A 72,089-nucleotide genomic window follows, 5' to 3' on the forward strand; every position below is an offset into this window, starting at 1 on the left:
GCATTGTGTGACAGAGGTTGGAAGTTGCTGCAGGGGAAAAAAGAGTTAGGCATTGAAATTAATATTTGTATGGAAGATATATATGGATATGAATATTTTACCAGTGGATATGGTGCGCCTAGCATTGATTGGGTGATTTCATATGTCCAGATGTGTTTTCTTGTTGCACGACGCCTTTTGCATTTCTGCTGGTCTAATGGTGGAGTGAAGTGGAGGTCAAATTTTGCAGGGTGGTCGCAGGCCAGGAAATTTATCGTGACAGATTCATAAATTTGCAGTTCTGTCCTCAATCTTGTTAGGCCATCAGCAAAGTAAAGTTTGCCTGACTTGAATTTCGTAGGTTTCCCCATCATACTTAAATTCAACAATTTCAGGATAATTTGGTAGCCATTGGCGCTGATAGAAGCCTGGTATTTCTATGGCGTCCTGCAATGGGGAAAAAGTGTTTAAAAAAGGAAAACAATATCAGAAGCACAAAGGATAAAATATGGAAAGGAAGGCTTTGATTTAACCTTGTCACAATGGAAGGCAGCTTTAAACTGCAATATCAATGGTTTTCTGATAGCAGACAATCTCAACTGCAGTGCAATGAGGAAAAAAATGGACTTAGCATTTAAAAAACATGCATATTGACTAATTCAATTGTTTGTAGGTCTAAATTGTTGTGTTGCTGCAATGTGGTAGTAATTGGATTTAACAGTTCTAATTTAGGATAATTAAAATAAGATAAGAGAAGATGCATATAATATAAGACGCAGGAAATTAGATGCAAAGCATGAAAATAAGGAATACAGAACATTGCAGAGATCAGAAAATGCAGCAAAAGCAAATACAGATATCATATGATCGAACAGATAAGAAAATGCATTTCATGATTCGAATTAAAGGCCTAAAGCAAGAAACTTTGAAAGAGCAGAATCAAGATTATAAAGAGAATATAATAGATGTGTATATCAGAGATGATATGATCGAACAAATAAGAAAATACACTTCATAATGGTAATGAAGGACCAAAAGCAAGAAAGTTTGAAAGGGCAGAGTCAACATCATAAAAACAATGTAATAGATGGTGCAGATAACTGAACTACTTAGAATCTTAATACAATAGTTCGAAATAATGGTAATAGAATGCTACGAAATTTAATAGACATTTAAAAAGATTTAACTTAATATTGTATCTGTTTTGTTTTGGATAGGGTATAATCACACAGGATATGCATAGGCTGTTTTTTCCTACATGCATGAATTAAATGTTATTCTAGATGACATGCTACCTAGGGTTCATTGACAGTGACAATATAGTAGCATCATTCAAAATTATTGAATAATTTTCTGGATTTGTTACCAATGAACAAAAGTAAATTAATATATAAATTTCTGACTATGTATTTAATAATAGAAAATCAGAATGAGTGGAACAGATTTTTGAACTAGTATCAACAAAATGTCCAATTTCAACATGGATTGCGATAAAAGCATAACATGAATGCAAAAAGTGTGAGGGACAAAAATAACATTTAAATGTTACTAATATCTAAAGGGTAAGATAGATGATAACGTAGTATGCAAGAAACCTAACACAATGGGCACAAATAAATGAAGCAGAAGCAGGGAAAATTGAATTAGGGCTTTGCCACAGGAAAGAAAGTTGAGTGAGACAATGATGGATTCAAAAGCAGGATTGTTCAATATGTCTGTCCTAAATTGGAATTCGAAAACTTAAGAAAACATAGATGGCAAGATGTTGAATTTTGGTTCGGGATATGGATGAAAAATGTAACCAAATGCAAGAGAAAAATCAGGAAATGAATGAACATGCAGTCAGGTTTGGGTTTAGGCTTACCTTGCTTGAAGCGGTGGATGAAGCGGGAGACATGGTGGTAGTCGCTTTGTGAGAAAAATTTCGTTAGAGCTGAAATGAAGGTGGCAGAGAAATGAACCGTGGTCTGATAATGTAAAGTAGTGGGTGATGGAAGGGTCATTGCTTTTCGGGGGGGGGGGGGGGGGGGGTGTAAGTGACGGCAAGTTAAGTGGTTTGGGAACCATGGAGCATTGAATGTTCCGTTCAAAGATTGGACGTGAATTGACAGAATGATAAGTATGAAAGACTGTGGTGGTGGAGGCAGGTGAAGAGGTATTTTTATTGCTGAATATAACAAAAAGTAAGTTAATTTTTTGTATTGTTATAAATACAATTTGCATCATCAGATGAATGACCTGTCTAATGCTGAAGTCGATAATGTTTTGGCATAGATAATATTTTGCAAGACCAATTGATTATCTAAGAAAAGATAAATGGTTCTACTAAAAGAATAATAATAAGTGTATCATGTTAGGAAAACAGGCAGAGTAACATATAGAATTCATTTGTTGAATGGTAGCATTTAAATTGAGATAAGCATTTTATTTTCTTTCGTGCAATTCATGAAAGAAATGGTTAATTTGGAGTTTATGAAAAGGGATGAAAATTTAAAATGCAGCAAATAAGAAAATGCACTACATAAAGGAAGACTGGTTTGTTAAAATTAATGAATTATAGATTGACTCATTTGATGATGTTTTAACTGTATATCAGAGATCATATGAGTAAGAAGCAAATTCAGTTATGGTTAGAATTAAATTTGTAATCGGAAATAAATTGGATTTAACTTCTAATATTTGTAAAGACCTCTTTGAAAACCACATTCGTGGTTGAAGTCATTTTTTTTTGTCCTGATCATGTATTAAAATTCAAAGTCCTTTCTTTGACTTGACTCTTGATAATGCAACATATAGTTGGCCATATTAAAAAATTGGTTTTGGCAAGTAAAGTCCAACTGAAGATAGTGATTGTCCTTGGGATTTATTAATTGTCATAGCATAAGAAAGCATTATCGGAAATTGTCTCCTCAATAACTTAAAAGGCCATGGTGACTGTGAAGGCGACATAGACATTCGTGGGATATAAACATGATCTCCGATATTTGTCCTAGAAATTATGCCAGCTGCAATAACATGCTTTGCTAGTCTTGTGATAATTAACCTAGTACCGTTACACAACCCTTGAGTTTGGTCTAAGTTCCTTAATAGCATTATTGGTGTTCCAATCTTGAGTTTGAGACAGTGATTGGGTAAGCCAGATGTTGTCAATGAATTCAGAAATTCAGTTGTCAGTGAGCCGAAATGACAACTTTCAATGGTTTCGGATTTGTCAACTGAATCAGAGCTTAGATATTCCATTTGTTCACCTATCAATATTTTAGACATAAAAAAGAAAATTCATCAACCAAAAATGTAAAATCCAGGAAAGTTGATTAAAAGATGAAAAACAGAATAAGATAATTTACTATATGATTACCCGGTATCATTGTAAGCATATAATCATTAACTTGTTGCACTGTTTCATTTGTGGAAGCTAATATTGCTCTGGTTTGGAAGTATTCAAGATCATTGTGATGATGAGATAGATCTGGAAATGTAGAGCTAATTATACTATGAATAGGATCATTATATTCTGTGATTAATAGTTCCTGTGGAATTTCAATAGTAGCATAGCCATCATTTTCATCTCCAATAATACCATCACCAATATCTATAATCCACTGTGCAAAAGCTGTAGTTTCTTCTTGATCTGTTGCTTGCATGTTGTTTTGTAAACGCATGTTTTTTGTCAGTCTCAAGATCTGACAGTGATCTCATAGATAAGAGGAATTAATTGTTGCGTTAACAATATCAGAGCGGCTGCCTCTTGGAATGACTGGCAGGATCTGCTGGAAATCTCCACCAAAGACCATGACTTTACCTCCAAAGATTGTATTGTCCTTTGAGTTGTATTTAATGATATCTCTAAGACTGTGATCAAGTGCCTCAAAACAGAATTAGTGAGCCATGGGTGCTTCATCCCAAATGATTAGACTTGTCTGATTTAATAGCTCAGCTAATTGAGTTCCTTGATGGATATTGCAAGTTGAGTCTTCAAAAACTGGAACTGGAATTTTAAATTTTGAATGTGCAGTTCTACTTCCAGGCAATAGCAGAGAAGCTATGCCGCTAGAGGCCACCATTATTACAATTTTATTGTCAGCTCTCAGTGAACTTGCAAGTGTTTTCCAAATGTATGTTTTTCCTGTACCTCCATATCCATAGAGAAAAAAACATACCACCTTCATCTTTATTAACAGCTTCAACAATCTGGTTGTAAATTGAAGCTTGTTCATCTGAAATCATCGATATGTGGTGTTAGATTTAAAGATAAATGAATGAAGTTAAAATACTAATTTATAGATGAGAAAAGCTAAGAAGGAAATGCACATAATAATTTTCAGAGGGGTAAATTGCTCTTTACTTAATGTACCTGTCATGTGAGAAAATAGATGTTCAAACTCTGATCTAAGTTCTTCATTGTTGTAGTTCAGTTCAACTAATATAAGGCTATTGTCTAGATAAGCTGGACAATTCGCATCCTCTGGATATGGCATTGAAGGATAGTCTCTTAGCGATCTTTGATTTGCTTGCAGCAGTTGTTCAATTTCAAGCAAGACCAAATTTTGAAGAGTTCTATCATCAAGTTGCAATGCTAATACACAAAAGAGAAAAAAGTCAAATTATGTGTCATATCAATATTGATTTGTATGATGGGAAATTAGCACAAACCTGGACTTGTTGATGATTTTTTATAATTATAGACAATGTCATCAGCCATCCAATGCCAAGTTTGGTCCCAAACTTGTTCAGGTTTGCTCATTGTTGCAGTTAAAAGTAACAACACAAATAGCTTTCTTATATAATGTGCTGAACCCCAGTCTTTTGCTTCTTTGATTGCCTCAATAAATTCTTTATCATCTTGTAAAAATCTCATAGCAAAACATGCTTCTTTATATGTAGAATACTGAACATTATCAACTGTTCTTAAATCCTCAAATGAGGTAGGTCCTTTACAAACAGTAAGCATCATTCTCAAATAAAATAATTCCCCTATAATTGGTGGAACCCATAGTAATCTGCCAATGGTATAGCCTTTCTTCCTAAGGTGCCAACATCTTTTCTTCTGATTGTATACAAACTTAGAAACAAATTCTGCATAAGTAAGATTTCTCCCTTCAACAGAATTTTGGTTGGTGTTCATCCATGAAATAAACTTTGAATAAGAGATACTTGGCTTAGACAATACATCATCAATATCATCATGGTCTTCATAGAGAACACTATGTTGGCCTGGAAGATGGAAGTGTAATCTTTCAATAGCAGGTTTTCTGCCATGTATTGGAAATCCAAAGATTCTCCAAGTAGATTCACAGGGACATATGTATCTGTTAGGAAGATAGAATTAGTTGTTATAACAATGATGATCAGATAAATTAGAGATCAAGTTTTAACAATACCTGCAATGTAGATATTCTTTGATCTCATCATTATGGGTGCCACCATTCTCAGTTTGATCGTTATCTTCATCAATCAAAACAGCAGTCACTCTATCATATCCCTTGTTGATGTACTTAAATAAATATTTGATAGAAGTGCTTTGGTTACACCATTCAATATTGATATGCGCTTGGTATTTTCTGAGCAATCTTGGATTGTAAGGTACAATATACCTGTTATCAACTATAACACCATTTTTCTTAATTGCATTACCGTTGTTTCTTCTACGATAGACTGGAAAACCATTAGCATCTAAAACAGTATGCGACTGGAACATTTTAGGATAGAAACGACTACACTTGCCTTTTTTCATGCATGGAGATCCAGGATTCAGACTTCCACATGGACCATGAACCATATGGTTTTTTACTAATGAATACAGTTCTCGATCATCTTTCCATGAAGGTATCTCTACTGATATAATTTGATCAATTTCATCTGAGGATGGGTATTTGTTATCAGGATGTAAAAAAAGCAACAAATGGACATGAGGTAGGCCTCGTTTTTGAAATTCTATTGTATACATATCTGCAATTTATTAGTAAGTCTGTTAATAGAAAATAATTAAAGTTATTAGATATGATTGTGTGATTAATATTGGCAGTGTAAAATAACAATGTCACACATAATATAAATTCAACAAACTTAGAATCAACTTACATGCAATAACTTTGCCTAGCATGTGATTCTTTGTCAGGTCCATAAGCATTTGTTCATACTTTAGTTTGAAGACTCTCGAGATTATGTCTGGCCTATCTGCTGCTTTCAGATTCAACGGATTCAGGAATCTATGGATTTCATGCCAGTTTGGATTGCAGGTTAAAGTAATAAACAGATTTGGGAAGCCCACATGGCTACATATGGCCATACCATCAAAATAAAGTTGATCCATATAGCGCGGACTGCCAATAAAAGTTGAAGGCAAAATGACTCTTTTACCTTTATTTAGGCCTCTCCTACTTCCATCATCCAATGACTGTTGTAAGCTACAAAACTTGTCAACTCGAAGTTTTTTTTGGTTGTTTCTGATGTAAGAAAGCCTTTCTGACTCAACCATAGTATAGCCGTCAACAACAAATTGTTGGAATAGTCTCCTAGAATTCAACAAAGTCATAGATTCATTTGATCTGCATTGTAGCCTATAAGAAAACCACTCCCTCATTGTAAGACGATTTCTTTTCCTTTTCTTACCATCTGATCGACTGCTATGTAGAATATCAGGTCTATATCCATCTTCCCCGTAAGGAAATAAGAGAGGGTATTGTAGAGCTAGATAGCTAGAATGTAATTCATGGATCCTTTATAGTTGTCCATGCTGAGTTTCAATAATAATATCTCTTTTTGAATTTGCATCAAAATCGCCTACTATTAGTGCTGCAAATTCAAGAATAGTAGGTACATTATAAGTACGACCATCTTTCTCACGATTAACAATCAATTTCAACTTGATATTATTCACTTGAACATCTTGTAATCTATCTCTGGCCATCCTGAAAGTTTTTGCATGCACGTTGTATTCATCTAGCATCTCACTAAGTTGTGAAACAATGTGTTCTTGAATTTGATTATGTGGACTGCTGACCAAAATAAACAATTATATATACGATGATTGGAAGATTAGTAATACAGAATAAGCAATTGAATCCTGTTTAAATGTAAGATTGTTGATCAATGTTGTGCATTTATAATAATAATAATGAAAGACTAACTACCTTATTGCATTAATCCTATTCTGCACTTCATTTTCTGTGTCAAAGATATACAATTGTGCAAATTTTGGTTCTTTCCCAGGCATCGGTAACATACTACCTATTCTATGACATGGTTGACCTTGAATTCTTATTGTAGGAGGTCCTCTTGAATGATTAATTGATTTTTCAAACTTAATACCAGCAGAAGTAAAGGCAAACATCATGTTATATGTCCTTATGTTATGTTGGTAATTTTTACTATCAGATGTACCATGATCATACAAAAGTTGGTAGAGATATTTAGGTGGATTCTGTAACAATGGAAGTTCAACCTTGCCATTTCCACAACATAAACTGAATCTTGGATTTGTAGTTCTTTTATCTTTTGAGACTCTTTCATCATACCACATATTTGCATTACAATGACTATTGCATGAGCTGATCACCAAGATCAGAATATCCTGAAATAATTTAATGATATATGGAAAAGTGAAGTTGGTCATTGAAAATGTTTTAGGAAAACATGTAAATTGAAACACGATAAACAAAAGCAATTTTGTAGAGTGAAAGATATTCGACAGTGAGCTAATAACATAGTGTTTATGAATATTAATCGTTACCTTCTCTATTAATTGCGGGCTCATTAGCTGAGGACATATAATTTTGGTTCTCAGGTGAAGAAACTGAAACAGCCCATGAAAATTGCATTTAGATTAGATTATAGCATTATAATGTTGAGAATTAATTTGGTAAAGTCTATTTTAATTGGTACCTTGTGTTGATTCAGATCCTCTGATGAATCACGAATATTGACTAAAAAAGTGAATTGAATCTAAGTTTAGTGGAATTTATTTAATGTGGAATGGATTCACATAATATTGAATGTACCTTACAGTTTGCTTGTCCTTGTGTGAAAAAAATTATGGATATTGTATTACTAAATCAACAAACTAATTAAAATTATTAACTGTAATTTGGAACATAATATTTTGAATTGCTTACAATCAATATTTTGAGCCTGATCATTAACTTTGTGCTGCCTGATACCTTTATTCTTTATGCTGGCTTGTGCCGTATCACGATGATTTGAATGCTCATGGTTATCCATGTTCTTGATGGTTGTTGTTAATCTTGACTGAGTTATAAAATTTTCACTGACTTCTTGTTTTAATATATTACAATACATGCAAAATTAAAATTGCAAAAGTCCATGGACATGCAGAAAAGGAATGCTATTCCACTCGGACCAAGACATAACTTGACTTGTTGACTAAAATTATCAATGTTGACACCTGGTTAAATGGATCATACTTTGATAAAAATGATTAGACATGCATGTATAGCCATGATTATAGTGATGGTTTTGACAGCCACATTAAAACTTGAAAAGTAAGTAATCAAAAGTAAGCATAAGGAAAAACACTAAAATTATGAATGCTGACAGCTAATTAAATGCACTAAAATGATTAGACTTGCATTTATAACCATTATTATACCTATGCTTTGGCGCCATCGATAAGAAATATGATATCAAAAATGTTATGCATGGCAGAATTAGGATGTCAAGCTAAAGAGAAATTGTTTTTTTACTTGTCTTATTAATTGTACATCATATTGAGACATATGATGAAAGATGGAGTAAATTTATCAAACATCCGATTATGCATTTGTGAAAGCAAAATCAAGCAAAAAATGCTATCTAAAATAACAAATCATGCTAAACGATGATTGATAATAAATAAACACTTAATTACATATCATTGATGATCCAAGATCATGTTTCTCAAGACTCCAAAGCTGATACTTTTGTCTTGGTGTGTATATTCTGTTGTTAGAAAATTAATCAGATATGAATGTTGATTTAGTTGTGCTAGTGATCAATATTTCCTGATCATCATTTCTAACATTTTAATTTTTTTTCCCGTGAATACTTTGTGCTCAGACAATTAAGGATGCACAACATAAAATCAGATGAATTAATCAGATATTAATGGTGATTTAGTTGTGCTAGTGATCAATATTTCGTGGTAATTATTTCTAATATTTTAATTTGTTTCCCATGAATACTTTCTGCTCAGACAATTAAAGATGCACACCTTAAAATCAGATGCTTTAATGGCCGGTTAAAACTTTAATTGAATTTTAACTTATCATCATTGTGAAGAACATGTTTTCTGAACTTTCTGTCTGACAATCTCTAATTTGTATTTTCAAATCTTACTTGTTCTATCTCTCACGATATATTTCAATTCATAACATTTGCATAGCTCGATTTCTTTAAAGATGGCTTTATAACCATTAATATAAGCATGGTCTGTCGATAGTTATTTTAACAATTGAACAAATAAGGATTTTGAAATATAGTGCAATAGTTAAGGTGACATCGGATAAGCCACAGAACTAAAATGCCATGATACTCGCATAGAAAATAAGATTAAAATTTAAACAAAAGTTCTGATCAGAGTTCAAAAGCAACACCACCACAACAAAAATAAGGTAGAAGCCAATGTACAATATACAAATACCAAGGGGGAAAAAATTGTTCAACACAACTTGGAAACAACCAAATGCACTAAATTCAGGCATGTTTTTTTAATTGGTTGGATGAAAGTTATGCAGGTGAAATTTGAGAGGTCCCTGGTTCATCATCACAATCCTGAAATGCCTGCCGCTTTGTAGGCGTCAAGGGGAGTCTAAGCAGGGGATCATGATCTGCTGCCACAGAGAGGGATTGCTAGATAAAACAAATGGCAATCAATAAGTTGGATGCTAAGTTGAAAGTCATGAAGTGTCAAAATGCAAGAATTGCAAGGAAGATCATATTTAAAAATGAGAGCAGTCATCAAAACTCACAGATTCATGTTGAGCAGAAGATTGGAACCAGAAACCGGGATATCCATTTTTGAAGATGTCTGAATAAGACATACATTGAAGATAACACAACCCATGGAAAACATATAAATATGAATAGAATACATACTTTTCACAATAGTTAATGTCAAATAATTTGCATTGAACATTACCTCAGCATCAGCTAGCATATCCATCACATCATTTATCAAGCTCGAGTCAGCTGAACACTTCAAAACAACAAAATTCCTGAACTTGGGTTGCACCTTTATCTTGAAAGCAAGTTCATGACCCAGCAGCTTATCAAGTGCTTGGGGTGAAACATTCAAATCAACATCACCATCCTTGTTCAAAGAGAATAATTGTATTACACAAACAAAAAATAACATATCAAACATAAACAGTTACAGTTGAATCCAAAAACACACTTCAATTTTAAGCTTATTAACTGCATCAGCTGATTGGCCAATTAATTCACTGCATTCACGGTCCCAAAGCAGGAATTTTGTGCTTTCATTTCCCTGGTTGATCATCACCTCAAGCCTATACCTGCCACCATATGCACCAATAGTCAAAAAATGATGAAAGCATAAAAAATACACAACATTTTAAAAGATCACAATCACCTAAGCACAACTTCCTTATTGTATTTGTCGCATGCACATGTAAAGGGCGCCATCTTTGTATCACTTTTTTTATGGCACTGAATGCAAGCTGTATAACACCATGAATGATTGTCAAGAACAATCCTAGTAATTGTGCCAACAGTGACACAAACAATTTCCTGCATGAAACAACATAGACATCAAATAAAAAACTTCAGATAATGCACGACAAAGAATTAAAATCTATATAAGATCATTACTTCAGAGATGGTGTTAATCTCAGCAATAGTCTTTGCCTCAGCCTTGCCAAAGAATGATTCTTTTGATGATAATTGGATAGAACCTGAAAGCTGTGTACTCCCTTCACCATGGGATTTAAAACCTGACCAGGCCTCAATGCCCAACTCTACAAGCCTACAAATATACAATGAACAACAACAATAAGACAAAAAATAATCACCATATATTACATAACACATACAAAAAATACCGTTCATTGAATTCTTGAATCTCCATCACGGGCTGGTTAATAATTAACTTTGAAGCCTTGAAAGAATTGTTGATCGATGCAGGATAAGATCCTGAATCATTTAAAAAACAGAACCATAACATTAAATAGCATAAACAGAGAAATCAATAAATTCAAGATGAGGATATACCTTGCGCTTCCTTGATCCTACAATGGCTTAATAGAACTGTAACTGGGCCATCACCTTTATAATCATCTAAGAACTTCAAAAACTGTAAGCAATAATCATCCCACAAAGTGCAAGATAGCAATTGCTGGCTATCAAAAACAAATAGTTATGAAACAATCAGTTATTAATAATAATATAATCATAGCCACAACTTGACAAAGCATATCACATAAATTGTCACCAAGAATCGAACTTCACCTCAAGTCCTTTAATTTGAAGACTACCCTTCTACCTTTTCCTGAAACTTGCCGAAAGGCAACCTCCTCCACAACACCAATAACATCTAAAGCAAGTAGAAAAATTAGGGAATGTTATTTAATTCCAAAAACAACAGAACTTTCAAAATAAACTCAATTGCAAAAATATAACTTAACATACCAACCAATAGTCCACGTTCAAACTGGCCAGCCACAACATCTGCAAATCCAGCAAACCTGTATTTTCTAAAAGGGATGTCCCCTAGAACACACTCCCTCACAACAGTAACCCCAATAAACACCAATTTAAATTGATGATCACACACTCTGTACTGACCATTGTTTTTTAGCACTTTAAAATTGTGCATGACATAAGTACAATTTTCTTTCAAGTCCATTTTTTTTTACTTCAATTGGTCTTGTTTACAAACAGCGTGGATCTCATCACCCTGGATTGCATTAAGGTTACAACACAATGAACTGAACAATGAGTAATAAGTAATAAACCTACAAAAAAAAAAACACAGAATTGAAGCATACATCGGAGTCCACAAACACCATTTCAGCTTGCTCATATTTGTTAGGCGTGCCAATAAACCATAGATCACTGATCCTCACACTGAGTTTAAGAGTTTCTTTTGAGCCATCAATGCTCTTTATCTTGTCTGGAGAACGTGCTATAACACTGCAAAAAAATATAACAAAGCCACCATCAAAACAGAAACATGATAAGCTAAGCAAAAATCCAAAACCTCATTCAACACACAAAAATGAGAAGCTAACATGCATGTAAGAAAACACACATGAAAATAGCACCAGAACAGAACAGCAGAAGTACCACCAACCCTAAACCAAACATGCAAACCAAACATCGTCCAACACAACAAAATTAAAAAATAACATGCATGCAACAAAAACAAACATAAAAACACCACAGAAACAAAAGCCAAAAACCCGAAAGGTAATATGCATGTAAGAAAAGAAAAGCCATAAAACCATAAGCTAACATCGAATGTAACAAAACATACATCAAAACAGCATCAAACAGAACCCAAATTAAGCTGGTCTGTATCTGCGAAAATGAAAACAAAAAACGCGCAAACTGAAGAATGAAGATTGAAATGCAAGAAACCACGTAAAGAAGCAAAGGCCAGCACATGCACAACATGCAAAATAAAACACGTGTAAATGCCACAATCAACAAAATTAAACACCTGTAAGCATCAGAAGAGTGGAAAATTAAGGACTAAAAGACCAAAAAACCAACAAAATGGATAACTGTCACAATCTTAAGCAGGGGTATTTCAGTAATTTCCAGAGGGTTCTCTTTTATAGATAGTATATAGATAGGACAAACTTTTATATGAAAGAATTGTACCTTAAGTACCATGGCCAATTTTTTTATTGTCAAAAGGAATTCATTTCTGGATGAGCTATAGTTAACAACACAAGTAAGTTAAAGAACTACAAGTAATAAAATCACATCTATTGTTTCATTACCTATCACTACAATTAAAAACTAGGAACATTGATAGCACTAATACGATATATTTACTTAATAAATATAAAAAAAATTGTAGGCAAGGAAAAACAGGAAAATGATGAAATATATGCCTCGGCAACGAAAAATGAATCCAAGTAATTTAGGGCAAAAAGCCTAATAGAAAACACTTCAAAGACAAACAAATCAAACCATATGCTATCATCACTACAGGATCAAACAAAGAAAATAAAGCTAATCGCTACACTACAATGTGACTCCAGATTAAAAGGTTTATTTTTGCAGAGAAAAAAACACATAAAAGAAGGAGAAGTAATAAAGTCGCAGGCGTGTGAGAAAATGATGACTAGAAAAATATGAAAAAGGAAAGAGTGATGAGACGTGAGATATGTAAAGGAATGGACTGTTGATTCAGAGAGGGCTCCTCTTTCTAAAGTCTGAGAGCCACTGATTAGGAATGTGAATCCAATAAAATGTTACTTTTAAATTAATTTGATTCATTAAAAAAATTAATTTTGAAAAGGGGACACTACTCCTTATTCGTGGAATGTGAATCCAAGAATGTTTAAACTCTAGGAGGCCAACGTGATGGACGATTCTGTTGGAGGATGTTTGTGTGATATGTACAAGATAAGGGTGATGACAATTATACGATCCATTTCCTTCTTTTTGAGTGGGGAGGGCAATAGATTGTTTCCATTTTTTTGAGGGCTTCTGTTTAGTATAAGCATAGTCTGTTGGGTAGGAGTTCTTGGTTACTCCTTATTAATATTTATTGACTATAGAGTGTAATTGGATTAGTTGAAGTTACTCAACTTAGTGCGTGTTTGAATCTCATATCTAAATACAGTCTTTAAACAAGTTTCTACTTTTTTCTCGTTGGTAGTTTTCATACCAGTGGTTTTTATATATATATATATATATATTACTGATAAAAAAATTAAAAAATAATTTTAATTTATAAAAGTAATTAATTGTATATGTAAAAATAAATTACCCCACCGTACTTCTACAAGTCAAAATGTTTATGCTTGTACTTGAAGCAGTAAAAATTAAAAAAAACTAACCCGAACCCGCCCTCTTTTTGATTCACGCCGCTAAAAAATTGAAGTTACCGCCTCAATAACATCAAATCTTAATGATACAAGATGTTGTGTTTCTTATTACCTTTTATTTACATTACATATAATAAAATATGAAAAACTTAATAAATTAAGGAAAGGTATTGACGGTGGAGGTAGAATGGTAGTTGTTACAATTTATTCATTGTAAAGGAATCAAATGCCGGTGCAGGAAGGAGGTGCAAATTATTTTTTTTAGCTTGATTTAATTTTTACCAACAAGTCAACAACAATAAATCTTAGGATAATATTCAGCTTTCTTCAACAAGGAATAACAAAACACAAATGTTAGGATCATTCAAGACACAAAACATCACAAGACGAAAGGACATGAACAACAGTGAAGCATTTCCAAAAGCAGAAAACCCTAAACCAACAATAAGCCTTGATTAAACGGTGAAACAAACACTGAGAACGAAATAAAAGGAAGAAAAAAAAATCAGAAAACAGCAAATGCAGCATGTGATCATCACAAAGAGCAACGAAAGCAAGAGAAAAAAGAGAAAAAAAAACAAAGCGAGATTCGTGAGGTAAGAAGAGTAGTAGGCTGTTTTAATTTCCTCAACAGAAGATGAGTGACAGAAGCATGCAGCAAGCACAAGCACAAGCACAAACCCTAAGAAGGCACAGAGTAATGAGAGAGAAGAAAATGGAATGAAAATGATTTGAAGTGTGGTTCTATTACTCGCTCTCTCTTCACTCTTTTCAGTTTTCATAATGGCAACAGCGAGACTGAGTGAATGTGAATGAGTGAATCAGCACCGGTTCTTTTTATTATTTTTTATTTTTTAATAAAGAGTAACTTTGACCAATTCTTCCTTTTTTTTTAATTAAGTAAATTTCATAAAACTTTACACTACTCCTTGATAATATCTATTTTTCCCCTCGCCTTCACCTCCTTTTTCCTGCTTTTACCCGGATGCTTTCCACTAAAACCAAATAAAAAATTCTCACACTAAAGTAAAAGCTCAAAACTTGGTACATATTACATAATACAGTCAGAAAACTAAAACTAGTTTAATTCTTCTTCTTTTTTTTTCTTAGAGTTGATAATACCTGATTCCGTGAGAGTAGAACTATTTTTTTTCCTTTTATTGTTCTTGTGATATTTTTGGAAATATTTATTTTAATATGTTAAAATAATTATTTTAATATGAGAAAAAAGTGAGAATAATTTATGTTGTTGAACCTCTCATAAACTTTCTTAAAATAATTATTTTAATATGTATTTGTTTTATGGAATTTTACCTACACTATTTATTTATAGATAGAAACTTTTTAAACTTTATCTATACCAATGGACTGTAGATATAAGTTTTATAAGATTTTACTAACACCAAGTAATCGTAGGTATACATTTTTTAAAATTTTACCAATACTAAACATTTATAAGTAGAAGTTATTTTGAGATTTACCTACACCAAATAATAGTAAGTACAAATATTTGAATTTTACCCATGACAAATAATTATAGGTAGAAGTATTTTTTGACTTTTACCTACGGTAATTTATACTTGTAGGCTAAAGTCTCAGTAGATATATGTCATTTTTCTTGTTGTGTGAATTGATTTTTTTTTGTTTCAATTTTTGTTGTATCTATGTTTATATAAGGTGTGGATATTGATTTTCTTGTGAAAGAGACAATTCTTTGTTTGCATGTATGCTTTGGTTTGTTGATGAAATTGGGTTCGGTTTTCCTTTTCCCTTGCTGAGCTTGAATTATATACAAGGAATAACTTCTTTGGCATTTTTGCATTTTTTTAATATGTTGTTTGTTTTGTTAATTAACCCAAACCTATAAATTAAAAATACAACAAACTATGTATATCAAAACAAAAGAACTACTCCTGACACTAGGTTCGCTAGCCTTCATGAAACATTAGTTTATTGGTTCTAAGTTCTAACTACCACTACTAGAAAATTTGTCCAAACTTATACTAGGGCAAATAACTGACCACACATTAAGAGCAATTCAGTCAAAAGTCTTTCCATTAAAAAGTAATACAATTAGTGCTTGCTTATGTTATGGGAATAGCTATCAGTGTTGAGTATGATTGTAATCTTCCACAAGTAGTTGGCATTTGATGACAATGAAGGCATTCTAGCAGGATTTGAAGCACTAAACTACTTCAATCCTTAGGTAGCATTTTATGTGTAGACCAAAAGGAACAAGATGAAATCCCATAGAAAAATTTTGTTCAATATTCCCTGATTTCACTCTCATTAGTAGAACTGTGATGTACTACATTTTAATCTCATGTCCTATGCTGTTCTAGTTTTAAATCAAACCTATATCAGAACTTCATATCGTGTAGTGTCCCATTCCAACATAATGTTAGCCTACAAGTGAAACCAACAAAGGAAACTCAAAGTAAAATGAAATATTTACTTGGCTTTGTCATTGTTCTAGACACAACTTTTCTAAATTTGCCATGTCATACTCCCTATTTTCCAAATGCCTTTTGTAACACCCTGAAATATTACTAATTATAAATCGATGTTTAATTGTATATATTTGACTACATGGTTGACTTGAATGAGTTGAGGTATGTCTTGAATTATTCATGTGTGAATTTCTTGATATGGATGTTGAGTTATGTAAAGTTTTATTGAGCTAAGTTGAAATTATGAGATTTCAAATTTTACCTAAACCTATTTAAGTAAAATTGCGATCCCATATTCATTAACCGTTGGATCATCTTCAAATTTTTGCTGGATCTTCCTAAGAAAATTTTTCAACGACTGACCGTTGGGATTTTGAAAATAACAACTTTTTATGTCTCTCTAAGCGCGAGGGGCGCGCTAAGCGCAATTCCAACCCAAGAGGGAATTGCGCTGAGCGAGCATTAGCCCCCTGAGCGAGAATTAGCATATAGGGAGTTGTGCTCAGTGTGAATTGTCGCACTAAGCACGAAAAGTGGACTTCCACTTAGTGAGACGAGCTCTCTAAGCGAGATCTGCAGATTATAAATACGTTTTTTAGCATGAAAAACACGATTTTTCCCCTCTCTTCCTCTCCAAATGCCACCCAAATCCTAACACCTCCTTCTCCACCACCCATGACCACTGATGGCCACCACGAGCTACCGTTGAACCTCCACACCAAGAAAAACGTTGTAATCGGTGGAGAAAATTTTCCCAATCCTTCATTTTGTACCTTCTCCGAGATAATCTTGACTTCTATGCCTTTCTCCTAGTTAGTTTGAGTTTCTCTTAGTATCTCTTGTGTTTTGGGTTGTAACAACCCGCCTCGTCGCTACGATATCATCACTCTAAACTGCAAGAAATTTTAATTTTTTTTAAATGAAAACTCTGTTAATTTGCTTATGAAAAATGAAAGTAATTTTTTTTTTCGATATACATTCACCAAATAATGCATCATTACTTAAGTAAATACACACACACACACACACACACACACACACACACACACACACATATAGGTATAGTAACCTAGTACACAACATTCACATAATGGAAAATAAATTTGTTTATACATATAATTAAATTTGTGATTTATATCTTCAAATCAACAAAAGAATTACGAAACCAGCTATGGAGGAGTTGATAAAAAAATACAACTCTCTCCCAAAATAATCCTAACGTCATCGCATCGGCTCGGTGGCTCCACAAAAGAATCTCACTTTTCGTCCACTATTGCTGTCATTCTACTCCCACGAACAAAGGTTCACGATCATCACATGTACCAACCACACGGTACAAAAATTATGAGGGGTGAGTTTATTATAAAAGAAATTATTATGATGCATGCACTTGACCTCAACTCTCATATGCAATGTGGTACCATCTCCAAGGAAATAGCCTAAGCGTGTACACGACACTCTCACTTAGGAAAACTTGGCAGTAAGTATCAAGGTCACTCTGTCATGCACATGCAACTCCCTCCCTCATGGTGATCAACCTGAGTCTCAAGGGAGTTCCAAACTGAGTGACATGCCCCCTAGTACAAGTATTCCTCCTCAAGAGAAACTACAAGTACTTACTGACAAAGTTTATACTATTTTCATGTCATATGAAGTATGAAATATGGGCACCATCAAATGTACTGACCGTGGATAATGAAAGATTCTAAGCCATCCCCCCTCCAAAAATGCTTAAAACTCTTTAACCACTCTATTAAGGTCACTACACCCCCCATGAACATACACAATATACAACGTATGAAACATGGGCACCATCAAATGCACTGACCGTGGATAATTAAATATTCTAAACCATCCCCCTCCAGAGATGCTTAAAACTCTTTAACCACTCTATTTCCCCTACCAGGGACATCTAACAAGGTCATTGCACCCCCCCATGAACACACACATCACACAACGTATGAAACATGGGCACCATCAAATGCACTAATCGTGGATAATTAAAGATTCTAAGCCATCTCCCTCTAGAGATGCTTAAAACTCTTTAACCACTCTATTTCCCCCACCAAAGACATCCAACAAGGTCACTGCACCCCCCCATGAACATACACATCACACAATGTATGAAACATGAGCATCATCAATGCACTGACCGTGGATAATTAAAGATTCTAAGCCATCCCCCTCCAGAGATGCTTAAAACTCTTTAACCACTCTATTTCCCCCACCAGGGACATCCAACAAGGTCAATGCACCCCCCATGTACATACATAACATGCATCATCATAGTGTATTTTCAACATTATCAACATTTCATCTCAATATCACTCTCAACATCAACATCATCTCATCTCAATGACATTATCAACAACAACAACATCATCTCATATTAACATAATCATCAATAACAACATCAACTCATATTGACATAATCATCAATAACAACATCAACTCATATTGACATAATCATCAATAACAACATCATTTCATGTCAATATCATCACAAACATCAACCTCACCTTATATCAATTAATGTCATCAATAGCAACATCAACAGTAAGTCACATTCCGCATATACATACATCTATAGTTCATGCCTGAGATTCACACTTCTCAGGTCTTCAGACCACACAAGTCTAATAGTAATGTTATTAATCAATAATAGTATATCGCATCCCATTAGTCAAAAACATTGTTTTCTTGAAAACCAGCATGCAACAGGGACAAGCATACATCCCCATAGTTAGGTTCCCTGACCCCAACTATGACATTAAAAGTTGTAAACTATAATAAACTCCCCTCACCTATTGTGAGCTCTCCTTCAGTTCCTGGTGGTGGAGAAGGAGGTGTTAGGGTTTGGGTGGCATTTTGGAGAAGAGGAGACTGAAAAATCGTGTTTTTCACGATGAGGAACGTATTTATAATCTGTAAATCTCGCTTAGTGAGCTCGTCTCGCTAAGAGGGAGTCCACTTTTCTTGCTTAGCATGCAAATTCTCGCTTAGCGCAACTTTCTTTGCACTATGGCTCGCTCAGCGGGCCAATTCTCGCTCAGCGCAATTCCCTCTTGGGTTGGAATTGCGCTTAGCGCGCCCTTCGCACTTAGTGACACATAAAAACTTGTTATTTTCAAAATCTCAACGGTCAGACTGTGAAAAAATGTCTTAGGAAGCTCCAAAAAATATTTGAAGATGATCCAACGGTTAACGAATCTGAGATCTTGATTTTACTAGAATAGGTTTAGGTAAAATTTAAAATCTCATAATTTCAAATTAGCTCAACAAAACCCCCACATAACTCAACATCCACATCAAGAAATTCACACATGACTAATTCAAGCCATACTTCCACTCATTCAAGTCAACCATATAGTTAAATAACACAATAAATACAATTAAACATCGATTTATAAATAGTAATATTTCAGGGTGTTACATGGGTATTGTAATAGGGTGTTTTTACACTTCCTTTGAAAAACCCTTGAAACTGAGACATTGTAAAAGTTATCTTTTAATAACCTTGATGTTATTTTTGTGACCTTTGCTGAACCCCAGTCACGTTGGCGTGAGCAGAATTTCAAAATGATGTCTCCTTTTAGTAGAATCCGAAACACCCCTTAGCCCATTATGTTTTGACAGAGGTATTTGACTTCAAATATTGTTATTAACCTTGTTTTTGAAATCTATACTAAATTTCCTTCAATTTGGTATATAGAACCATGTGTTTGGACTGACGAGCTTGAACAAGAGGGACCTTTGAGCGATGCAAAGAGGAACTGATGGGGAGCTCACAATAGGTGAGGGGAGTTTATTATCATTTACAGTTTTTAATACCATAGTTGAGGTAAGGGAACCTAACTATGGGGATGTATGCCTGTCCTTGTTGCATGTTAGTTTTCAAGAAAACAGTGTTTTTGACTAATGGGATGCGATATATCTATTATTGATGAATAACATTATTGTTTCTATTAGACTTGTGTGGTCTGAAGACCTAGGGAGTGTGAATCTTAGGCATTAACTATATATGTATGTACATGCGGAATGCGACTTACTAATGATACTATTATTGAGGATATTAATTGATGTGGGATGATGTTGTCATGGATGATTATGTTGATATGAGTTGATGCTGTCATTGATGATTATGTTAATATGATATGATGTTGTTGTTGTTGATAATGTCATTGAAATAAGATGAGACAATGTTGATGTAGATAATGATGTTGAAAATGTCATTGTTATGATGTATGTTGTGTATGCACATGGGAGGTGCAGTGACCTTGTTGGATATTCCTGGTGGGGAAAATAGAGTGGTTAAAGAGTTTTAAGCATCTCTGGAAGGGGGTAACTTAGAATCTTTAATTATCCACGGTCAATGCATTGATGTTGCCCATGTTTCATACGTTGTATGTTGTGTATGTACATAGGGGGTGCAGTGACCTTGTTGGATATCCCTGGTAGGGGAAAAAGAGTGGTTAAAGAGTTCTAAGCATCTTTGGAGGGGGATGGCTTAGAATCTTTAATTATCCACGGTTAGTGCATTGATGGTGCCCATGTTTCATACGTTGTATGATGTGTATGTACATGGGGGGTGCAGTGACCTTGTTGGATATCCCTGGTGGGGGAAATAGAGTGGTTAAAGAGTTTTAAGCATTTCTGGAGGGGGATGACTTAGAATCTTTAATTATCCACGGTTAGTGCATTGATGGTGTCCATGTTTCATACTTCATATGACATGAAAATTGTATAAACTTAGTCAGTAAGTACTTGTAGTTTCTCATGAGGAGTAATACTTGTACTTGGGGGCATGTCACTCGGTTTGAAACTTCCTTGAGACTCAGACTGATCACCATGGGGGGGGGGGCAGTTGCCTGTGCACGACAGGATGACCTCGACACTTACTACCTAGTTTTCCTAAGTGAGAGTGTCATGTGGACACGCTTAGGCTATTTTCTTGGGGATGGTACCACATTGCATTTGAGAGTTGAGGTCAGGTGCATGCATCATACTGAGCAAGATTGATTGGAACTATGGACGGATGATGACTATTTGTTGAGTGTGTGTTGGACTAATGAATGTTTATTTGTAAGCTTATGATATTTGTTAATGCTTTCTTACTAATTGTGGTTATTTGATTTTTGTATTAATTTCTCTTATAATAAACTCACCCCTCACAATTTTTGTACCATGTGGTTGGAACCTGTGATGATCGCGAACCTTGTTCGAGGAGCAGAATGATAGTAGTAGAGTACGAAAAGTAAGATTCTTTTGTGGAGCCGCCAAGCCGATGTGATGATGTTGAGATTATTTTTGGAGAGTGTTGTGTTTTGTTAATCAACTCCTCCATAGTTGGTTCTATAATTCTTTTTTTTTTTTTGAATTGAGGATGTAAATAACAGATTTAATTATATGTATGAACTAATTTACTTTCCATTATGTGAATGATATGTACTGAGTTACTATATATATATATATATATATATATATTCATTTAAGTAATTTTGTGTTGTTTGGAGAATGTATATCACAGAAAAATTTACCTTTATTTTTCATAAGAAAATTAATGGAGTTTTCCTTTTAAAAGTTGAAATTTACGCTGCTTAGAGTAGTGATATCGTAGCGACGAGGCGGGTCGTTACAAACATCGCCACATAAACATCGGTTTTTGAAAAATCGATATTAACATCATCATGTTAACATCAGTTTTTGAAAATATTAATGTTAGAAAAATCAGTTCATTTACAAAAATGCTATCGCTCTTTCATTAACATCGGTTTTATAAAAAATCGATGTTAAAGTAGCTATGTTGAAAGCGTTTTTTCTTGTAGTGTTTTTTAATTTGAAAAAGCTATTGCAGAATTTTGTATTGGTAAGCAAATTTAAAAATTTGGCAACTTAACAAAAATTGGTTACAACTAAAAGATATAGGGGAATCTTGATAAATAGTTTGTTGCCGATAGTGTATAGGGTACCAAATAGGCTTACTCCTGCTTATGCCATATCATATTTATGCTATGGTAACTTAATGCGTGCATACAGCACACTATAAGTTATATATCAAACAAATTTATATGCAAGGCATTTGGAAAATTTGTGACATGCCAAACAAGTGCCCCAAACTCCAAAATAATTGCAAGAAGTGTCAGTAACTTGTTATGAACCTGCTTAATGCAAAATATGTTGGATCAAGTGGCCTTAGAATAATTAAGAAGGGGGGGTTGAATTAATTATTCCTAAATCTTTACTCATTAAAATTTACTCTTCTAAGGCTTTTACTATGTTGTTAAGTAAATGAAGAATAGAAAAGAAACTTAATCAAAAGTAAAAGCGGGAATTAAAGTACACAACGGAAATTAAAAGAGTAGGGAAGAAGGAGACAAACACACAAGAGTTTTTATACTGGTTCGGCAACAACCCGTGTCTACATCTAGTCCCCAAGCGACCTGCGGTCCTTGAGATTTCTTTTCAACCTTGTAAACATCCTTTTACAAGCAAAGATTCACAAGAGATGTACCCTCCCTTGTTCTCTTTGAACAACCTTGTGGATGTACCCTCCACTAGAACTGATCCACAAGAGATGTACCCTCTCTTGTTCTCAGTCAACAACCCAAGTAGATGTACCCTCTACTTGTACCACAAAGGATGTACCCTCCAATGTGTTAAGACAAATTTCTTAGGCGGTTAAACCTTTGAAACTTTGTGAATGAGGATACAAAAGAATTCTCAGGTGGTTAGTCCTTTGAAATATTTTGTATATGGGAAAGGGAAGAATCAAAAGAATTCTCAGACTGTGTCGTTTTGAATTCTTTGACAAGGGAGAAGGGAGACACAAAAGAATTCAAGCGGTTAGTCCTTTGTTCTTTTGGAAAAGGGAGAAGAGAGACACAAAAAGAATTCAGGCGGTTAGTCCTTGGCGAATTCTTTTTGGCAAAGGGAGAAGGGAATGAAAAAGATGAATAACACAAGTTTTCAAGGTTTGGAAAACTAGAAAACTTTGGAAAGCTTAAAAGGAAGAAGAAGAAGAAGTTCAAAGAGACTTAGAAATCAATTGGCAAAAGTTTGTTATCTAAAGAATGAATTTTGAAAAGATACATTCAAATACAAATCAAAGCCTTGCTTTTATAGACTCTTCATGTCTGGTCAAGAGAACCATTAGAACAGTTATAACCTTTAGAAAAACTTAAAAAACCATTTGAAAAAGTTGAAAACTATTGGAAGAGTTGCATCTTTTGATTTTGTTCAGAAACTATCACTGGTAATCGATTACCAAATCAGTGTAATCGATTACACAAAGCTTTTTGTGAAAGGATGTGACTCTTCACAATTAAATTTGAATTCCAACGTTCAAACACACTGGTAATCGATTACCAAATCATTGTAATCAATTACAACATTTTGAAATCAATTGGAACGTTGTAAATTCAGTTGAAGGATTTTTGAAAACCATTTTGCTACTGGTAATCGATTACAACAATCTGGTAATTGATTACCAGAGAGTAAAAACTCTTTGGTAAAAAGTTTTGAGAAAAATTCATGTGCTACTCAGTTTTTGAAAAAACTTTTTAATACTTATCTTGATTAAGTCTTCTCTTGATTCTTGATTCTTGAATCTTGAATCTTGAATCTTGATCTTGATTCTTGGAACTTGAATCTTGAAACTTGATTCTTGATTCTTGAATTCAACTTTCCTCTTGATCCTTGAAGTGTACTTGATTCAATCTTGAACTCATTCTTTGATTCTTGAGATCATCATCTTTGTTATCATGAAGTGTTCTTGACTTTTGAGTTTTTTGTCATCATCTTTGTTATCATCAAAACTCTTTGAATCAATCTTGATTCATCATGAAGCTTGCTTCTACAAAATAATGAGATAGTGAGCTAAATTACTCACAATAACAGGATCCTTATCACTAGTTATCTCTATTGGTGCTCCAAGCAGTCTATAGATTTAATAGAGACAAACTTCAACATGTTTCCTAACTAAACTACAAATGAAAAAGAGACCAAGCTTACCTCGAACCCAAACAGTGACAATGGCAGTGAGATCTAACAAAATGGCACGAAACTTGAAGCTTTCCTCGTACCTCAATCAGCAATACTGCAACTAAAGACGTATTATTATTATAATCATCAATAAAACATGAACACCCACGGAAAATTAGCATACACGAAGTTGACCTACGTACCTCACGGAGAAAGCTTTGAGCTTTGAGCACCCACAAGTGTTTCAGCACCCTAGTACCAAGAGTGTATGTAGGGTTTTCTTCGAGCCACACTTCCAAGAGCAGTGTAGGGGTTCTGTGGGTTTGAGCGAGGGGTTTCCGGCAGTATTGAAAACAATGTGGGACAATGTGGGTGTCGAGGGAGCGGTTTCCGACAGATTTCAGGCGGGAGGAGAAAGAGAAGAGCAATTTCAGGCAGGAGAACAAAGAGAAGAGGGAGGGCAAGATTTTCGAGCGCGCGAGTTGTGAAATGTCAAGTTTTAACTTATAAACATAACAACATCGGTTTTTTAAGGATAACCGATGTTACCTGAATATAGTTAACATCGATTTTGGAAAAACCGATGTTAACATCAAATAGATTACATCGGTTTTAAAAAACTGATGTTAAGATTAACTCCTTAATATCGACTTTCTCAAAACCAATGTTAACTCTATGAAATTAACATCGGTTTTGCCAAAACCGATGTTACCATATTCATCTTAACATCATGTTAACATCGATTTTTTAAATAACTGATGTTAACGTGAAGTAGTTAACATCGATTTTGCTAAAACCGATGTTAAGTAACTCCATTTAATTACAAAAATGTCACCGCGCTTTCTTTAACATCGGTTTTTGAAATAACCGATGTTAATGGAGCAATGTAGAAAGCCTTTTTTTTTAGAAGTGCCGCAACCTGCGCCTATCACGGAGGTGCTTCGAGGCATTCCATAGAGCAGTGCGTGGCCTTCAAGCACAAGGTACAAAGCTTGATTGACACGGGATGATTAACGTTTCAAGAGGACAGTCCGAATGTAAGGGCTAATCCACTTGCCAGTCATGGAGGCTCGACTGTTAATGCAGTGGAGGAATGAGAGTCTCGGGGGTTGAAACGGATGGGAGACGTGTCAACCTCTAGAAGGTTCATTTTGAAAACACTGTGTGAAGCGAATATGATTCGCCTTGAGGGTGACAAGGGAGAGTCCTGTTTAATGCATCCATGGGCAAAGCATGACATGAAGACGTGCCTAATGCCGAAAGAATTGTTACAAGGGATATACCCATCGTAAGAAACATTAACAAGCACACTCTAGACACACTACTGATTTTAATTTATTGAAAATTGCATATTTTAGTAGTAGTTTTTACTTTTTATTAGTATTATTTTCTTTATAGCTTTTTGACGATCTCTTCTGGCTTGACAAGATAAGCATCAACATCTTTAACAGATTGGTTGCAGAATTCAATGTAGCCGAATGGGGGATGAACATCTTCAGTGACCCTCTCATATTCAACACTCCATTTAATTGCAGCACTGCCATCCTTCTTATCAATTGCTTGAAAGATGAGGTTAAAGACCTTAAACTGCTTATCGATATCTTCACCAAAGAGCTTGAATACCATAGTTTTGTTCTGCTCATCAATAGACTCAATAATTTCCTGACATGTTACTGACTTACCGTCTGCTGTTTCACAAGAAATTAGCCAAGATCAATATCACATCATAAACACTACATAAGAAATTTAGAAAAATAATTATTATTGACCCATTTTCTAATTTAATGAGAAACACATGTATGCTCAATAATAATATGTAATTTTTTGGGATATTCGTCTCTAAATTTAGAGTTTAAGGTTGATAATTTAGGGTTTAAATTAATTTATACATAAGTTAATTTTTTTTAGGAAATACATAGGTTATTTTACAGAAACTTTTTATCTAATTTAAAAAAACATTTAATTCTTGCATCAACTAATTTTAATTGATAAGAGAAATTTAATTAATTTTATGTTCTTGTTTTCTTTACCTATTACTTTCTACATCTTATTATGATGGACATAATTGACATGTAAGTTATTTTATACGGACTAAGAAAATTAATAAATAGATAAATGAAAACAAATATTTTATAAAATTAACCTCATCAGTAATTTATTTCTATTTTTTTATTTATCATTAATATTAATATAAATATATAAATAAAAAATTATTTAATGTTATATGAAAAAGAATAAAATGATAATTATTTTAATTTTTTTAATGATTATTATAGAACGAAAAAAGTAATATTTATTGAGAATTAGTTTTATCCAAACAATGTCCAAACCTTCTTTCATAAATTAAAATTTACTTATGTATGCTAATTTATATAAGTTGTTTCATTTAATTAGTGTTATGTGCGTTTATGAGAAACATATAAAAAAAATCTATATATGCAGAACTATTGAAGCATATTACCTATGGTATAAGTCCAGTGTTTGACCGAATCATTGATATGCCAATCATCACCTTGATGGAGCTTAGCGCCATGAATTCTTTCAGCAATGTTCTGAATATGGTGGAGTTGCTTTGAAAAGATATTGAACCACTTCTCTGCGGTTGCGAGGACCCCGACTTCAATGCTAATTATTCCAGCAAGTGACATGATCTAGAAACAAAATAACAGTGGAAAGAAACGGGACAATCTAAAGAGAGATGAGAAGCATGCAATCATGTCACACCCTAAATAGAAAATATTGATCTTACCTTCTCGAGTACTCCTACACCTGTCACCCAATTGAATGAATTATGGGATTCTACAACTAAGTATTTTAAGATTTAAATAATTTTTTTATTACTATAAAATGTAATATATTTTATTGTAGTATTTTTATAATAATTATTGTCATTACATGAAATCAGAAATTAACTTAAGTAAAAATATTTATTTTAATTTATTTATAAAAATACAAACAAATTTTTCTCGTTTTGAAAGTCAAAGGTTAAAATAAATAATGTGTCTTCACGTCTAGATAAGCATATCCACAAAATCTCCAACAATAGGAGACCACCTCTTATCCATCACTCCCTGCACATGTCAGATATGGGATCATCACAAACACAAATGACGCGTGTAACAATGCAAGAGTAAGTTTACAAAAAGTAAACATACTAAAACAGGATAAAAGTTGACATGTTAAAGCATGATCTACTATCATCACATATTTAATATAGCATGCATGCATAAATCATACATAAAGCATAAGTCTCAGAATCCACACAACAAAGAATATCATAACAATCATTAGTTCATCAATCATCATATCAAAATTCAATCATCATACACCATCATCATCATTATCATCACTCAATCATCATCACCATGATTTATCCATCAATCATCAACACCAAAGACAAACTCGACTTCATGGAGATTTCATCTTTTGAGTGATTAACCCAAGTACATTTCTTAACATAGTCGCACAATATGATCTAACCATTCAAGGAGATTCGAATTAAACCTACGGAAGAAATATGGTTTTAGCAAAAATGGATGAATATGAGTAGTGGCTTACCTCGATAAGGATTGCAAAGACATTAACCTATCTAGGGATTCACCCACCCATCCATTATATAGGCTCATTCATTGTTAGCCACCACAACAACCTCCAACACTAAATTGAGGGCCTTTTTAGCACCCTCAACTTATGTGCCTACTCACAACAACAACACTTAGATTCCTTGAGAGTTTTACGTATGACACATCCGTACCCACCATCTCACTCATGGTCAATCTCAAGTATCCAAGTTTCACCATCAACAACAATTCATCCCATATAAACAAAAAGGATCATTAATCCTCTTGAGAAGTAGTTCTCAACACTAAGCGAGATTCCCAAGTGGCTTTAGTGAGACACAGTTCTGGCATGGAACTCACCCTCCTAAGTATATCATTTTCCAACAACAACAAAATCTCCCCAACGGATATAGCTAACTCTTTTTCACACGTACGAATGGTTCTAATAGGTGCCAAATTTCAGTTATTTTCAGGATTAAATTGTTACCACTTATCTTTTAATTATAACAACTTTCTTATAAACTACCCTCAAATCTAGTTGTTTTACATATATTGTACATTTACTAACGTTGTTGTTTAAATATGAAAGATTCATTCATAATTTTGTAGGTTTTGATGATTGTTTGTTAGATCCAGAAATAAGGTCAAAAGGAAGGGCAAAATGATCTTTTCACAAAGATTTCTAACCCCAAATTCGCCTGGGCTAGCAACCAGTTTTGCTAGACTAAAGATTTTACTTCAATCCTAAGCAAGCAACTCGCCTGGGCAAATTTTTCCGCTCTCCTAGGCTATTTTCTATAAATGGCCATGCATGTTGAAGGGAGAAATGATCCCAACAACCTTCAAAGTAGAGAAAAATGCAAAGAAGGAGAAAAGGAATAGTGGTACTACTGCAAAACAAACATTTAACGACGGTTTACAAAGACATTTAACGACGATTTATAGAGACATTTAACGATGATTTACAAAGACATTTAATAATGATTGCGAACCGTCTTTATATAGAATGTCATTGAAAGTTGAAACTTTTAAAAGGTACTTTCTAAGACGATTGTTAATTGACAACCATCTTAGAAAGTAAGACGGTTCTTATCTTGAACCGTCTTAAAAACTTCACTTTGACGGTTATCAGTTAATAACCGTCTTAGAAAGGTTTTCTAAGACGGTCCAAATAAGAATTGTCTTAGAAAGATTACTTTCTAAGACGTGAGTCCAATGCTTGACTCGATCTCCATATATTTTAAAAAGGACTTCGCAATAATCTTTGTAATAATTATTGAAAAAATAATTTTTTTTAATAATCATAATTAGCATGATATGAAATTCTATATCATTTGGTGTGGACTAATTCCATGAAAACAAATTTTCTACAAGAGATTGTGTAGAAAGTTACTTCCACAATGGAGCTATTCAAGAAGCCCCCAGTGTTTTTCTGAATAGCAAGAGGATAGTCAAAGTGCAAGTTCGTCTCGAAGGGTGTAATGCCTAAATATATAATGCTAAACAAATTAAAAACCTATGCTCATGAAATTAATGGTGGTGACACGAGAGTGGAGATATAAATGAATTTTATGTTTCTTTAATTAAAGATTAAATTACTATATGTCCTAAAGTACTAACAAACAAAAAATGATTGAGTTTTTGGTTCAAAAAATTTGGTATAAGCTGCTAACTTACTCCAACGGAAAAAAATATGAGAATATATTAGCAAAAAATTTGGTATATATATTAAATTACATGATTTTGAAATTTTTACCAGGTAAAAGTCCACTCCATGAAATGGACATTCTGTAAGAATTTATTCCAAGATTCTTCAAATGTTGAACGTCTTCCTACAAAATCATTAAAAATAAATCAAGTAATATAAAAATAAAACACAATATCAAACACGTGTTTGTACACAATCTTATATCTTATATTCGTGTAACTCGTTCCCACTCACCTTGTATCGCCTATAATGCTGAATCATCGTAGGAAACTTATCACCGTCTATAAACGCTCCTGGTTATTAAAGAAGAAAGAAAAGTAACTAAAGATTGTTAGAAAAAAATGATGATAAAATAAAGTAACATATATTATGCGTTTAATATATTTCCATTAATTATATCTTAAAAAGCATTTATATGTTATAGTGAACCTTTATTACGGTTAACTCTATCATCCCATACACTTGGTCCTCTTCCTCCTTCACTAGCTGCTCCTTCAACCTATATTAAGATATTACGTAATAACTTGTTAATAATAAACTACCTTAATACTAAGATATTATGTTAGCCTAAAACTTTTGGGTTCCTGTAAAGCAGATGTTCCTTCTCCAAACAAGAAGTCAGATGGAAATGACCCTGGTTTTGGAAAGTGAGAACGTCTTTGTAAATCTACCAAAGAAGAATCAACAGTTTTGAAATAAAAACAAAAAGTGAATAGTTTTAAAATCGATATACTAATACAAATATGGTTAAATAAAAACAAGTAATACAAATTGAATTTCAACGGAAGGACATGATTGTCTTTTCATAAGATTAACCCAATCATGTACTGTAAAATGAAGTTTGCTTCTAGTTAGACTCAAACGAGTACATTGTAATTATAATTGTTGCTTTTAATTATATATAAAGTTTGATCAATGAATTTAAAAAGGCAAACTAATATTATAATTATTATTGAAAAAACTAACCTCTTCCTTTTTGGTTATTGAAAAAAGTTTGCGGATCTTTCGATAGTAGCTAGGTGGCTCCTGTAAATATACCCAAAAAACATTAAAATGTTAATAAGCATATACAAAAGCAATTTTCTTGTTACTTTTTCTTTTCTTTTCCCCTTTTACGCACGTACTGATGGAATTTTTAATTGCTTAAAAACTTACCTTCTTTTCATTTAATTATTAATTTTAATTTTAATAACATAATTATAAAGTAGAAAAATTATAATATTTATAAGAATTAAAAAAAAGAAGAAAATAAAATTAAAAATTTACAATTTTTTAAGAGTAAAAGTTTAATTAGATTTTTTTTAGAATAATATAGTTTTTTTAAAACTAAAAAATAAATTAGATAAATAAATGATCAATTATATTTTATTTAAATTGTAAAGTTAATTAAATAATTAATAAAAACGGGATTAAAAAAAAGTGAATCAATTACTAATTTAGTTTGATAAGGATTAAGGGGTCTGTATCCTATAAAGTGAGCAACTCACTCACGATGAGAAATCAACTATCAATATTATGTATGGACTTGGGGAAAGAATAAGATCGAGTGCCAACTGCCAAGAGAAGTTATGGAAAACTTTGGAAAAGAAAAGTGACCATTGGCTCAAATATGGTTTTTATTATCCTGGTTGTTCCTGAACCAGCAATTTTTCTGAATGGAATCGTGCAAGCTCAATGTTTACTTGTTTCACGGTTGCAGCAAAATATAGTTTTTTTATAAGGAAAAAATGTTTTGGCCAGACTCGGCATGGCATAGTAAATACCTATTTTTAAATTCTCTACAAGATACTATTTACTCATGGAATCGGACCATGTACAGTTAGCAACACTTGTTTATACTCATGGATTATACACAACAGCGTAAAGCAATAGCATCTTTACCACAACCAAATACATCAAGACTCAAGGAAGGATTGGGAAGAAAGAGCAGTGGAGGAAGAGCCTTAACTTACCCAAATACATCCCCTCAGTAAAGCACATTCATTTTCCAAAAACATGGGAGCTTCCATGCACTCCATTGCCCAAGCATGAAGGCAAAGACGCACACAAGCATCATATGCAATCACTCCATGCCATGGACCAAGAGCACTAAAATGAATTTGCATATTAGCGCACATTCAAGGAGATAAATATTCAGCACAATAAAGAACACGTAAAATACCTTGCATGAAATGTTGGAAGGCGAGGTGGGTGTGAATTTGAAGATGTAGCAGCCTCTGAACCAGTAGCAATTCTGTGAACATAAATCAAGATTAAATAATATTGGATTGCTATACATTCCTATAACTTGTTTGGCTGGGAAGGAATGCTATACAATTATTATCCAATATACTAACACTATTAGAAAATATGTTTTTAACGTAAAATTGACAACATCGGTTATTTAAATAACCGATGTTATATAATAAGAATTACACAAAAAAATGTATGAATGTTGACAGTTCACATCGGTTTCTATAAAAACCGATGTTAACTTATACGTTAACATCGGTTTTGTATAAAATTCGATGTTAACTTCCAAACGTTAACATCGGTTTCAATCAAAAATCGATGTTGTTATTAGGATTTTTTTTTAAATACACTTTCTATTTTTACAAAAAACCCAAAATTTAACCTGTAAATTTCAAATCAGACCACACAACACAACATATATCATTTGCATTCTGCTTTCAAACAGTTTTTAGCAGAAAGCTAGATAGTAAACTATCAATTGTAAAAAATCAATTGATAACTATGAATAAATAATTTATTAACAACTATCAATAAAAAATATTCAATGTTAAAATGAAATAACAATTGTAAAAAATGTAAAGCAAGCTAGTAAACTAATTAAGTAACCTAAAATTACATAGTTCCCTAACATCCTAAGTTCCCTAACATCCTAAGTTTGATTTCTAACTTTGAGATAATATTGTGCCCACTGGATGCGAAGCGCCTTCAATCTCTTTGCTTCCAATGGTCTAACATCTTTAAAATATTGCATGATCAAATAAAACATAAGTTAATAATGTAATATCAATGATAAGAAAATCAACTTGGTTTGAAATAAACAATTACCCGTTTCCCAATTATTCCTGACACTTCTTAAGATTATAGTGGACATCCAATGTATGACGTAATAGCCACACTCAGTACTTCCTTTTTGTTTATTACACTAAATACATAATGAAATTTGGATATTAAACGTTAACTACAATTAGTGTACACACACATAAAATATATATAAGTAGAAGTTTTATTTAAATCATGTACCTTTACAACAATCCACCTAGCACCAACCTTCGATTTAGGTTGTGGAGTATCATCAAGTCCTTTCAAAGCACTGTTAAATACAAGGAACATTAAAATATTGATGTTGTTGAGTAATGCTAATGCAAATGTATTGAAAAATAATACTGACCTGTTAATTATTCCTTTAAGGTAGTTGTTTGGCCTGTTATGCAAGGAACAAAATGTTGGATCAAGTGGCCTCGAAATAATTAAGAAGAGGGGGGGTTGAATTAATTATTAATGTGTCTTGACTAATTAAGAATTATCCTTCTTAATGTTACTAGATTCAACTAGGCTTTTACTACTAAGTTAAAAAAGTAAAGAACAGAAACAATAACTTAACCAAAAGTAAAAACGGCAATTAAAAGTACACAACGGAAATTAAAGAGTGTAAGGAAGAAGAAGACAAACACAAGATTTATACTGTTCGGTCACAACCCGTGCCTACATCCAGTCCCCAAGCAACCACCGGTTCTTGAGATTTCTAATAACCTTGTAAAATCCTTTACAAGCAAAGATCCACAAGGGATGTACCCTCTCTTGTTCTCTTTGAACAACCAAGTGGATGTACCCTCCACTTGAACTGATCCACAAGATATGTACCCTTTCGTGTTCTCAGTATAACAATCCAAGTAGATGTACCCTCCATTTGTGCCACAAAGGATGTACCCTCCAATGTGTTAGGACAAAGAATTTTTAGGCGATTAGTCCCTTGAATTCCTTGTGAGGGGGATACAAAAGATATCTCAGGCGGTTAGTCCTTTGAAATCTTTTGTAAGAAACAGAAGATATCTCTGGTAATTAGTCCTTTGAAATCTTTTGTCAAGAGGGAGAAGAGAAGAAACAAAAGAATTCTTAGGCGGTTAGTCCTTTGAATCTTTTGAGAAGAGAGAAAAGTGAATGAAGAAAAAGAATAGCAGAAATTTTTGGTCAATGAACTTTTCTTGAAAGAGAAAGTATTGAACAAAAACACTTAGAAAGATGAAGAGAAATGAATGAAAGAAATCAGTCTTTTTTGAATGAAAGAAATCAGTCTTAGTTGTTTTTGAAATTCGTGCCATGGTCACATATTTATAATTATTTGATGACTCAAGTTAAAGTTTGTGACTCTTGGCAATTTCTTTAAAACTAGTCATCTTTTAAAAATTGTGACTCTTTTGAAAACTAGTCACTTAAAAAGTTGTGACTTTTGAAAAAATCTTCAAAAACAAGTCACTTTAAGAATTGTGACTTTTGGAAATTTATTTTTCGAAATCAGTCACTGGTAATCGATTACCATCATAGTCTAATCGATTGCACATCAAAAGATGTGACTCTTAATGTTTAAATTTGAAAATCAAAACGTTTAGAAACACTGGTAATCGATTACAAGTATTGTGTAATCTATTACACAAGTTTAAAATGATTTGAAAATGTTTTATCACTAGTTGTGACTCTTGAAATTTGAAATCTAATGTTTTAAAACATTGGTAATCGATTACATGATTATAGTAATCGATTACAACTTTGTAAATCAGTTTTGAAAATAATGCTGACTACTGGTAATCGATTACCACCTTCTAGTAATCGATTACCAGAGAGTAAAACTCTTTGGTAAAAGATTTTGTGAAAAATTCTTGTGCTACTCAATGTTTTGAAAAACGTTTTTAGTACTTATCTTGATTGAGTCTTCTCTTGATTCTTGAATCTTGATCTTGATTATTCTTGAATCTTGATTCTTGAAACTTGATTGAATCTTGAAACTTGATTATTCTTGAATCTTGATTCTTTGAAACTTGATTCTTGAAACTTTTTGACTCCTGATTCTTTGGAGCTTGCTTAACTCTTGATTCTTTGGCATCATCAAAATAATCTTGGAAGTCATTGCTTCCACACAAAACCAGACAACAAGATTTTCCTTAGGCAAAATGACGACCATTTGCTAGTGTGCGCTGCAGTGGAGACCAATATGGGTTATTGTAGTATTATACATTATTTAAATTCAGTTGTTCAGTTTTACTTACCCATTCAGGTAGGCTCCAAGGTAGACATCCCGTTTTGAACTCTGCATCCAACTCCTCATGTAACTTTCTGATTCAAATTGCGATTGCCCAGATCTCTGAATGGACTGTGGCTCGAGGAATCCATACACATCAAAATTCCCCACTTGTATACTTGTCTCAGTTAGATGCCTATTATCGTTAACACAAACTTAATTATGTATGAATCTAAAACAATAACTTAGGTAATTGACAATAATCTAAATTGACTTACAGAATCCACAACTGTATAACAGATATGCTGAGACATTGACCACCGTGTGCAATTTCAGACAGATCTTCGTGCTTTATGTACAGCGGGAAGTGTTCATTAAACACCCTGAACACGATAACATCCCACATAACCTGGAGAGGCTTCAAAAAAAGATGTGGGATGGTCAATGCCATCAAATATAGGAGATCATCAACCTCATGATCCGACCTATTTGTAGGTTTTGCTGGAGACACAGTTGCCTGTTTATCTAACATAATTTAATTACAATGAACAATTAAATTTAAAAAAAAGGAGCATATAATGAGAGTAAAATACATGTTCTGATAAATGCTTCACGAGATGTGTCAACCAAGCAAGAAAGGTGTTAAGTGCCTACCCACTAAAATAACCTCGTTAGTGGGTACAGGAACGGGAGCCTCTGCATCTTTAACCTCCTCAACACCAACCTTCACTTGTCCATGCAATAAAGGGATGTTGTGAACAACTGTGGATCCCTCATAAAGTCTTCCTAGGGAAACCAGGCGGGAAGGATTTTCTTCGATGTACAATCCGCATTTGTTTGAGTCATCCATGTCTAGATCGGTCCATGAAGGATCAACACAACTCCCCTTTATGTTGACACGAGCAGCTGAGGGACCAACCTCAGGCTCCGGAGGCAATGGAAGTCCCTGTGATTAGATCTATGATTGCAAATGGGACTATATCTAGTTGAAGGATAACATCAACTGTTGAGTCACTTTTTCTGTGATCGACTCCTCTAGCTGGTCCCTGATTTGTTGAGTCAACTGCTCTAGTTCTTCTGGAGCCATGGAGGAAGATGTGAGAGAGGTTCGTGGAGCTGATCCAAAGTATTGCTTGATGGTCACACTAGCTCCAGCAGCACGCACACGACCAGGGTGTTCTAGTCGCCCAATGGTAGCAGTGAGGACATCCTCACGTCCATGGGGGACAAAGGAACCCTGTGACGCCTGCTCCTCCAAAGAATCCTGTATAAAACACATATATTTGTTTAGTCATTCACAGAATAAACAAAGATAATTACAATTTTTAATTGAAAATGACTTAAAATACTCTCAACAATTTCCTTTGTTGCCTCAGACGTCATCTGCCTAGTTTTCTTGGTGCGGGCCATCTTCCATTTCACGTGTCGTCTGATGGGAGATGGAGGGTCAATCACGACCTCAGTGCTTCCGAATTGAGCAGCTTCCTCCAGTTTTTTCTTTGTCTTCTCAGCCATAAACTTCTGTTCTAAATATTCATAACCCCCACAAGACAACACGTGGGGGGGGCGGTGTTTTGCTTATGGATGGCCTGTGCCTTTTTCCGCACATCCTGCAAAAATTGAACATTAATGAAACTCATTATTACAATGTATTATAAGAACTAAATTTTTAGTGGAAAACAATTAAAATGACAAAGTACATACCTCCCACGAGGAGTTTCTGTGGGTCTGACAAAATTGGGTCCATTTCTCCTTACTAATGCCGTATTTTTCACAAACAGTGTCATCCACACTGTCTTTGTCGGCTGCAAGTGCCCATTTTCTCGTCAAATCAGATTTAAACTGTCTCCACCACTCCCCGACAGTCTGAAGTATTTTCTTCTTTGTCTTACCGTCAGATGCTTTAGGGATATCAAATTCAGCCTGATAAACAATAAATTAGGTTTTATTGTTAGTAAATTAAAAATTTTGGCTAATAAAGAAAATGAAAGATGAAAACTAAAATACCTGAATATCCTCCCATATCAAATCCTTTTGAGTGACAGGGACTTCCTTCCAAGTCTCGTATGCCACGTCGACTTTATCACGAGCGACAATCCCCAAATATGTTATTAATTTCTTCTTGTGGGGACCGTCGGCCTTTCAGGTCGCAGGATCAACGTGGACCACCGGTCTCTCTGCCCCAGGTGGTCTAGTGGCCAAGGATCATAGTTGTGTGGCTTTGCGTGTCTGCTTCAAGGTAGACGGAGACTGTGATGCTACTGTAGGAGGAGGAGGAGGAGGAGAAGGAGGAGGAGGAGGAGGAGAAGGAGAAGGAGGAGGCAAGGCAGGTGGAGTAACCATGGGCTTGTAAAGAAAAAAACTTGAGTTAGTTAACATTATCAAAAAAGTGAATCAGTCATGTAAATGAATGTAGTTAAATGAAATACATAATAAGAAAATTACACTAGATGATGTTAATTAATTCTCCTTCATCATGATCATTACGATTAGCATGAACGTTGTCAGCTTCTTCTTCTTTGACGATGTTAGGAGTCATTTGTGTGGACAAAGGACTAACATAACTATGAATGTATGAATCATCATCTTCTACATTAACATCAATTGTTTTCCCGTGTAGAACCGCGGACCACCTTTCATAACAAGGGTCTTGAACATATAATACATGTTTAGCTTGTTCTGTCATGATGAAAGGGTCATTCTGGTAAGCTAGTTTCTTTAGGTCTACCAACGTAAATCATACATCATCGGTCTGCACACCGGTGTTGTTGTCAACTCATTTACATTTGAAAACACAAACAGTAAATTTGACATAGTTAAGCTCCCAAATTTCATCAATGAACCCAAAGTAAGGGATGGAAGCTACACAGGGATTGTCATCATGTACACTTGCGAAGTGTTGAGATTCAGCCTTTAGGGTGACCCCGCTGTTTTGCATTGTACTTTTCTCATGTTGTGCTTTTGTATAAAAGGAATAATTGTTTATGTCGTATCCTTGCCAAGTTATAACATTTCTTTTAGGCCCATCTGCTAGCCTTTGCAAGTAACCTCTTAGGCTATTTTTTATGGGATCTTGGCAACTGCATTAGCCCTTGCAAGTAATAATTAATTAAAACGGGTTAAGTACAAGTATGGTTCCAAACGGGTATGGTCCTATATTCACTATGAGGAAGTTCCCACACATAAAGGAAATTTATATGATTTGGATGCCATAGTTCCTGGTGATAGGGAGATCAGGAAATAAGAAATAGAATTTTCTGAAAATGATGCGCTTCAAAAGGATGAGACCACTTTAGACCATGAAGTCAGTGGCATTAGCACATAGACAAGACTACCTGTAAAGCCATAAAATTGGCTGGAGATAAAACTCCCCAAAGTCGAGCCCATAATTGAGCAAATTAGAAGTGAAGCTTTAGATGGAGTATCAGATTCTAAGGCTACCACAAGTCCTAGTGAAGATTCTTATCAGAAGGATAAGAAATTTAGCCCAACAAAGGATGACTACTTCAAAGACTTTGGTGTTGAACCTGGCCTAGGAAACCTTGAAGAGTCTGACACCACTTTAGACCATCAAATTAATGGCATTGGTATAGAGACATGCCTGCCTGTTAAGCCACAAAATTGGCCAGACAAAAACCTCAATGAAGTTGAGCATAGCAGGAGTGATGCTTTAAATGGATTATCTGATTCTAAGTCTGCCACAAATGCTAGTGAAGATTCCAATCAAAAGAATAAGAAATTTGGCACTACAGAGGATGACTACCTTAAAGACGCTGGTGTTGAACCTGGAATAAGAAACCATAAAAATCTTGAACCAACAACAGAGAATGACACTCAACCCAAATTTTGCTCAATTGGCTGCTGACAACAATCTCAATTGCTAAAATAGCTTACATCAACTATGAAAAAATCAATTTCTGAATGGCCAAGCTAGCATAGAAACACGAAACAAAACCCCCTTTGTGATTCCTATACAAAGATACCTCAACCCTCTATTACATTTAAGCCATACATATAGAGGGGACGGAGTACCAAGTAACTTGCTTAATGTTGTTAGCCTTAGCAGGGTTCCCCTTAATATGGAGGCCATTTCTCATAACAAATTCAGAGATGAAGGACTAGTTTATGTTGGCCAAAGTAGCATTACTAAAAATGTTGCTTTTGCCAATAACCATTGTAGTACCATATAGTCCAAACATTGAACATGATGACTACTGCAGCTAACACAATGTCATGCATTTGCAGGGACCAACCTTGGGTACTAGAGAAGAGAATGTTTTCAAAAGAGGATAAGTTATAAGTCAATGTTGTGGTTTAACAACTTCTGCAGCCAACAAGTAAGTTCTGATGATGGGTTTTGGTGAAGAAAAAGCCAACAATTAAAGCAAAAAAATAAATGAAAGAAGTTGTAAAATCAAGGTTCAAGACCAAAGATTAAAGAACATGAGTTTGTGTCATAGTTATATCTTATAAACTCTAAGTACCACTAGGATTAGCACCGATGATCCATCTAGGGCTCTAAAAATCAATCTGGGCCACTAACAAACAACCCAAACAAAGGTTTACACATAAAACAAGGTTAGGAACCTTATAAACTACAATTTGGGTCAGATGGGCTAAAAAACTCAACTCTACCAATTGGTATTGAAGTCCCAATGACTCAAACTTGAGTTTGCCAAAGCAAACTCGAGTCCATGTAAACTAAATCTATCTTCTAAATTTCCTAAGCCCATACCTTACTAGATATTATAAATAAATGTCTCTTCCTAAGAGAAAAGTGAAGTAGACACAAAGTAGAAAAGGTCAACAACAGTTTTAGTATCCATGCCTAAAAAAAAGAGAAGCTAGGTGCTTATAACTTGGATCATTGATGTGTGTCTAAAGTGAGAAAGAGGCAGGGCTATGGCTTAAGTGAGTTTCTATTCCCACTACTGTGAGTGAATGTCAGCAAGTTGCTTCCCAAAATATAATTGTTTGTTTGGTTTGAGATTAGAATCAAATATTTGGAAAATGAATCTAGAAATTATTTAAGAACTGAGGTTCCCAAATCACTTGCATATGTATAATCACTTGCATACCGGGGTCGAGTGAGGTTCCCCCTTGGAAGAACTAACCTCAGAATATGTATAATCACTTGCATATCGGGGTCAAGTGAGGTTCCCAAATCTCCTAGCAGCACCATTGGGGGGGACTCTTCGGTCTTGCGGTGACGAATCCAATGAATACTTGCCACCATAAACCTCCTTCTCTGATTTGATGCTATCATCATTATCAAAATTTGAACCTCTGTCGCCAGTCTTACCAGACATGATTGTTGATACAGGGATTGCATTACCAGGAAGATGCCCACTTCTGAATTTTGTTGGGGGTGGCAACCCAAACCCTTTTCCAGCACCACTCTTCATCCTAATGATGGGATCATTGTGAGATCTCAATGCAGTGTTTGAGAATGGGACTTCCTTCTAATCACCAAGGTGGACTTGGAGAATAAAACTTCCCTCTAAACACTAACCCAAAACAGAAAAAGAAAAAATACACCACAACCATACAAACATTAACGTGATCTCAAGGTAGTGGTAATGTTGGTCCAGAACACCAACACAACAATTAAAATAAAAAAAAACCTTACAAATATTAAGCCGAATCAAGAAAACCTCAATTTGATATACCCTTAAAAAATAAACTTTGAGAAAAAAAATCAAAAGGGTGTGGGATTAACAAGTGAAGGTTACCTCTCTGACCCAATGAAGTGCATTTCTATCAAGGCCTTCAGTGAACATCGTAACCTAACCGTTGAATTCTCAAATAAAGCAAAACCCCTTGATACAAATGCACTTCTTCAAATTGAAAGGCCTAACAGACACAAAAAAATGAAGCTTTTGGTTAAACAAAGCAAAGCAAAGATCCCGATGCCAGGTAGGGACATTTTTGTAAGTTAGTCAGGAAGTAAAATCAAACAAGATAATTGCACATTGCCCATGGATACTGCACAACACAAGCCGCCATGTTAGAAGCACTATATAGGTAGTAAAACATATGCATAAAGGAATATGTGATGCAATCCTACCCCGCAAGGGCATTGGATAGAAAAACTCCAAGTAGATTGGGCCAGAGATGCAAGAGAAGGCCCTAGGGTTCTTATGAGCCTTAGGGTAGATTTCGGGCCCATGGACTAAGTATGAGCCCACTTATCTTTGTAAATATTAGATTAAGGTTTCATTATTTTTGGGCCTTGTATTTAGGGCTCCATAATGTAGGTAGGGTACCCTAGAAATATAGGATTTTTCAGCCCTTGTATTTTGGGGCGCCTAGACTAGTTTTTGTATTAGGGGTAGTTTTGTAATTTCACATGCACTAAGTGGATATTTGATGTGTGTGGTTGGAAATAAATTTAATTGAATTGGTAGAAGCCCAATCCAATTAAATTTTAGAGGGGGAGGTGAGCATTTGCTTACTACACCCCATTGCCACATCATATAGTCACACTTTGTGCATGTCCTTCATGCTTTTCATGCCTCATGACACCTAAGCACACTTAGTGGAGAATCTTGGAATTGATCTTGGATTAGTGGGCTGAACCATAACTAAAATTCACTAATCATAATTAGTGAAATTTTGGCTCCAAAGTTTGGCTCCACAAATTCAATTTCAAATTCAAGTGAAATTTGAATTTCCCTCCAATTTTGTGTGACACTTAGGCTATAAATAGAGGTCATGTGTTTGCATTTTTTTCAACTTTGATGATTTGAATATTAAACTTCAGATTTCAAAGCTCATTTAGAGCACAAAATTTCGTGCTCTTCTCTCCCTCTCCCTTCATTCATCTCCTTCTTCCTCCAAGCTCTTATCCATGGCCTCCTATGGTGGTAAGCTTCTTCTAGACTCATCTTCTCCTTGAAGTTGCGTCTTCTCTCTCTCTCCCTTTCTCCATTCCGCTGCCATTCATTTTCCAAGAAGCAAAGGAATCCATTGATGAAGAAGATCCTAGGCCTACAAGCTCCAATGGAGCTTGCATCATGTGGTATCAAGAGCATCTTCATCTAGGTGATGTTCTTTTGCTTCCTCTATCTTTTTGTTCGGTGAATTCTCTTTAATTCCTTGTTCTTCATCTTATTCTCCATGTATATCCTCCATTTTCTTGTGGTTTGGTGCTGTTTAGAGTAGATTCAAAAAAAAAAATAAACCGATTAAATCTTAGATCTACACTTGTTCTTGCATTTCTATGGTTCAAAATTTGTAGATCTACTCTTGAATCTTGTTTTTGTGTTGATTTTAGGTTCTATCAATTTTCATTCATAATATTCTTGTGCTGAACCTTTAGATATAAATTTTGTTCCAAAATATTGATTAGAAAAAAAAAACACAAAAATCTAAGTGTAAATCACTTAATCCATGTTGTCTTAGAGTCATGTTTAGTCATAGTAATTGTCACATTATGTTCTAAGTTTGTGTTGAATTTTATTTTGTTGATTGAATTCTAGATACATTTGTTCATGTATTCTTGTCATTTTTAGCCTATCTTTTGAATTTTGAGTCTAATTCATGCATGTTATTTAGTTCATAGCATGTTCTAAATCAATTCCTAGAAGTAGTCTTGTTCTTGAACTTTTTTTTTGCTTTCTAAGTTTCCTACATGATGCCTATGATGAATTTGAGTTGTGGTGCTGAGTTGTGGCTGGATTTGTGAATCAAAATAAGTCTTAAGCTCTCTTTAATTGTGTTATTCAAGATAATTGAGCACAAGCAAACACAAATTGTAACTATCCAAGCCTTAAGCAACATAAACACTACTCTTGATTTCTAGGTTGAAATCGCTGGTGCTGGCAGCTTGAACATACGAACTTGTATAAATTACTGGGAATTGGTCACTACGTTTTTTGCGCTGAAACTTTTACTGAATTTTCTAGAAATCTGGGCCAAAATTATAAAAAACGAATCAAGCGATTTGGATTAAAGGAAAAAATAATAAAAATCTCACAAGTTGGCAGAAAAATCAGTGTCTAGGGAAAAAAAAAGAAAAGTGAAAGGAAAGTGTGCTTGTTGTTTTGGCTCAAAATTTGTTCTATAATTGGTGCCTATTTTATACCAATCCTAGTTCTGAAATTTCAATTGAAAATTATTGTGAAAACAAGTGCCAAAACTAGAGGTTTCTTGAGTCTTTTTTTTTTTAGAGTTTTTCTACTCTACTCTAGAGCCATTCTAGGTTTCTCTTTGAGTTCTAGCTTGCTTTTTTGTGCTTTTCATTGCTTTAATTGTTGAATAATCCTTGGAAATTTGTCTTGTTAAAACTCTATTGGTTTAGCTTTCATTTCATTTTTTCTTGGTCTTTGGTTATTGCTTGTCTCTTTGTTTCCTTGCTTGTGAGTTGCCATATAAGGAATTGGAAAGGAGGATTGGTGCCATATCTTGAAGAATTTGAGTCAAGAAGCAAGGGGCCAACCACCTTAAGAGCTATTGGACTAAGAAGCACTCCAAATTGAGTGAAACACTAAAGAGAGAATAGCCACCACAATTGAGGACTTTTTTCTTTGTAATTTTGTAATTGGCAATTTGCTTTGCTTTCAAATTTTGTAACAAAAAGGCCTTTCATTGGAAGTAAGTTGGGAGCCTCCGCTAGGTCACCCTACTTCCCTTTGTGTGTAATAATTTTAGGCAATTTTCCCTTAGGATAGTGAGTGTTTTGTTGGGAACATTAAATGAGGTCATCCAAACACTCTTAGGATCCGCCTAGTTTGCATTTCTTGCACTTTAATTTCTTGCTTACTTTCATGGCTTATTTCCTTTACCTCCATTGTCAAACCGCCTAGATAGCTTTCCTTTTACCAATTACTTTTTGCCTTATCTTTCACACCTTTTTTAGTGTTTATTTTGGCTAGTTTCAACCATAGTTTCTTTTAACTTTTTTTCAAACCCCCAACAAGAAAGAACCATAACTTAGGAACCAACATGAGTCTTCATTCTTCATCTAGTGTTAATGGTGAGGGTTCTACTCCTAAGGACCCCTTGTATAAGATATTAGATGAGTTGAGATCCCTTAAGTTGTGGAAAGAATAACAAGAGAGAAAAGATAAAGGTAAAAAAAGAGTGGAAGAAATAAGTCAAGATGAAAGAGAGAAAATAAGAGAGGAAGAAAGAAGAAAAATAATGAAAGAAATGAAAAGAGAAAAACATGTCTCCTATAGTAGTCATAACTCTTGCAAGAGCCTAAGTGAAGAACTTCGTGACTATTATGAAGGAAGGCATAGGTCACATCTTAGACCTCACTCCCATAGGAGAGAAAATGAAAGAAAGCCTCAAGAGGTTAACATTAAACTCCCATACTTCCATGGGAAGGACAATGTAGAGGCTAATTTAGATTGGGAAATAAGGGTAGAGCAACAACTTAAAAGGAAGTCTACTTCAAAATCTTATGGCTCTCGCTCTTATCAAAAGAAAGACCAAGGTCAAGGAATCTTAGGGGTGAGACCTTCTAAGCCCAAAGATGATAAAGGGAAGACAATAGAAAAGCAACCCCTTAAGGCTAGTATGCAAGAGAAGACTAGCTCCATGAAGTGCTTTAAATGTCTTGGAAGAGGACACATTACTTCTCAATGCCCCACCAAGAAAACCATGATTATGAGGGGCCAAGACATTTATAGTAGCCAAGATGAGGCTACTACTTCACCTTCCTCTAGTAAAAGTGAAGAAGCAAAAGGGGAAGAATCTAGTAAAGAGATCTACCCCCAAGAAGAAGGACAACCTTTAATGGTTAAGGAGGAGTGTAAGGAGGTAAGTGTCTCCTCCAAGAGGTTAGCTAAGAAGGAAAGACATTTTGAAATAAAGACAAATATTAAAGAAATTTCCCTTCTTATACAACCTCCACATTTTCTCCTTTGTAAAAAGACACTTGTTAGCATTGCCACATCTCTTAGGCTTGAGTTTAATCCTCAAGTAAAGGAGTTGTTGGATGAGGGTTTGGTTCGCAAGAGATTAAATCCTTGTGCTTTGTTGGTGCCCAAAATAGGTATTATTAGGCACCAAATCCCTAAAATAGGTGGTGTGGTGAATGTTTTGGGTGGTGCAACACTCTTTTGTAAAATCACTCGTGCACCCAACATCTTCATGATTTGTGTACATAGGGACTCATTAGGTAGGTTTGCTCTTATTTTTAGTTTCAATACAAACTTAGGCACTCATATGGGACACCTTAGGTTTGTCATACTTTTTGGTAGGAATAATCAACATGAAAATACAGAAAAAGGTATGTTCTATTGCTTTACTTTTCTTAATTTTTTAAATTGTGATCAAGGGGTTCCCATGATCCCTAAGAGAATAAAGGTCATTCCTGAGTGGCCCGCTCCACCAAGTGTAAGAAAAATTTGGGGCTTCCAAGACTTAACAAACTTTTACAAAAGGTTTGCCCCATATTTTTCTATACTTGTAGCACCACTCATTGAGTTGGTGAGGAACCATGTTCCTTCATGGGAAGATGCCCAGGAAATGAGTTTTTAGACCTTACCTTACTTCAACATACAAAACACCACTAATACATATGTTTTTGTTCTTTTTACAGGTGTTGAGGAAAAAAGCCCAGAGTTTCAAGAACCTCGGGATTTGAGGTCAAATCCTTTTCAAGGGGGAGGGAATGATGCAATCCTACCCCGCAAGGGCATTGGATAGAAAAACTCCAAGTAGATTGGGCCAGAGATGCAAGAGAAGGCCCTAGGGTTCTTATGAGCCTTAGGGTAGATTTCGGGCCCATGGGCTAAGTATGAGCCCACTTATCTTTGTAAATATTAGATTAAGGTTTCATTATTTTTGGGCCTTGTATTTAGGGCTCCATAATGTAGGTAGGGTACCCTAGAAATATAGGATCTTTCAGCCCTTGTATTTTGGGGCGCCTAGACTAGTTTTTGTATTAGGGATAGTTTTGTAATTTCACATGCACTAAGTGGATATTTGATGTGTGTGGTTGGAAATAAATTTAATTGAATTGGTAGAAGCCCAATCCAATTAAATTTTAGAGGGGGAGGCGAGCATTTTCTTACTACACCCTATTGCCACATCATATAGTCACACTTTGTGCATGTCCTTCATGCTTTTCATGCCTCATGACACCTAAGCACACTTAGTGGAGAATCTTGGAATTGATCTTGGATTAGTGAGCTGAACCATAACTAAAATTCACTAATCATAATTAGTGAAATTTTGGCTCCAAAGTTTGGCTCCACAAATTCAATTTCAAATTCAAGTGAAATTTGAATTTTCCTCCAATTTTGTGTGACACTTAGGCTATAAATAGAGGTCATGTGTTTGCATTGTTTTCAACTTTGATGATTTGAATATTAAACTTCAGATTTCAAAGCTCATTTAGAGCACAAAATTTCGTGCTCTTCTCTCCCTCTCCCTTCATTCATCTCCTTCTTCCTCCAAGCTCTTATCCATGGCCTCCTATGGTGGTGAGCTTCTTCTAGACTCATCTTCTCCTTGAAGTGGCGTCTTCTCTCTCTCTCCCTTTCTCCATTCCGTTGCCATTCATTTTCCAAGAAGCAAAGGAATCCATTGATGAAGAAGATCCTAGGCCTACAAGCTCCAATGGAGCTTGCATCAATATGATTGTAGACAACCCAACCAAGAATCTGAGCAAGAACCAAAATTGCATATGTGAAAACTCACAACATGCAAACAAAATAACCTAGCTCAGAGTCCTCAAACACTATGCTAAGCATTTGAACTAAAATACAAACACACTTATATTTAAACCATTAGGTGAAAAGTGGCAGCAATATGTTAAAATCTTTGACTAACACATGCCTAACTATCACACTTTTTAACCTAAAAAAAAAACTATCCCTCTTTTTTATCGCCAAATTTTAGTGAAAGGGATTTTATCCACAACTTTGCAGCTAGTGAGCCAAAGATGCACAGGGGAAGCACACCTCCCATTCACCATATAACAGTACATAATCTGCAGATCCCGGCGACCTCGACGAGGCTCTCTTCCCACTCCTTGTGCTTTCTCTCTACGTTTCTTTGCTTCTGCTCCTTCACTGCGGCTTTCTTCTCCGCCTTCTTCACCTGAAATCTCTGTTGCTTTGCTAGCTTTTTCCACACGTTCTTTGAGAGGACCAAAGGATCCGCAGCGGTTTGGTCGGTTTTGGGATTCTCAATCTCCGTCGCCTGAGGTGGAGCGCCGGTGTCTCCGCCACCGGGTGATTCCGGCATTGTTGCGATTAGGGATTTGTGCTAGGGTTTGCGGGGAAGAAAAATTATTTTTGTTTGCGGGGACCTGTCTTTACTGTGTGAGCCAGGGGTCGTATTTAACGTGCGCGATTAGTATTTACAAATACATTCTAAGGCGGTTTTATAAATAACATCGTAGAATAGCTTATTTAAAGACCTGTAAATAAAACCTCCTTTGTTTTGAATCTCAATATTTACAAAAATGCCACTGGCATACTTTCTAAGACGAGTCTATGGAAACTGTCGTCGATACCGCATCATAAAAAATATTTTTTTAGTAGTGTGTGTTGGATCAAGTGGTCTCGGAATAATTAAGAAGGGGGGCTTGAATTAATCATCAATGAACCTTTACTAATTAAAAAACTTATCCTTCTTAATGTTACTAGATTCAATTATCCTTTTACTACTAAGTTGAGAAAGTAAATAACATAAATAGAAACTTAAACAAAAGTAAAACCGATAATTGAAGTGCACAGCGGAAATTAAAGAGTGTTGGGAAGAAGAAGACAAACACAAGAGTTTTATGTGAAAGGGAGAAGAGAATAAATAGTCCTTGTCGAATTCTTTTTGGCAAAGGGAGAAGAGAATAAAAAGATATAGCACACTTTTTTTTTTTGTGAAAGAACAAGGTTTAGAAACCAGAAAACTTAGAAAGCTTTTGGCAAAGGAAAAAGAAGAAGAAATTCAAAAAGATGTTCAAAGGTATGTGAAAAAGTTATTTAAAAGTTATTGAAATGCAAGTGAAGGTCTTGCTTTTATAGACTCTTCATGTCTGGTCAAGAAAACCATTAGAAGAGTTATAACCTTGAGAAAATCTTGAGAAAACCATTGGGAGAGTTACATCTCTTGACTTTTTATTCAAAACTTGTCACTGGTAATCGATTACACAAAGCATTTTATGAAAAGATGTGACTCTTCAATTGAATTTGAATTTCAACGTTCAAATACACTGGTAATCGATTACCAATACATTGTAATCGATTACACCATTTAAAAAACAATTGGAACGTTGCAAATTCAGTTAAAAGCTTTTGAAATCAAACTTTGCCACTAGTAATCGATTACAGGTAATTGGTAATCGATTACCAGAGAGTAAAAACTCTGGTAACTTAGAAAATTTTGAGAAAAACTCTTTTGAAAAACAAAACTGTGCTATGTTTGTTTTTTGAAAAATCTTTTCAATACTTCCCTTGTGAAGTCTTCTTGATTTCTTCTCTTGAATCTTGAATTCATCTTCTCTTGAATCTTGAAATCAAACTTCTCTTGAATCTTGAATTCATCTTCTCTTGAATCTTGAAATCAAACTTCTCTTGAATCTTGAATCTTCTTGATTTCTTCTCATGAAACTTGAAATTAATCTTGATCTTGAACTTGTTGACTCAATCTTGAATTCATTCTCTTGGGCCTTTTGTCATCATCTTTGTCATCATCAAAACTACTTGAATCAACTTGATTCATCATCATTAAGCTTGCTTTTACAGTGTGGAGTCGAGGCGCTACAGAGTTGTGACCATGGATTAGTTCCTTCCTCATTTCTCTTGTTAGTCTTGTGCTCTACGCAATGATCGGTTAGTTTTTCTTAAAGATTGGATGTAATCTTTGTACCCTTATGTATCCCTTTAATATTATATATGTATGAGTCTTTTCTACTCATTATTGGTGATTTCATTCTACTCGTAATACTTGATTCTATTTGGTCACTAGTGTCATGAAATTGGATTTTAAGTGAGGCTGGAAAGTAATCTTAGAATTTGAATTGAATGATTTTACTCTTTACGTTATGTTGCTAGGAATAGAGCATAATATTTTGATTGCAAAAAGCACGAGAATATAATTGTAATGTTGGGGTATTTACTGCATATGTGAGGGATCGATATTTAGTAAATATTCTTAGGTTTCAAGTGCGAGGAATCGACTTGGGATAACTTAATGTGTGCATCAATAATATTAGAAAATGATTCATATATGTTAATCTTATTGGATACTAGGGGTATGAACGATGAAATTCAATCCTATGTTTTCTTGAATTAATTTAAGTCGTTATTATTGTTTCCATAATTTCTATATTTCCGACGCACTGAATTTCATTATTTTCATATTTCCATTATTTATGTTATTTCCATATTTCTGTTATTCCCATAATTTCGTTATTTTCACTATTCTCTCCTACAATTCACCTTATAAATTTTGCGTCACCAATTATGTTGTCTGGTGAGCATATTTGGAGGAAAAATAAAATCACTAAACAACTTCAGGAGTTCACTCTTTCAGGCTTATTGAACTCCAAATTTGAAAAAAAAAATCAAAAATATAAAGTATTAAAATATCTAATATAAATTTTGTCTTTTAAATTTTGGTTGATATGCTTTTTGGTGGTTGGTTGCGAGGGTATCAACTTAGTTGGGATCATCGCAACCTTCTTTCTACAGTATCTTGTCCCTTTTGCTAAAAAAAATTGTCTTCAAAATAAGAATTTAATTATGTGTTAGTGTAGAGATTTTTACACTATTAACTAATCAAAAATCACGTTAGGTATGAGTTTATTTCTTATATACATATGTAACTTATGTTATCTAAAAATAAAGTCTGTTGATATTATTTTAGTATTAACTTGAAGATTCAATTAAGCAATGTATTCATGTGGAATTTCCTATTAAGTTAAAGGGTTCACAATTTGGTGAACCAATAATAAAAGGCAATTAAAGAGTGAAACCAATTTTCATGGGAAGACTAACTTGGTAAAAATATTAAACAAAGAAAATATCAATTTAGTTTCTTGAAATTCCCATATCAACTGTCAATTGAATTTTTGTTATAAAAGAAAAGGCAAAAGTAATCCCCACCTTGATATTTAACAATCATTTTGATTTTTAAAATTAGTATCATTGACCAATTTGATCCCTAACATTTCACAAATCAATCTAATCCCTAAATTTGAGAACTATTGATAATCTGATCCCTATATCTTGACAACTATATGTTAATTTGTTTTTTTGGAAGACAGAGACAAATTGATTGATGCACAATAAGTACGAGACTAAAATGGTTAAATTAAAATGATTAATTTTAACGACTATAAATTCTTTTTTTATAATTTTAAATACTTAAAGAAATTAAGAATTAATGATTAAGTACTTTTTGAAAAACCGCCTTTGAATGAAAACTAATTTTTATTTATTTTAATGCTCTACTACCAAAGGTTCTAGAGAGAGTACATAGGAAGAGGAAAAGTCGTCGACCTCATACCTCCCCCTCCCTTTCCCTCTCCCTCTCCCTCTCCCTCTCCCTCTCCATCCCATCACAAAGAAAACAACGATTCACATTATTAGCAAATCAGACTCAATCATCAATTTGATCGAGCTGCTAGAAATGAAGGATGAGGATGGGCTTTCGACGATGACGACGATGACCGTGGCCACGAAGAAGGAAAGCATGGATTCGAGTCTATTTGGGAAAGGGAAGTACAAATTCTGGGCGTTAGCGGCCATCTTTCTTCTGGCGTTCTGGTCCATGTTCACTGGCACTGTCTCGCTCTGCTGGTCCAGCACTCTCAATTCCCTTTCCAGCGACATCGACACTCCTATCCACTACGATCTCGATGTTCTCGTGAGTTTCCTCTCGCCTTGGATGTGCAAAGAAATGTCGTTTTGATGCAGTTTTTGTATTTTGCGCAGGAAACGGAGGTGAGGGAGAAGGTGGTGAGGCACATGTGGGATGTGTACGCCAACAGTCGTAGGGTGAGTTGCCGAGGTTCTGGCAAGAGGCCTTCGAGGCTGCCTATGAGGATTTGACGAGTGATGTCACTGAGGTCAAAGATGCTGCCATCACCGAGATCGCCAAGATGTCTGTTCGCTCCATTCATTTTGAGCCACCTCCTCTTCAATCCATGGTGTGTTCCTCAAATTTTTTTCAATCTTCCTAGAATTTAAATTTCAAAGTAAAACATGTTGAGTGTGAGAGCTGGTTGGATCTTTTTATATATGTCTATTGTGTGATTTATCTTGGTTACGTTATTATGCTTTTTAATGCAAGTTTCATTCTATTAAGGATTTTTTTTTGTAATATTTGTTACCTTTGCCCATTTTCTTGCTGAACCTTGTTTGCAGGAGGACTTTAATTCATGGAATTTCTGGAAACTAACCCCTCCTACCATAGATATTTGAAAGAGTCACATGGATTTTTAGGCCCAATTATGCAGTCTAGATATGAATGGGCACAGGCTGTGTTGCTCCAAAAATTATATGGGTAAACTTATTTGCTCTACATAATCTATCCAGACTCTAGGATTTAGTTTTATTTTTGGTAGGTTTTTGCCCAAAGCATTGGTTAAAATCTATGTAAGAGGCCAATAGTTAATTAAGAGATGATCTTTTTAAAAGTTGTGCATTCAGAGGGGTGGCGTATTATTCACCTCATAAAGATAATTTGCTTGTTATGTTTCTCTTTTAGTCTTTACTCTTTATAATTTTTCTTTTCTTGGCTTAGAACTTTTTACGAGGAACCATTTTAACAACATAGTGGTTGATTTTAAATTTTAATCATGATAAAGCTTTGTGAAACAGTGACCATTTTAGCTGAAGGGCTTATTAGCTTTGATGCATACCACTTAACTTCATGGTTCATGCAATAATTTATAGGTGTATGGAGCCTAACTAAGCATGTATTTATGTGTTCCTTGCTATTAGTCCTTTGCAGATTATAGACCAAAGCTTTATTTACAAAGATCTGATTGATTTAAGTATGGCAGCAGTAAATGGTGCCCTTCTTGTGCCATTGAATAATCTATTTTGACACTTTTATAGTACAAAATTGTTTACTTTGTTATGGCAATCATTGGGATTTTGGATAAGATATATATAGAATTGTGGGATGGTCTTGTCATGTTGTTTGTAAAATTCTGAAGTAATAACTTTTAATAATCATAAGGAACTGTATATATTAGGTTTAAGAGCTTTTATTGATTTGGTGAGGAAATGCTAAAAGATGGAATATGAATTTACTTTTGTTGTTTAGGGCAAAGGTCTGTCCAGTCTAATTTGATGGGAACACCTATTTTTATCTTTCATTTTCATTGGTATAATATGAACCTGGCATTTGTATATTATTGTTATTGTTATTATACTTGAAAGAAAAAGATAACTTGGATTTTTTATCTAACACAAAAAAATAGAATACCAAGTCTTGAATTTTTATTCTGCTATTATAATTGATATCAGAATTTTTATTTTTTTCTGATTTGTCTTCAACTTTTTTTTTTGTTTCTTCTCAATCTTTTTTCCCCTGGGAGAAAATCAAGGAATGTGCTATTTATAACATAACCAACTGATCTCTTGTTTGCAATACTTATTTTAGAATGCAAACTTATTTTATAACATAACCAACTGCTCGTTCCTTTTTGTTTCCTTTTTTTTATAACTTTCTTTTTTTCCCTTGCTTTCCTTCCTCCTCACCACTTTTTTTTTACTATTTTATAACATAACCAACCACTTATTCGCCTGTATTGTGGTTCGGCTTCCGGCAAGTGCATCGGATCGCACAAGTAGTACAAAACGGTAAGAACCGAGTATCGAACACTCGGGGAACTTGTGTTATTTGGTAAGCTATTTCAACAAATAGGTGTCTGGTGTGTAAAGGTATGTGTGAATCCGAACAGGTGTATAAACTATCTGTACAAAAAGAAAGAAAATCACGTGAGAGAAATGATGTGTAAAAACAAGTAGAGAACACGTTGGTCTTCCTAATAGGTGCCTGATGCTAAAAAGATACTCTCTATCTAACAATGCTCATGTGTTCTTATGGGGTCTCCTGAGATACTCAACCCCGATTCCTTATGATAGTTTAGTCTAATCCTGATCAAGCATCGTTCGCAGATTCCTCTTGTAAGACTAAACTCAACCAAGACCGCATTAAGACACACATACTCAACTAAATTATCGCACCCCAATTCCTTGTGAAAGCACGACAACTCAGCCCTGCACTATCAATGACTTTAGAGTCAGACCAGTTTCCACTGTTGAATAACCCTAACAAAGCATGCATCTACGTGATCAAGGTAAAGGCATACTGGAATGAAAAGCAGATAGCATAGAGAACACACAAAACATCTTTAAATAGATAGAAATATATTTACATCAGGTACCTACAGGGAAGATCCAACAGAGGATTTAGCTTTCCATACCAGGAACCCTTCTTAACAGCAAAGAGAAGAACAAGATGAAAGATTGCAAAAATACAAGTGGTGAGGACGTCTCCTTCACCTCTAGGATCTCACAATCACTCACAAACTCATCTCACGCTCTCAAACCGGCTCTTGCTTCAAGCTCTAGTGTCTACAAATCTTCACACAGCAAAATCTCTCAAAACTCTTTAGAACTTGGACCTTTCTCTCTCTAGAAACCCTAGACATGCAAAGCTCTGAATCCCAGTCCAAACTACCTTTCTAAAATCAGATTTCAGGCTTAAATAAGTGGCCTTGTTCGTGCTCCTGCGCTTAGCACACTTATTGACCGCTTAGCGCAGGTTAGTGATTTTCGGCTTAGCCCGCCTTTCTCGCTTAGCGGATGAACTGAAGCGGTGCACTTAGTGAGATGAAGCGGTGCGCTTAGCGAACCTATACAACTCATTTTCTTCCAGAGTCTTCCTTGCCCTTAGCCTAGGAGTGTTGCGCTTAGCGGATGCTCGCTAAGCCAGTAGAGTGGCTTAGCGAGAAGGTAAAAAACAACACTTACCAAAGCTTGCCTAATTAACCTGAAATTGAGAGAAAATGATTATTAAACACACAAAATGAAAATACTAAGTATTTATTGCCTATACTTAATAGAAAATACTTATAACACTACAAAATAACCATAAATTGGGAGAGTTTGATACAATTTATACAAGTTTTATACACAAAAGTTAGTCATTTTCACCGACTAACAACTCCCCCAAATTTATAGTTTTGCTTGTCCTCATGCAAAAAGAGAACAGCTCACTTGTCCTCAAGTGACAATGACATGCAGTGACTATATACAAAGGTGTATGCAACAAAGGTTACTGATTGCATAATAGGAGAATGGTGTAAAATGCCCTCATCACTTGTCTTTCACAAGGTATGCAGTTATCCAAAGAAAAGAATGAAATGTAACTTGAACAAATAGATGGAGTTAGGCATAAGACAAATATCAAGGAAAGTAGCTTAAACCACACTCTCACGGCTACTGTTTCACTCAAGCGCAAGTGTTTAAGTTATTCATTAATAACAACTAGCTAGAGGTCCAATCTTTGAATTTCATCTCATGCCATAAAGTCAGAAATGTATAAACAGAATCAGAAGGGCTTTCTCAAGCTTGTAGTGAGGCTTGGCTACAATAATTCATTGGTTTTTCTAGGATTCAAAGGTTTAGATTCTCAGAGAGAACAAATCCCAGACTTATCCCAATGGTCTTTTTAATACACTTAGCTTGCTCACTAGCTTTTTACTTTCATTTGCTTTTGACCTTGTTACATCCATACACTCTATTCTTTCCTTTTCTTTTTCTTTTTTTTAACATACAACTTATTTGTTGTGTGTTTTGATGCTTTCTCTCTTTCTTTGCATCCCAATTAGTTCCACTCCCCCAAATTTGGGGTAAATTTGCCTTAAACTATATGCTTTCCTAGAATCTAAGCAAGGTATCAGGAGATACTTATTTAAGTTCAGGGTTCAAAATTTTGATAATATCATTCAGCTCAAAAAGGGTTCAAAGGATATAATTATCATTCAAGGTATGCTTTTTGGTCAAAAGGCTTGTGTATGTACAATCATGGCCTTCATCATGTTCTCATTAATACATTTCATTCTAAAATTCAGATATTCATGCAAAGATTATTACTCACAGCTAGTCGTTCACTCACAGTTTAAGTTCATTCTCTCACCGGTTTTGGTTCAAGCTGTTCTTTCTCCATCAATCTGTCTACTGACTAACAATTATAATTGCAAGTTCACATTCTTGTTCTTTCTTTGTCTAACATACACACTTGCTCAAACTCATGATAAGAAACACAAACTCCATCACAATCATGCACTCAATTTAAGATAAAAGCATACAACTATTTTCATAAGTCAATAAAAGTGCTTCACTGCTATATCATTAAAAACCAAGTTAAACTGTTCAAAATGCTTCAAAATAAGCAAACCAACGATTCATAAATAAAACTATCAAGAATTACTGTATGAAAACCATAATTATAATAATAAACCAAAAAGAAAAAAGTAACATCAAGAATCAACAATGTCAAAAGTGTTTAAACTGGGGAATTGGTGAGAGCAACAACTTCTCCAGATGATGAATAAGAAAGATTAGCAATTCCTCCAATTGGGGAAACAGGGGGGTCAGCTGTTTCTGCAGTTGGTGAATCAGGAAGAGCAGCTGGTTCATCTGATGATGCGTCAGAAATGACAATCAGAGTAGGAGATGGGGAAACTGCTTCAAGCTCAGGCAAAGAAGGTGGATTCACCACTGGAGATTGTGGGTTAGCTGGCTCTGAATTGACCTGCACATGTGTGGGCTCAGGCGGAGCAGCCTCGTTGGGTCTCACCAATGGAAGTTGAGCTTCAGGCCAGGCTACTTGCTCAAGAAAATGTTCCATAGATATGATTGGCCTATTGTGAACTAAAGTTAGTGAACTTTGGACATCCTGTCCTACAGTTACTGGCAGAGGAGCTAGAGTGGATGACGAAGGGATGTCCTCCGTTCTAGCTCTTTTTCTTGATTCCATCTGTAACAAAAAAGAACTCAAAATTCCTTAGACCAAAATCATTCAAGTTAAACAACAACAATAAAGGCTATAATTAACAATAGGCGCTTAGCGGGATATAGCTCGCTCAGCACGCCCTGAGAAACATAACATGTCAGCTTTGCTAAAGCTAAGCTCGCTTAGCCTAAAAGTTGTCATGATGAAATGCGCTTAGCTCAGGTAAACTCGGTTTAGCGCAAGGCTTACAACACAAAATTTTCCAAGTTACTTTGGCTTAGCGATTCAGCCTCGCTTAGCCACAGATAGTTCAGCAAGAGGATGAGTGTTCATCCTCAAAAGATGAATTCGCTTAGCGCGGTAAGCGTGCTTAGCGAGTTCTTCAGAAAAACGCTTACATACAATGAGTATTGAGGAACTCACTTAGCGCAGCATGCTCGCTTAGCGAGTTCATTGCATTTTCCAGAAAATGCAGAAAACGCAGTTCGTTTTCTTGCATTTTTCAAGCCTCTAAAAGGCATATCAAACATGCAATGCGCGTGTCATACTCAATACAGTTAAAACTCTATAAATTAATAATGTCAGGACCGGAGAAATTTATCAATTTAGAGAGTTATTAATTTATCAATAAATTAATAATTATTAATTTATCAATAAATTAATAATTATTAATTTAAAGAGTTTTTAAGTAATTATACTGTACATACCAAACAAAAAGGCAAATTAGTCTATGCCTCTTAGAATTACGTTGCAGCAAACCTTGGGACTCAACGTAAATTAGTAACTTTTCTTAGAATTACGTTGCATTGAATTGATCATATTTCAATAGAGTGCAATATATTTTTTTCAGTTTCTATGAATTATTAATTTATGATTTTCTTGGGACCGAAAATCATAAAGGGATCTCAGGAAAAATTATTATCTTATTATTTTATCGAGTTTTTCAATTTTTTACATTGGTCCAAGTTGGGACCGGATAAATTTATTATTTTAGAGAGTTTATTAATTTACCGAGTATTAATTTAAAGAGTTTCTACTGTACAGTATACAAGCGTATATAGTCCTAATCTTAAACTAAATCTAACAAAACATAAAAACCCTAAAAATCTAAAACTACAATTGAAGTCTTATACCCTAAAGTTAAGACAAGAAAAAGAGAAAAAGAATCAAGAAACTTACTTGGATGGTGTATGGTTGATGCTCTGAAGTTGAAAATGCACAAAAAAAGCATAGATGCAAAATGTGCAAATTTTTGGAGAGAAAAATTGTAGAGACAAAGTTTTCGGAATCTGGCAAATGTGAGTGTAACTGTTGTTACACTCACTTAAGAATTTTTTTGATACTCTCGCTTAGCGGACCCGCGCACTTAGCCGACGTTTCAAATTCAAAATCAGTTTTTTTTAACACACAAACTAGACTTAGCGCGAGGATCAGATTGCTTAGCAAGGTTTGCAGATCCGAAAAGCTGCAACTCTCGCTAAGCCAGACTCTGGATGGCTTAGCTAAAGTGATGCATCTTAAGTACAGAGGAGCATGCGCTTAGCTGATAAGGACTCGCTTAGCGCGCATATTGCTGCAATGAATCTCGCTTAGCTGCCAGGACTGGCGTTTAGCTTCATTGACCTCAGTTATGGCCGTAAGGAATTGTGCTTGGCGACAATAGGTCACGCTTAGCCAAGGATAAGCTGTTGCTTAGCGATCAGGCTGAAGCTTAGCCGAATTCAGATTGAATTGAAGTTAGCTTAGCTCAACCTTGGCCAGCTTAGCGGACAAAATCAGCCTTAGATGCAAGGGTTGGGCGCTAAGCTCTTAAGACTTACGACTTAGTGCATGAACAAAGATGCGCTTAGTGCGAGGATTCCGCTTAGCAAAAAGACTATTTTTCAGAAAAATGTTTTCTATATTATTTTTCAGTCCTTTATCCAAGAAATTGAAACCCTTATGTTAAACATTCAAAGATAGGTTGATATACTCCTATGTACAGATCAGACAACAAGTTCCAAATGATTAAATGCATGAAAAACAAAGATAACAAAAATTAAAAACTGTGTTGCCTCCAAGGAAGTGATTCTTTAACATCATTAGCTTGACGCTTTTACCTCACTGGGTGATCTTATGTTTTGGTTCTTACTTTCAGAACCTCTTAACCTCCTTCCATTACCTGTAAGCAAACATGTGTTATGGAGCAAGCTTGTCTGCAACAAACAAATCAAAATCAATTTTCTGATCTTCAAAACCTAGCTCCAGCTTCCTCTTCCCTATATCAACTATGCATCTTGCGGTCAACATGAATGGCCTTCCCAATGTTACAGGGATGTCAGTATATTTAGAGATATCCATTACCACAAAGTCTGCTGGGAAGATAAAATGTTTTACTCTGACCAACACATCTTCAATTACTCCATATGGCCTGGTAATGGAGCGATAAGCTAATTGTAAAGTCATTTGAGCGGGCATTATTTCTAACTCTCCCAATCTTCTGCACATGGAGAGTGGCATCAAATTGATACTGGCTCCCAGGTCAATAAGAGCTTTTCCCACATTGACTTATCCAATTGAACAAGGAATAGTTACACTCCCAGGATCTTTATGCATGGGTGGAAGAATCTTCTGGATCACAGCACTACAATTTCCTTCCACTATGATGTTTTCCTGATGAATATATTTATGCTTCCTTGTTAACGTATCTTTCAAAAATTTAGAGTAGAGTGGCATCTACTGCAAAGCTTCTCTGAAGGGCATGGTTATTTCTAGTTACCTGAAAATATCTAAAAATCTCGCTAGATGACGATCTTTTTCTTTCTTAGAAGGTACCACAGGATATGGTACCTCCACAAACCTTTTACTCCTTGTCATCACAACTTTGCATTCCTCCTTGGGATTTTGTTCTGTATTTGCCACAAAATTGTTGGATGACTTGTCAGCTATCAGCTTGGCCAGTTGTCCCACCTGGACCTCAAGGTTCGTCAGTGCTGACTCAGTGCTTTTATGATTTGACATTGTTACCTGCATAAACTGAGTCAAGGTCTCCTCCAGCTTAGTAGTTCTCTGGAATATGTTAGGTCCTTGTTCGATTGGCTTGTTTGAAGGCCCATTCTGGTCTTTGTTGAACTGATTGCAGGGTGTGTCCTCCACTATCCTTGTTGATTATAGGGACCCTGCTGAAAGCCTGAAAATCCTCCTTGAGTATACCCTTGTCGCTATTGATTTCCCATATAATGAATTTCTTGAGTGTTTGCTTCCGTGGGAATACATTGGCCTTTTTCATGAGCCTCACCACAGATGGTACAACCTGTAACCTACAAAACATAAGAGTGTGTAGGTTGACCCATAGACATCTTAGTTGGCAACTTACCAAGTGTTTCTGTTAAAATCTCAAGTTGCTTTGAAAGCAACTTGTTCGTTGCCAATAAAGCGTCATGTGATGACAGCTCTATCAAGCTTTTCTTCGTGGGTTGGTGGGTTCTGTCTCGTAGAATGGTATGATCACTGGCTAACATGTTCTCAATTAGCTCAGTTGCTTCTTTCGGGGTTTTCAGTTTTATCTTTCCCCCTGCAGAAGCATCTAACAGTTGCTTGGTTTGTGGTCTCAGTCCATCTATAAACATATTCAATTGGATTGGCTCAGAAAACCCATGAGTGGGAGTTCTTCTTAACAAGCCTCTAAATCTCTCCAATGCTTCACTCAGAGATTCATCAGGAAACTGATGAAATGAAGAGATTGCAGCTTTCTCTTCTGCAGTCTTGGATTCTGGGAAGTATTTCTTTAGGTACTTTTCAACAACTTCTTCCTAGGTTTTCAGACTGTTGCCCTTGAATGAGTGGAGCCACCTCTTGGCTTCTCCTGCCAATGAGAATGAGAAAAGGCTGAGCCTAATAGCTTCGTATGGTACACCGACAATCTTAACACTGTTACATATTTCAATGAATGTTGCCAAGTGTTCATAGGGGTATTCATTAGGAAATCCTTGAAATAAGTTCCCCTGTATTAAATGAATTAAGGAATGTGGATAGTTGATGTTGTTAGCTTGTACTTTAGGGCGTGCATTGTTGGTGAAAAATTATGGTACTACACTACTTGAATAATCCTCAAGGGTAATCCTCTGGTCATGCTCTTCTGCCATGGTAATGGTTTCAGGTAATTGAGTGGCAGATTCCCTTGATGATGGTGAATCAGGTGATAAAAAGTCAAAGAAATGAGTCTCCTCCTCAAGAATGGATGCAACTGTTCTGTCTTGCAGAAGTTTCCTTCTCCTCTCGGCACTGTTCCTTCGCAATGTAGCTTCAATTTCTAAGTCCAGAGGAACTAAATTGCCTGTGGGAGATCTATGCATATACAATACTAGCAGAACAACGGTTATCCAGTTAAACAAGAAAAGACAAATAGGGATTAAGAACAAATATTCACAAAAACAATCAAGGAATAACAAATAAAGAATAGACACCTAAAAACGAGCTAACTTCCCAAATAAAAAGAAGTTTCCTGGCAACGGTGCCAAAAACTTGTTCGGCTTTCGGCAAGTGCACCAGATCGCACAAGTAGTATAAAACGGTAAGAACCGAGTATCGAACACTTGGGGAACTTGTGTTATTTGGTAAGCTATTTCAACAAATAGGTGTCTGGTGTGTAAAGGTAAGTGTGAATATGAACAGGTGTATAAACTATCTGTGCAAAAAGAAAGAAAATCACGCTAGAGAAATGATGTGTAAAAACAAGTAGAGAACACGTTGGTCTTCCAAATAGGTGCCTGAAGCTAAAAGGAGATTCTCTATCTAACAATGCTCATGTGTTCTTATGGTGTCTCTTGAGATACTAAACCCCGATTCCTCATGATAGTTTAGCCTAATCCTGATCAAGCATCGTCCGTAGATTCCTCTTGTAAGACTAAACTCAACCAGGACCGCATTAAGACACACATACTCAACTAAATTATCGCACCCTGATTCCTCGTGAAAGCACGACAACTCAGCCCTGCACTATCAAGGACTTTATAGTCAGATCAGTTTCCACTATTTAATAACCCTAACAAAGCATGCATCTACGCGACCAAGGTAAAGGCATACTGGAATGAAAAGCAGATAGCACAGAGAACACACAAAACATCATTAAATAGATAGAAATATATTTATATTAGGTACCTACAAGGAAGATCCAACAGAGGATTTAGCTTTCCATACCAGGAAGCCTTCTTAACAACAAAGTGAAGAACAAGATGAAAGATTGCATATATACAAGTGGTGAGGATGTCTCCTTCACCTCTAGGATCTAACAATCACTCACAAACTCATCTCACGCTCTAAACCGGCTCCTACTTCAAGCTCTAGTATCTGCAGATCTTCACATAGCAAAATCTCTCAAAACTCTCTGGACTTGGACCTCTCTCTCTCTAGAAACCCTAGACATGCAAAGCTCTGAATCCCAGTCCAAACTCCGTTTCTAAAATCTGATTTCAGGCTTAAATAGGTGGCCTTGTTCGTGCTCGTGCACTTAGCGCACTTATGGACCGCTTAGCGCATGTTAGTGATTTTTGGCTTAGAGCGCCTTTCTCGCTTAGCGGATGAACTAAAGCGGTGTGCTTAGTGAGATGAAGCGGTGTGCTTAACGAACCTGTATAACTCATATTCTTCCTGAGTCTTCCTTGCGCTTAGCGGACACTCCCTAAGCCAGTAGAGTGGCTTAACGAGAAGGTGAAAAACAATACTTACCAAAGCTTGCCTAATTAACTTGAAATTGTGAGAAAATGATTATTAAATACACATAATGAAAATACTAAGTATTTATTACCTATACTTAACAGAAAATACTTATAACACTATAGAATAATTATAAATTGGGAGAGTTTGATACAATTTATACAAGTTTTATACACAAAAGTTAGTCGTTTTCACCGACTAACAATTGTTTCATCTCGCAACTCACAAAGTTAGATGTTTTGCATGTAACACTATTTTTTTTAAAGACAAGTTCTATCATTGAAGTATTATATTGCTTAAAGAATTGAAAAAGAGAAAAATTATTATTAAAATGTGGAAAATTATATTTTCATGATTTTTTATATTCTTTTATGATCTTTATAATAAATATGATTCTTTTTTATCTGTTAATATTAATTGTTAGTAGTTAGTTTTTTTTACAACATTATATATTAAATGATTGGTTTATAAATGTATATGGAGTAGGTGATACCAGCGCGCCTAAGAAATTCTCCTACATGCATATCAAAGTAACCGGAGTAGGTGATAGCATCTTGTTAGCTTGATCAAATATAACCAAGTCAACACTCAGGTTTGAAATCTTTCCCAAGTCGTTACATCTTCTATAATTGAGTAAAAGTTTTATTAGATTAAATGTTGTAATTGCTCAAATCAATTTTTAAAGAAAAAAGGTTTATGACAAATAATAAATCAGGTTTAAAATTTAAAATTGTAAAACAAATGAGGCCTATTTAAGATGGGCTTAACTTAGCAAATTTTGTTGAATCCTAGCCTAATGTGCATTCCACGTTGAACCAAATTAGGTGTTTCAATTTTAGCAAATAGTCCAACTTCTAAGTTTTGATAAGAGAGGATGAAGACTAATATAGCATTCAATCCATAGGGCCAGATTATAAATACAAAGAGATTTATTAAAGTACCCCCAATTTTTTTTTAGTTTAAATACGTTAGCAAATTAATTTTTTATATCAGTATGTTAGTAAATTATAAGTAAAGATTATCTTTTTGTACATAAAATAATTAGAGACTATTTTAAAATACAAAGAGATTTATTAAAGTACCGCCAACTTGATAGAAGGCATGTATCTCCTCGAAGGTACTCACCAACTCCAAATACTAGAGGCCGCTAGATCATCTGTGGTCAGACACAACATCTTTATACTTCTTTTTGCTCCTTATTTTGTATGCATCCTTTAGTTTTTGTTGGCATTGACTGTCTATTATTGTTCTTCTTGCAAGTAAATGTATATTAAAATTAAAATATGCTATATTTAAGAGATAAAACTGTTAATTTCATAATTCCATTTAGAGAGAAGGAATTTGCATTGATTTGGGAGAGGCAGCCTTTGCATTGGTTTGGAAATTCTGTAAAATATTTCTTTCACAAATATGTGTAAAATTCCCTTGTTTGTTATGTAAAATAGCATGTTTGTTTTTATACATGGAACTCTGTGCAACTGAAGAAAGTAGATTCAGATATCAGCACTCTTCAGTATGAAAAATTCCAGCTAGAGGTTAGTTTTTTAATCTCTTATATTTGCATTTCTCAAGTTATCCTTGTGTTTTGTCTTTGTTAGTTTGTCTGTTAAAAATATTGGTTATCTAATGTTTAACACCTAGTTTTTTCATAAGTTTACTGTGGACTTCCAAATCATTTACTGAAGGGTTTCTACTAAAACTTATTCTTTGATTTCGTAGCATAATGAATTATGATGCTTCCTGCCTTTTTAAGGAATTGACTAGGTTTTAGTTTTTAATTTGTTGAGATTTGTACTTTATCTTCACTAACCATCTCAGCTTGTTATAAGGATTTTGCTATACACTAATGGTATCTTTTGATCCATGTGCTACCTCACTTAGTGGGAAAACTTGCTTGCTGTAATATAAATTTCTATTGTATTTTTTTGGATTATAAATGATATGCCAACTTTTTGTTCAGGAGATTTTTGCAAAGCTTACCCAAGTACAAAAAATATTTTTTTAAAAAAATAATACATTCTAAGACGGTCGTTAAAAACCATCGTCGTAGACGCGTTCTTTTCTACGACATCTACTACGACGACGGTCAATAACCGACGTTGTATGTAGCAAATAACCGATGTAGAATGACGTTTTTGCAGTAGTGCATACACATACAAATGCAAGTAATTTATAATGGGATCTGAGCCAACAACTAACTATTGGAGTTTTTAAAAAGATTATATATATGCGGTATATTAATTAATAAACTGAAACTGAGGGATTTCAATCTCAAAAGTGTAAGAAATTCACAACTGATTATGAACTAAGGGATTAACATAAATGAATATCGGTACTAGTGCTACTAAGGAAAGTAGGCAGCAAAAAAAGTTAAAGTTCTTCTTTAACCTTATATGAATAAACAACGACTAGCTTTGTTTAGTTAATCTCTCCATCAAACACTTACTTCTAGGATGAGTCTATTTTTTTGTATCTTTTTCAAGGATTTCTTATCCTTACTTCTAATCCAAAGGAAGGGAATTCAACATTGAATATTTTTTCCTCACAAAGCTCATCCTAAATTATAATTTATTAGTGATCTGGAGCATGCTATATGAGTATAACTTATATAACAAACTTAAGGAGATTTTTGAGCAGTTGATCTCATATCCTCCACAACTCCCTCCCAATCAGAGTTTAGCTTCTCCTCTCTGAAACAAATAACATCAAGATAAGACACGTACTAAGTGTAGCATACACTATAGTATATTTTACTGCAATACTGTATTTGTTCCATGTGAAGAGACAAATTGATGTAGCTCCATGTGAAGCATGTAGGCCTTGGATCTTCTTCATCAATGGAGTCATTTGCTTCTTGAGGATCAATGATAGCGGAATTGGAGAAGGAAGAAAGATGATTGGAGAAGTGTTCACTTTCCTATATGGTTCCTTTTTCTCTAATTTTTAACAAATATATTCAAGGGAAATGAAATACCGGAAAGCACACTGGGTTGTCAAGTATTTAAAATTAAAACGAAGTGATCCGAGTATCGAACTCAGGGAACTTGCTTATTAGATAGAGTTTTATTCAGAAGTAAGGCATTATTGGAACAAACATTGATAATTGATGGTTAAAAACAGAAATAAACTAATTCTATGGTAAAAACAGTAAATGCAAGTAAGTAAAAGTTGACAGCAATAGGTAAAAAGCGTTGGGTCTTTCTAACAAACAAGTTGATGCATATGAAGATATTTCTCTAATTAATCATGTTCTTGTGTTCTATGTTGTAGCCTAAAGTACTAAACCTCGATCCCTTGTAAGTTTAGATTAATTTAACCTAAGCTTCATCCGCAGATCCCTCTTGTAAGACTAGGCTTAACTTAAACAACATTATCATCACAGCATATTCAGAAAACCAAAACCCCACAATCCATCCCTGGTAATGTAGTTATTTAGTCCTACTTCTATCAAGTTCTAAGGCAACAGTACATTTCCCAATGCTAAAGTCACCTAACAGTACACACAAGTGGGTGATCAGACCAAGAGCATGCAATAATTAAGCATTGAAAGAAGCATTGAACACACAAAACACAATTAATTAGATATGAAAAGTAATTACATCAATTGTTCATTAGAAATCCCCAACTAGAGTTTTTAGCCAGCTATACAAGGAAACCCTAACACAAATGAGATAGAGAGTATAGAATAATTATTGCTTACACAAGAAAGGGGATCCCTCCTCCTCTTCTTAGCACCTCACAATCACTCTAACACTCACTAATCTCTCTAAAAATGTAGAACCCTAGGCTTCTCTGCATAGTTGCTCCTCTTTGTTGCCTCCAGAGCACTATTCTCGAAGTCTGTGCAAAAATATGCAGCTCTGGTCTCTCAAAATCGTACCCTAATTCTGACAATTCAGGCTTAAATAGGATCTGAAATTGTGACGTCGCGCTTAGCGCCACCCTCACACTTAGTGGTGGATTTTCCATGTGGTTACTTTTTGTTCCACTTTTTCTTCATACAAATATATTCAAGGGAAATCCCGTTTGCCAAAAAGTACACCGGATCGTCAAGTATTTAAAAATTAAAACGGATGAATCCGAGTATCGAACACAGTGAACTAATGTTAGCCTGAGTTAAGTTCAGAAATAAAGCATTGTTGAGAGAACATGTATGATTGATAATTTCAAACGGAAATTAAACTAAACCTTTATGCTAAAAACTATAAAATGCAACGTAAGTAAAAGTGTCAGCAGTAGGTAGAAATGTTGGGTCTTTCAAATAGACAAGTTGATGTATATAAATATATTTCTCTAATCAATCATGCTCTTGTGTTCTATGTTGTAGCCTAAATAACTAAACCTCGATCCCTCGTCAGACCGAATCAATCCAAGCTTCGTCCTTAGATCCCTCTTGTGGGACTAGGCTTAATTTAGGCGGCCCTCTTAGGTTTAGACTAACTTAAACTGAGGTTTGTCCGCAGATCCCTCTTGTAAGACTAGACTTAGCTCAAGCAGCTTATGAAAGTTTAGCCTAATTTAGTGTTCGACTTCCGGCAAGTGCACTGGATCACACAAGTAGTATAAAACGGTATGAACAGAGTATCGAACACTTGGGGAACTTGTGTTAATTGGTTAGCTATTTCAGCAAATCGGTGTCTAGTGTGTAAAGGTAAGTGTGAATATGAACAAGTGTATAAATTATCTGTGCAAAACGACAGAAAATCACGCGAGAGAAATGATGTGTAAAAACAAGTAGAGAACACGTTGGTCTTCCTCATAGGTGCCTGATGCTAAAAAGATATTCTCTATCTAACAATGCTCATGTGTTCTTATGGTGTCTCATGAGATACAAAACCACGATTCCTCATGAGAGTTTAGCCTAATCCTGATCAAGCATCATCCGCAGATTCCTCTTGTAAGACTAAACTCAACCAGGACCGCATTAAGACACACATACTCAACTAAATTATCGTACCCCGATTCCTCATGATAGTTTAGCCTAATCCTGATCAAGCATCGTCCGCAGATTCCTCTTGTAAGACTAAACTCAACCAGGACCGCATTGAGACACACATACTCAACTAAATTATCGCACCCCGATTCCTCGTGAAAGCATGACAACTCAGCCCTACACTATCAAGAATTTTAGAGTCAGACCAGTTTCCACTGTTGAATGACCCTAACAAAGCATGCATCTACGTGATCAAGGTAAAGGCATACTGGAATGGAAAGCAGATAGCACAGAGAACACACAAAACATAATTAAATACATAGAAATATATTTACATCAGGTACCTACAGGGAAGATCCAACAGAGGATTTAGCTTTCCCTACCAGGAAGCCTTCTTAACAACAAAGAGAAGAACAAGATGAAAGATTGCAAAAATACAAGTGGTGAGGATGTCTCCTTCACCTCTAGGATCTGACAAACTCATCTCAAGCTCTCAAACCGGGTCCTGCTTCAAGCTCCGGTCTCTGGAGATCTTCACACAACAAAATCTCTCAAAAATCTCTGGAACTTGGACCTTTCTCTCTCTAGAAACCCTAGACATGTAAAGCTCTAAATCCCAGTCCAAACTGTCTTTCTAAAGTCTGATTTCAGGCTTAAATAGATGGTCTTGTTCGTGGTCGTGCACTCAACACACTTATGGACTGCTTAGCGCACGTTAGTGATTTTTGGCTTAGCATGCCTTTCTCGCTTAGCGGATGAACTGAAGCGGTGCGCTTAGCGAACCTGTACAACTCATCTTCTTCCAGAGTCTTTCTCGCGCTTAGCCCAGGAGTGTTGCGCTTAGCGGACGCTTGCTATGCCAGCAGATTGGCTTAGCGAGAAGGTGAAAAACAACACTTTCCAAATCGTGCCTAATTAACCTGAAATTGAGAGAAAATGATTATTAAACACACAAAATGAAAATACTAAGTATTTATTACCTATACTTAATAGAAAATACTTATAACACTACAAAATAACCATAAATTGGGAGAGTTTGATACAATTTATACAAGTTTTATACACAAAAGTTAGTCGTTTTCACCGACTAACAACTCCCCCAAATTTACAGTTTTGCTTGTCCTCAAGCAAAAAGAGAACAGCTCACTTGTCCTCAAGTGACAATGACATGCAGTGACTATATACAAAGGTGTATGCAACGAAGGTTACTGATTGCATAATAAGGGAATGGAGTAAAATGCCCTCATCACTTGTCTTTCACAAGGTATGCAGTTTGTCATACCCTAATTTCGTCCGGGGACCTTTGCTTGATGACATGCGACCTTTCTTTGGTCCTTGTGAGGTGCTTGGCACCCATCATTAGGCAATTTGTGAAATTCCAGGACATGCCAGAAAACCAAAAAAATATTGATGCACAATCCGTAAGTTTCCGTGACACACCGGAAATCAAATGGAAGCATCGTTGCATAATTAAGTGAGATTTCGTAACATTCCGTAAGTCAAAAAGGGGATGATTATGTAATCTGCAAGGTTCCATAACATTACGGAAAGAAAACAAGTATCGTTACGAAATTCGTAAGTTTCCGTAACTTTACGAAAAAAGAATCACCAAAAAAAGGCAGAGGGAGGTGTACTTAGTAAAAATGGGGGTGCAAATAGCGCCCAGGCCCACTTGGGCCCTCCAGAATATTCCTCCAGAAGGCTGTTGCTTCTGGAGGAAGCAACCTGGCTCGCCTGGGCGAGCTGGGCGGCAACCACCTCCCCTATTTTGCTATAAATAGGGGAGGAAGTGAAGAAGAAAAGGGTTCAGCCCCTTAGGCACTTCTCTCTCTTTTGAATTTGCTTGGAAAAATTGTTTCCGTGAAGAAAATCTAAGCCGAGGTGCTTCCGAAACGTTTCCGTAACGTTTTCCGTGAAGAATTTCGCGAAGGTTTCGACCGTTCTTCGACGTTCTTCATTCGTTCTTCATCGTTCTTCGATCTTCAACGGGTAAGTACCTCGAACCAAGCTTTTCGATTCATTCTATGTACCCGTAGTGGTCCACATTGTGTTTCGTGCATTTTTATTCTCGTTTTGTTTACTTTTTATACCCCCTCTTGACGTGCTTAAGCCATTTTACTTAAGTCATTTCTCGCTTAACTTAAAATAAAATAAATTTCCACCGAACGTTTGAATTGTATTATCCGTTAACTTCGGTTAAAATAAATTCCGACCGTTCGGTCGTGCCGTAACCACGTTGGAAATCAAAAAAAGAGGTAAAAAATAATATAATAATAAAAAAAAACATCTTTTAGTAAAATAAAGCGGAAAATCAATCGGACGTTTTCTCTTTGGGTTTTTTTCATTCTTAACTGAATTGACTAATAACTAAAGTGAAACTAAGGCTAAAATCAACTCGCCTAGTCAAGCTCGTCCATAAAAATAGGTTTTTGAAGTTTATCATTTAAATTTCTTACTAAGTAAAAATGGATCATTTTCAAGGTCCAACGCCTTAAAATGATCACCTTTTATGTAAAAAGAAAGAATCACTTGATAAGAAAGAACTACGTAGGTCTGATTTCCTCATCGCAAATTGAGGAATACATAGGAGCAAAGGGAAACACCCTTGTCGACCACAAAAAGAGAAAAATATAAAAAGGGTATAAAGGATATAAGGACATAAAAGGGAACATAAAAATCAAAGTCATGTTTGCACATTCGATTAAAGGCTGTCGTCCCTTGTGACGGACGTGTGGGGTGCTAATACCTTCCCCGTGCGTAAATACAACTCCCGAACCTTTCACTTAAAAGTTCGTAGATCGCGTCTTTTCCGGTTTTTCCGACGTTTTCCTCAAATAAACGTTGGTGGCGACTCCGCGCGTATTCCTTTCGTGGAACACGCATCCCGCGAGTCACGCGTCGCCCTCCCGCCGAAGGGTAGGTTGCGACAGTTGGCGACTCCACTGGGGAAAGTTTTTAGAGAGTTAGGCCATTTAATTTTGTGCAATGTTTTACCATGACTTATCCCTTTGTTAGTTTCCCTTCATTATGTTCTTGCGTGTATAAGCTCTTTATTGCTTTTAGTGTGTTTTAAAATATATGCATAAGGTAAACATTTATTCATTTGATGCACACAAACACCAACACTATTTGCACACACTATGAGTGAAAAAAGGCCCTATACCCGGGTTCGTGGGAACATAAGGAGTGGAGGTGAATCTGTGATCATGCTAGGTCTCCGACTTGCTTGATTACAGTGAACCCTCATCTAGAGCTTTTCTCTTCGAAAACTTATTGTTGCTAGTAGTCCCTACTGCTATAATATGTTCTTCAAAGAGGATAATACCTCTAGAAACCATCAAAAGAGATATGACTACCTTGGGGTTATCACTAAATGCCTAGTTAGTTCAACCCTTCTCATTGGTATATGGGATGGAGGCTGTGTTACCGTTGAGGTAGAAGTAGCCCGTCATTAAGGATCTTGGCAGCAATCCGGATTAAAGGAATCAGAGTGGGCTCAAACGCGCATGACCAGCTCAACCTCATTGAGGGTAAGCGCTTAACAGCCATGAGTCATGGGCGCGGTGTACCAGCAAAGAATGAAGAGTGCATTCGACAAGAAAGTACGCTTGCGCAAGTTCCATGAGGGAGACCTTGTGCTAAAGAAAATGTCCCATGCTGTCAAGGACAATCGAGGGAAATGGGCCTCGAACTACGAAGGGCCTTTTGTTGTGAAGAGGGCTTTTTCCGGAGGAGCCCTGGTGCTTACCAACATGGAATGGCGAAGAGCACCTTCACCCCGTTGATTCTTGATGTCGTCAAACGATATTATGCTTAGAAGCTGGGCAATAAGGATGTCGCTGCATGTTCTTTATTCTTTATGCGTTCTGGATTTCCCCCAGGATTTCCTGTCTGTTGTATCTCTCGTTACAATCTTTCAAAGAAATGAACGTGGATTCGAGGCTTTAGTCCTCACGTTAGTTTCAAACCTTGCGTTGATTTTGTGATCACCTGAGCCCTTCCGCTCAGTTCAGGGGTGCCCAAGCGCTTAATTAGAATTGAACCTGAACCAATTACCCTAAAATTTGCTGCGTTTGAAAACATTCATGCATACGCATACGCATACGCATGCATATTGTATGTGGTAAACAGGGGCAGGATCATCTTGAGCTACCTTCTGGGTAGAGACAAAACATGAACAGCAGGAAACCAATCAAGGTAAGACAGCGATGCGGTCAAGATTGGCCACACCAGGTTGTTCTTACTGCAGGTACAACAGGAACGGATGCAAGTGGGGATGGGGTCACGACCGACTGATCGTCGCCCCTTTCTCCACGCTAAGCAAGCGGAGAACCGTCGCTGCAAGGCAGCCCCTATCCTTTGTATTCGCAGTTTTCTTTTACTTTTTGTTTATTTTAAAAATAAGTAATCAATGCCTAATCTAAACTTAAGTAAGTTCAAGTTAAGCAAGACGCTAAACCATAAGGAAGGAGGGGACATGGTTAATGTTCCTCTCAAAAAAAAAAAAAAAATGCAGGTTAGCTCGCCTGGGCGAGCCACCCCTGCACCAAATTATAAGAATGACGAAAGGGGGACGTTTTTGCATTCAAAAAACTTCTTCTCCCCCCTTTCAAAAAGCCATACCCACGGGATTGACGAGTTTGCAGCCCTAGGGTTCATCATTTTTACACATTTTTGGATTCCGTTTTGCCTGCTTTGTTCATCACCAACAAGTAAGTGTTCATCCCTAAGCTTTCTAGCTTTTCATTGGTGTATTTTGATCTCCTTTTGGTGCTCTAAATGTGGAATGTGCTTAAATATGTGGGGCAATTTTGGTTTGTTTCTTGCTTGATTAGGTTGAATTGGGGTTTTTAGGGATGGCCCTAGGCCTATAATGCATTTTGAAACAATGGGGACATGCCACATTTCCCGTTCTCTTGCTATTGAATGCCTAAACGCTGCGCCCACCAAGTTTTCGGTGAAATGCCTCAAGGCATTAGCGCGTGACTTTTGTAAGGAAACAACCCATGGGGCATTTTGGTTTGCACATATTTTCTATTTTTCGGACGTGCATTCATTCCCGAAAAAGGCTAGAGTGACTGCCCCACATAATATCCTAGGCCTAGGAACCAAAGTTTTATGAAAAAGAACACAAGAGGAGGTATGTATGTTGGGTAAAGTTACCCTTTTGGCCAGCAATCAGCTATGGGCCACGCTACAATATTTTCCCTATGCCTAGATGGTTAGGAATTTTGCTCATCATAAAATGTGTAGGTTAGAATAGGTAGCAAATTACCTTTGGCAATTTACACTTTGGGTATGGTAGCAAAATACTTGGATGTATGTACATATAATTTTTGGTAGTCAAAATGTCTCACAAAAATCTATAAATATGTTGCATGTTATGTAAAGAAATACATTACAAAAATACCTTTTAATTTGAATACAATTTTAGTGAGCAAAAGAAAATATACTTGAATTTGCATGCGGCTTTAGGTAGTAAAAACCACTTGAAAAAAAAAAAGCATGAAATGAGCACCTTATTGTGTAGATAGTCAAGATTCATCATGAAGTTTGTGTATGTATAGTATTAGAAATACCAAGAT

The 72,089-nt window shown here is 35.3% G+C and overlaps 3 protein-coding genes and 1 pseudogene across 3 annotated transcripts; 1 reads left to right on the plus strand and 3 right to left on the minus strand.

Annotated features, from left to right (window-relative positions):
- Positions 1–3,674: 3,674 nt before the first annotated feature.
- Positions 3,675–5,677, minus strand: LOC114386104. The gene is made up of 5 exons (XM_028346110.1): positions 5,361–5,677; positions 4,633–5,288; positions 4,334–4,555; positions 4,112–4,196; positions 3,675–3,831 (listed from the first exon to the last, which is right to left on the minus strand). Exons 1-5 carry the CDS (start codon positions 5,675–5,677, stop codon positions 3,675–3,677), a joined length of 1,437 nt encoding a protein of 478 aa, XP_028201911.1.
- Positions 5,678–10,563: 4,886 nt separating this feature from the next.
- On the minus strand, positions 10,564–12,831 carry LOC114386105 (replication protein A 70 kDa DNA-binding subunit E-like). Its single transcript, XM_028346111.1, has 10 exons — positions 12,820–12,831; positions 12,470–12,513; positions 11,982–12,126; positions 11,873–11,890; positions 11,623–11,773; positions 11,443–11,527; positions 11,206–11,333; positions 11,037–11,127; positions 10,807–10,960; positions 10,564–10,725 (listed from the first exon to the last, which is right to left on the minus strand). Exons 1-10 carry the CDS (start codon positions 12,829–12,831, stop codon positions 10,564–10,566), a joined length of 990 nt encoding a protein of 329 aa, XP_028201912.1.
- A 12,988-nt stretch (positions 12,832–25,819) lies between these two features.
- Positions 25,820–27,075, minus strand: LOC114386106 (MLP-like protein 28). Its single transcript, XM_028346112.1, has 2 exons — positions 26,889–27,075; positions 25,820–26,112 (listed from the first exon to the last, which is right to left on the minus strand). The coding sequence occupies exons 1-2, from the start codon at positions 27,073–27,075 to the stop codon at positions 25,820–25,822; spliced, it is 480 nt and encodes a 159-aa protein (XP_028201913.1).
- A 23,456-nt stretch (positions 27,076–50,531) lies between these two features.
- LOC114386107 lies at positions 50,532–51,325 on the plus strand (annotated as a pseudogene).
- The last annotated feature ends 20,764 nt before the right edge of the window (positions 51,326–72,089 follow it).

The sequence above is a fragment of the Glycine soja genome, chromosome 15 (assembly GCF_004193775.1).
Source record: "Glycine soja cultivar W05 chromosome 15, ASM419377v2, whole genome shotgun sequence".
NCBI classification, from domain to species: domain Eukaryota; kingdom Viridiplantae; phylum Streptophyta; class Magnoliopsida; order Fabales; family Fabaceae; genus Glycine; species Glycine soja.

Coding starts and splice junctions, on each gene's coding strand:
- LOC114386104 (XM_028346110.1), bottom strand. CDS start 5,677: ATGTTCCAGTCGCATACTGTTTTAGATGCTAATGGTTTTCCAGTCTAT. Junction 4,556..4,632: donor AAAATCATCAACAAGTCCAG/GTTTGTGCTAAT, acceptor TTTGTGTATTAG/CATTGCAACTTGATGATAGA. Junction 3,832..4,111: donor TTTTCTCTATGGATATGGAG/GTACAGGAAAAA, acceptor ACTTGATCACAG/TCTTAGAGATATCATTAAAT.
- LOC114386105 (XM_028346111.1), bottom strand. Junction 11,334..11,442: donor TTCAAATTAAAGGACTTGAG/GTGAAGTTCGAT, acceptor TGTTTTTGATAG/CCAGCAATTGCTATCTTGCA. Junction 10,961..11,036: donor ATTCAAGAATTCAATGAACG/GTATTTTTTGTA, acceptor GTATATTTGTAG/GCTTGTAGAGTTGGGCATTG.
- LOC114386106 (XM_028346112.1), bottom strand. CDS start 27,075: ATGTCACTTGCTGGAATAATTAGCATTGAAGTCGGGGTCCTCGCAACC. Junction 26,113..26,888: donor ACACTGGACTTATACCATAG/GTAATATGCTTC, acceptor GTGAAACAGCAG/ACGGTAAGTCAGTAACATGT.